At 42.6% G+C, this 72089-nt stretch overlaps 1 protein-coding gene across 1 annotated transcript; it reads left to right on the top strand.

Annotated features, from left to right (window-relative positions):
* Positions 1-36007: 36007 nt before the first annotated feature.
* On the top strand, positions 36008-60998 carry LOC126156356 (neural Wiskott-Aldrich syndrome protein-like). Its single transcript, XM_049916304.1, has 4 exons — positions 36008-36053; positions 36149-36433; positions 55255-55386; positions 60880-60998. The coding sequence occupies exons 1-4, from the start codon at positions 36008-36010 to the stop codon at positions 60996-60998; spliced, it is 582 nt and encodes a 193-aa protein (XP_049772261.1).
* Positions 60999-72089: the final 11091 nt, after the last annotated feature.

Here is a 72089-nt window from a genome sequence, read left to right as displayed (position 1 = left end):
AGTAGTACATACTAGATGTAACATCTTACTAATCGTACTCTAAGGTTTACGGCTATATCTGTAGATCTGACAACTTTCGCAAGTTTTATGTAAGCTTTACAGGCGTTCTCTACGCCTCATTTTATCTGCATGTCTGATCGCCAGTCTTAGCAGAGTCACGTTCCAGTGCACTTAAACTTGTCTGCTCTTTATATTAAGGACCAACTGAATCGTATATTTGCGTTTGTAAAGGAGTGAGGATGAATGATGAACTTTTTATTGATAATGTTGAAATTTCAGTGAACTTAAATATTTTGACTACTAACAATGAAGTTTGTTTTCGATTTGGTGTTTCTGAAATAAGAAATTTTCATTTATTATCAGCGACGTATTTTTGACTACAGCTGTGTTTGAGAGAAATTGCCATAAATATTCTTGTCATGTTTGGTACACCGAGAGGTGTATTTTTTTTCAGAACCTCGATCAGTACTTATTTTTGTGGTACACTCGCCGTTTAAACATTTAGTACAGGCCTACTTACCACGGAACTTAGAAAAGCTGATAATAAAGTAATTAGAAGGAACACATAGAAAATGTTGTGGGGAAGGCTAACCAAAGACTGCGTTTTATTGGCAGGACACTTAGAAAATGTAACAGACCTACTAAGGAGACTGCCTACACTACGCTTGTCCGTCCTCTTTTAGAATACTGCTGCGCGTTGTGGGATCCTTACCAGATAAGACTGACGGAGTACATCGAAAACGTTCAAAGAAAGTCAGCACGTTTTGTATTATCGCGAAATATGGGAGAAAGTGTCACAGATATGATACAGGATTTGGGCTGGAAATCATTAAAAGAAAGGCGTTTTTCGTTGCGACGGAATCTTCTCACGAAATTCCAATCACTAGCTTTCTCCTCCGAATGCGAAAATATTTTGTTGACACCGACGTACATAGGGAGAAACGATCACCACTACAAAATAAGGGAAATCAGGCCTCGTACGGAATGATATAGGTGTTCATTCCTTCCGCGCGCTATACGAGATTGGAATAATACAGAATTGTGAAGGTGGTTCGATGAACCCTCTGCCAGGCACTTAAACGTGATTTTCAGAGTATCCATGTAGATGTAGATGTAGAAAGTAAACGTTCTCACATTGAATGTTGCATCTATTTCTTCAGTAAGGGACGTAATGCAACAAAAGACGTCTCAAGAACTACTGTTTGCTTTGTTATGCGACACATGAAAGTCAAGTACGTCCTTATAATTTTGTGTAAACTGTCTGAGGTACACTCTCCGTGCATGTGGACGTCTGTTTAAGACTAACTTTAATTGTTACCAAAATGGTTTACGTCACTATAGACAAATTTGTCTTTTTCTGTCTCTTCCATTGGACTAAATAAAGATCAGAAAAGTTTAACGTAAGAAAATAGTTATATATTGAACATTAGTTTCTATACGTTTCCACAGTTCCCTTAGTTATTACAATCGCATAATTTGGATAATATTAGGGACGATAAAAAAGTTTCCGCTTGACGGCGCTGTTGCAGCGTATATGCAACCTACCGCAAGTGCGATGCAGGTGTTTAAGCCCCGACATGTAGCCTAGGGATTAGTGTAGCGTATGTGTGTTTCCGACGAGTGTGCAATAAACGTCGAAAAGTAAACTATGGCGACTTTAGTAGCAAATGCATCCATGCAGGACCAACTTGCTGAACCTATATTGGCTACCGAAGGACTACGGTAGACATCCATTTGGGGGTGAAGAATGCGTAAGGGGTAGCACGTCTGTCGAAAACCACTGTTGTGGAGTGGTGCGTCGAGGGGTGTTGCTGCTTCATGATGACGCACTTCTCCATATCGCGAATGCCGTAACAAGGAAGTTAACGCCAACTCAATTCGGAGACACTCGAGCATGCGCAGACTTCTTCACGCAGCAGGACACGGTGTTTACCAAACAGATACTTCCAAATTCGTGCGTCAGTTGCGTGCTTGTTTCTCTGCTCAAGGCGATTCTGCCTCATTGGAATGCCGATTCTGGACATCAAGGCCTTCGAATTGTACAGAAAAAATATAGAAATTCCACACAGGTAGTCAAAATTAAACACTGCATTTGACATTGAATTACTTTGATAAGAACTACTTCTCTCTTCCTTTGCGTATATCTTCCCAAATTTAGCTGTCATATAACAATACGTCAGATGTCACAGACACTCATGACATTAGATGTCAAAAAGTCTCCTTGTGAAAAATGTCAGCCTACACTCATCCAGAAAATATACACTCAAGTGCCAACGAAACTGGAACACTTGCCTTATATCGTGTAGGGCCCCCGTGAGCAGAAGTGCCGCAACACGACTTGGCATGGTCTCGACTAATGTCTGAAGTAGTGCTGGAAGGAAATGACACCATGAATCCTGCATGGCTGTCCACACATCCGTAAGAGTGTCTCTTCTGAACAGCACATTGCAAGGGATCCCACAGATGCTCCATAATGTTCAGTCTAGGGAGTTTGGTGGCCAGCGGAAGTGTTTAAACTCAGAAGAGTGTTCCTGGAGCCACTCTGTAGCAGTTCCGGACGAGTGGGAGGTCGCATTGTCCTGCTGTAATTGCCCAAGTCCGTCGGAATGCACAATGGACATGAACAGATGCAGGTGATCAGACAATATGTTTACGTACGTGTCACCTGTCTGAGTTGTTTCTAGACGTGTCAGGGGTTCCATATCACTCCAACAGCACACGATCCACATCATTACAGAACCTCCACCAGCTTGAATAGTCCCCTACTGACATCAGGGTCCATAGTTTCAAGAGGTTCTCTCTATACCCGTACACGTCCATCCGCTCTATAAAATTTGAAAGGAGACTCGTCCGACCAGGCAACGTGTTTCCAGTCATCAGCTGTCCAATGTCGGTGTTTACGGACCCAGGCGAGGCGTAAAGCTTCGTGTCGTGCCGTCATCAAGGGTACACTAGTGGGCCTTCGGCTTCGAAAACCCATATCGATGATGTTTCGTTGAATGTTTCGTCCGCTGACGCTTGTTGATGACCCAGCATTGAAATCTGCAGCAATTTCCGTAAGGGTACTACTTCTGTCACGTTGAACGATTCTCTTCAATCGTCGTTGGTCCCGTTTTTTTTCGACCGCGTTGATGTCAGAGATTCGATATTTTACCGGATTCCTAACATTCAAGGTAGACTTGCGAAATGGTCGTACGGAAAAATCTCCACATCATCGCTACCTGGGAGATTCTGTTTTCCACCGCTCGTGCGCTGACTATAACTACATGTTCAAACTCACTCACATCTCGATAATCTTTCGTTGTTGCAGAAGTAACCGATCTAACAACTGCGCCAGACACATATTGCTTATGTAGGCGCTGCCGACGGCAGCTCCGTATTCTGCCTGTTTAAATATCTCTATGTAAATACACATGCCTGTATCAGTTTCTTTGGCGGTTTAGTGTATATAAAGCGAATATTTTAATAGATTACAACTCAGCTCACGATTTATTTACTACACTACCCAGAAGCGTTCCTTAAAGTAAGGACTCTTGCAAATACATTATTGTGTACTGACAACGACTTTGATTATTTCTAGTTACATTACCTACGTAATGCACTAAAGCCAATAAACCTTGGAGGCTGTCATGAGCCAGGGATTAATATGTACCTTTGCGGGTCACGTGTATTGCGCTCGTAGATAGTATTTCACAGTGGATGCACATTTCTCAGCTTATTATGAAAAGGTACTGTGACTTTGACGCCGTGGTTAGCTTTGCTGTCTATGCAAAGAGACCGCGATCGCGCCTGCAGTGGTGTTTGATAGCTCGCCGCAGAATACTGCTGACTCTCGCTTTATAGCTAGAGACACGCAACGTGCTACCGCGAGCGCATCTCTCATAAACCGGAGCGAACGGCAGTACCTTAGCGGTCGAGCAACTGGATAACTTCGGAAGTATGTCACCGCTTTGACAACTTTGTGCTTGCTTCGTTTCTCGGCTCACCTCTGATTAAATGGCATAGGAGACGTACCGTATTTGCATGTAACATTACCCATACAGTACCTTGTCTTCTGCTGATGGTGCGTATCACCCTACACCACTATAACAAAGATTAGTACTGGAAATATGGTGAAAAACTGGATGCTTTACTATAACTGTAATCAAACCAAGAAAATGGATCAAGAGGACTGCATTCGAAGAAACAACTGGAATTAGTTTGTTACAAGGCTGCCACTGGCTACCATGATGATACCTTTTATAAAAAGACGACCTTGTGCAATTCAAAAATTTTGTAGCAGCAAGACATAGCAGCTGTCTTTCTCGCCACCCTAGAACGGTTCTATGTAGTGTAGTTATAGTTCTTTGTTCTTTGTCACACAAAACAAATATGCTTTTCTTCCTTCAATTTATTCCGGTTAATGTCGCAGTGAATCAGACAAATCCTCAACCGTTAGAGATATTTAACCGGCTTGACGACTCTAGATTCACTAAAATATTTCCAGGTATGTGACTGCGTCGTATATGAACTGACGTTTCAGCCGATATTGGAAGGGGACTTCATGAGTGTGGTGTGTCACAAATTAACCATCCTAATGAAGTCTTCTTACAGAAGTGCCATAACGACGGTTGAAAAACAATACATCGGCGCGATCACATACCCGAACTGAAGAGAAAGAAAGCCGGCCGGCCGAAGTGGCCGAGTGGTTCTAGGCGCTACAGTCTGGAACCGCGCGAGCGATACGGTCGCAGGCTCGAATCCTGCTTCGGGCATGGATGTGTGTGATGTCCTTAGGTTAGTTAGGTTTAAGTAGTTCTAAGTTCTAGGGGACTGATGACCTCAGAAGTTAAGTCCCATAGTGCTCAGAGCCATTTGAACCAAGAAAGCCGACGACAGGTATCAATTCACGTACCGTTGACTTCGAGGTCATTAGACATTAACGTAAGTTATATACGAAATTGGTCATAGCTTCACTGGTGAAACCAGCCCATTTTCGCTTCAGGTGAGTCGGAGATACCACGGAAAAAATGGACCAAGATAACAAGGCGATTGTAACCCTTAACGTTGCGATTATGGATATAATAGCAGTGGTTAGTGTCAAGGTTTTCACGAAACTTACGACATTCACTTGTCACTTTATAGTGTTATTGTCTCTTTTCCCATATATCGGTCGAAGAACTAGTTACGTCCTGTCTATGACAAAGACATTACTGATTGATAACAGGTTCGGTTTGAGGAAGGATGTGGAAGAAAATGGGGAATGCATCAGGGAACAATCCCAGCGTTCGTCATAAGGGAAACCTCACAAGACGTAACTATGACGAGATGTGGAAATAAAACAGATCTTTCCAATTGCATGCCAAATGGCCCGAATTTTGAACCGCTATTACAAAGCGCTATGACTGCACTGACCATTTTTACCAGAGCAATAAGTTGGTTAAAATCTAGTACTATTAGTCACAACAAATTACAAAGGGTACTATCAAGTTTTGCAAGACAGCTTTATTTATTTAATTTTTTCGAAGTAATCTCGGCCACACTGAATACACCTCCCCATCCTCCGAAACCAATTCCTAAACCAGTTCTGCCAAATTTCTGTACGGAATACGGCACACTCGTTGTTCTAAGCCCTCAGGAGGTCCTCTTCACATGAAAACTGCACTCCTTTCAGCTTCAATTTCAAATTATGGAACAGTGGAAAGTCACAAGGAGCAACATCCGGACTGTAAGGAAGGTGCTCAAGAAGTTTCAGTTCTGTAGCGTGCAAATATTCGCTGAATGCTTTGGCAGCGTCAACTGGAGCGGTGACGCGATAGAGAAACCAAGGGTCCATTCTTGATTTTGGTCGCAGGTTCTTCAAAGACTGGATGACTTTGGGCAGGCACTGCTCAGTGTACCACTTAGTTGTAACTGTCTTCTGAGTGTCCAAAACAACACGCTCCACAACTCCACTTGATTTGAAAAAAAAAAGGTAGCTATTATTTCCTTCTCTACTGGTCGGGCCAAGTCTTGTCACTTGTCACGATGTTATTCACATACTGAGATTGTTCTCTAGCAAACGTCTTTAGTATCTCCCGGCACTAAGTCACTCGTCAGTCTATGCGGCGCCCAGAGACGACAAAGTTCCTTTACAAAAGATCGTGCAGAATCGAACGAATTGCTGGTGCACTTAGCCCCAGGGTATCCTCTATCTGTTTATAGATGACTCGCCTGTCTTCGTCTAGCATTTTCCTCACAGCATCATTGTTTTCCCCGTAACTGATGATCGTGGCCTTCCCGTCCCCTGAGCGTCGTTCAGAGTGAAATTTCCTCTTTTTTATTCTCTGTACCATCTGCATATACCGGTAGTTGTACCATGTGGCCACACAACAACGAGTGCGAAAGTCATTTTTTCAAAGCACTGGTCTGTGTTTACACCACGCCCGATGCTGTACCGCAAACTGCCCAAATCTCACTTGATGGCCACGATGCCATAGTAAGCACATCAAACTAACCCTGCTACTGAAAGACTGCACCCACAGAGACTTGGCACAGCGGCTACAATGCAAGTATGAAGTATTCTCAGAACACAGCAACAATCCTGCAGCTAATTGTTCGTCTTATCCCAAAACTTTATTAGTACCCTTTGTACAATCCTTCCTTCTTCCAGCAGACACTGAAGAGTGGAGTACAACATTCTCTGACTCTAGAATGATAAGTCTTTCGAGAGTATGTCATTGTTTAAACCATTATCTAACAGTGGTCTGTACACGTTCTAAAGCTTGACAAGAGCTTTTAGAAACACTTGCTATATTGAATGTAACAAGCAATTCGGCAGTAGCTTGTAATTACATCACATTTGACTGCATAACGGTACACTGATCCGTCTTCGTGCCATATCGCGAAAGTTCCTGTTATTTCCTAATGTACTAAGGGTGGAGGGAAATTAGCGACACATCTTGAAATGTTTCGTCACCGAACTTGCTAATCATGACGACCTCTCTTTTGTCCTTCCATTTCAGCAACATCTGATTGTAAACTTGCTCAGTCAAGTACTCCCCTTCTTCGGGTTTTCATTTTTCATGAAGTCAGGGAACTCCTTTCTGTCTCGCCGCATTGTGGTAACAATGTCGGTGTTCTTATTCGTTACTTCGTCATCCATGCTTATACTGGTGTGCCTGTTGTAGAATGCAAGAAACCTTTCCGAGCAAATAATGACAAAGCCGAAATAAAATTACACTACTGGCCATTAAAATTGCTACAGCACGAAGATGACATGCTACAGACGCGAAATTTAACCGACAGGAAGAAGATGCTGTAATATGCAAATTATTAGCTTTTCAGAGCATTCACACAAGGTTGGCGCCGGTGGCGACACCTACAACGTGCTGACATGAGGAAAGCTTCCAACCGAGTTCTCATGCGCAAACAGCAGTTGACCGGCGTTGCCTAGTGAAACGTTGTTGTGATGCCTCGTGTTAGGAGGAGAAATGCGTACCATCACGTTCCCGGCTTTGATAAAGGTCAGATTGTAGCCTATCGCGATTGCGGTTTATCGTATCACAACATTGCTGCTCGCGTTGGTCGAGATCTAATGATTGTTAGCAGAATATCGAATCGGTGGGTTCAGGAGGGTAATACGGAACGCCGTGCTGGATCCCAACGGCCTCGTATCACTAGAAGTCGAGATGACAGGCATCTTATCCGCATGGCTGTAACGGATCGTGCAGCCACGTCTCGATCCCTCAGTCAACAGATGGGGACGTTTGTAAGACAACAACCACCTGCATGAACAGTTCGACGACGTTTGCAGCAGCATGGACCATCAGCTCGGAGACCATGGCTGCGGGTACCCTTGACGCTGCATCACAGACAGGAGCTCCTGCCACGGTGTACTCAGCGACGAACCTGGGTGCACAAATGGCAAAACGTCATTTTTTCGGATGAATCCAGGTTCTGTTTACAGCATCATGATGGTCGCATCCGTGTTTGGCGACATTGCACTGAACGCCCATTGGAAGCGTGTATTCATCATCACCATACTGGCGTATCACCAGCGTGATGGTATGGGACGCCATTGGTTACACGTCTCGGTCACCTCTTGTTCGCATTGACGGCACTTTGAACAGTGGACGTTACATTTCAGATGTGTGACGTCCTGGATTGATGATCTCAGAAGTTAAGTCCCATAGTGCTCAGAGCCATTTTTTGTAACGACAAGTAGCTCTACCCTTCATTTGATCCCTGCGAAACCCTTCATCAGGATAATGCACGACCGCTTGTTGCAGGTCCTGTACGGGCCTTTCTGGATACAGAAAATGTTTGACTGCTGCCCTGGCCAGCACATTCTCCACATCTCTCACCAATTGCAAACGTCTAGTCAATGGTGGCTGCGCAACTGGCTCGTCACAATACGCCAGTCACTACTCTTGATGAACTGTGGTATCGTGTTGAAGCTGCATGGGTGGCTGTGCCTGTTCACGCTATCCAAGCTCGTTTGACTCAATGCCCAGTCGTATCAAGGCCGTTGTTACGGCCAGAGGTGGTTGTTCTGGGTACTGATTTCTCAGGATCTATGCACTAAAATTGCGTCAAATTGTAATCACATGTCAGTTCTAGTATAATATATCTGTCCAATGAATATCCGTTTATCATCTGCATTTCTTCTTGGTGTAGCAATTTTCATGGCCAGTAGTGTAGAAATTTTATTTTCTCTTCGTAATAGCCTGCCATAATTTGTGCCCTTACCAGTATAAACAATAAAGAACGTTATAACTCCCAGAGAATACATTGTCCTCACTGACGAGAGGTACCGTCTACTGCGAGAAGCTTGAAATAATAGCAGTGTAATACCTGGTAATCTGAAACCAGTCATTCCCATTACCTACAAGTGACAGAATGAGCGGGTGGGGATATGGCTGTCGACCCTGCTGAGAATGAGCAGACCCTGCAACAATATATATAAGTGTTAATAATTTTTAATAATGTAAAGAACAGCATTTTGTAAATGCTATGAAATAATAAGGAACTGAAACATTGAACTAGAACGGTATCCATATTATTTGCACGTTTGGACACGCAAGGCTGCGTCCTTGGGTTCCATGTTGTGGGTATTTGTGAAAGTTACAGACCCACCAGAAAAGTTTATACCTCCGAGCACCAACTAATAATGCAGGAGTACCAATAGAAAAGATATCTAAAGGCTAGAAACTATGGAGAAAGGATACTTAATATCTTCCTTTCCGTTTCACAGCACCTCGCGAGATGTAAACAAAAACAAACTCAGAGAGAAAGAACAGAGTCTAAAATATGGGGGAGCCAAGACTCGCCCCTGGTATAGAACTCAGACTTTGCACTCCTCGGAGAGCCGAGCAGTGGAGTTATGTGCTGGTAGCGCGGGATAATGGAATTAACTATCTGTGCCGAGCAGCACTGGCGGCTGTAGGAGCTGAGATCTTGTTGTACTTATCTGCGGCGATACACGTAATCTTTTGAAAGGTTCCGCAAATTTGCATTTAGCCGGTGCTGGGACAACAGCTGCGCCACGGCCATTAGCGCCACGTCGATTATCCGCTGTAAATACGAGACCGCTCCCGCTCCCCATCGACCACGCCGCCGCAAATCCTGACCAAGTGCGCCGGCGAAAACAATATCGGGGGCGGGAGCGCCCGCCTCCCCACGCCGAGGTGATTCAACACTACCAGGCATTCGCTCTTCAAGCGCCTTCTCAACCTCGTTTTGACACTTTGTTCTCCTAATGGAGGACCAGGTTGTAACACTGTACTCCTGGTATCGGTCAGTTCACTTGGTAACCGGGTCTGTTGTTGAGCACCAAATCACAAGGTGCTGGGAACCAATAGTTTCGGTCGAAATTTTTACACTCTGCTCTAGCGAATAACTGATGTAATTAAAATAACGGCCGTCTATAAGCTATCCGTCAGACCTACTGGTATTTAATCGAATGTTAGTCGACTAACATTCTTCCGATTAGTAATGTTTCTTTAAAAGCCAAAACGAGGCACAAATTTGAAAATACGCAATAAAGTAAAAATAAGAACTAACGAGGCAATCCGCAGCACAATATTTCTCAATCTGTTCTTTCACTGATCACAGTTCGCAAATAACTTTCGAAATTACCACGTAATGTAAGCAACACTGAAATTCATGGCACACACTGTTTACTAAAATTCGTCCTACAAAATGTATTTTACTTTTTAGGAACTTACATCTCACTAAAAATCTTAGGTGGCATAGAATCCGAAAGACCTTCCACATTTTGTCAAACTTTCGGGGTTCAATATTTATTCAAATAAGTGATATTTGAAATGTAATGAACCAATTTCAGGGACTTTACTGGTCTTCAGTATATGTAAATAAAATACACAAAAAGTAATGTTGCAAGATTCACTTTTTATTTGACTGTTTTGGATGACTTGAATACATTTTTCAAAAAAATGGTTCAAATGGCTCTGAGCACTATGGGACTCAACTGCTGAGGTCATTAGTCCCCTAGAACTTAGAACTAGTTAAACCTAACTAACCTAAGGACATCACAAACATCCATGCCCGAGGCAGGATTCGAACCTGCGACCGTAGCGGTCTTGCGGTTCCAGACTGCAGCGCCTTTAACCGCACGGCCACTTCGGCCGGCCCAGTCCCCTAGAACTTAGAACTACTTAAACATAACTATCCCAAGGACATCACACATATCCATGCCCGAGGCAGGTTTCTAACCTGCGACCATAGCGGTCGCGCGGTTCCAGACTGTAGCGCCTAGAAACGCTCGGCCACTACGGCCGGCTACATTTTTCAAATCACTCAGACAGCCATAACAGTATTTTCGGAAATCGCATATAAACCGTGTTCGGATACGTAGCTATAACAGTCAGGGTCTGGTTAATACACATGAAGCCCTGGGGCTAGAAAAACGTGTGGCCCCTCCTTACTTCTTGTAGGCCTACTACATTTCTGTGAAAGTAGAATACGAAAGGTAAGGGAATGTACGTACTTCTACGACATCAACCATTGCATACATTAGATAATAACATACCTTATGAAACAGTACTTAAAAAACGCACTAAGTTACCCCACACTATAAATCTAATAAACTAAAAAAGAGTACCTTGAAAATTTCTTTTCATCGCTTTCGTTCTAGCGAAGTCCATCACATCCTGGAACTCGAAAGAACCGGACACCTCATGTTCAAGTGATAACAAGGCGAGAGCCGAAATGCATTCTTCTTGCACTGCAGCAGGTATTTTGTTCTTGGCAAGTCTGGAGAATCCTCTCTCAGCTTCGCAATTCTGAATTAGTATTGAGAGGAAAGTTCGGCAAGCAATCATCACATTTGGAGAAACGCCACTTAGATCATTTTCAGTCATTGATTTCGACTGGTGAAATGTTTAGCAGCCTTTCTTTGAGAGAACACTTCAAATATTCACTAAAATGAAGAATTCCACAACGAAAACTTTCTTCATCGGTATCACCTCGGTATGTTTTCAAAGTCTGACTTTTCTGTTAAGAGTTCTTTAGCTTCTTGCTTTACTGTATCGTTTGTTAAAGATAAAAAAGTTTGACCATTTCGCAACATTTTTCTTCTCGCTTTTTTAGTTCTGCTTGTAGTTTATCAACAACTGGAATAAGTGCCCCATGGAATTTATCACGTCCACTCAGTTCTTCTGATTCTTGTCTATCAGGAAATCTTCTTATTTTGTGTTTCCTTTCGTCGCTATATTCTTGATACGCCTGCTTTCTTAAGCTTCCACTCTGATTTTCTTATTGATCAAAAGTTTTCCCTAACACGTCTGAAAAACGGAATAAATGATCGAAACGTTTGACATCCGCTAATAAGTTCCAGTCCAGGCTTTTGCAAATGTTTGTTAGTTTCGTCCATTAGAGACAACATGTCATCCTAGAAAATAACGGATATTGCTGTGTCCAAGTGTTTTAGTTTTTTGCGAAGCATTTCTGCCTCATTTCTTGTCGCTGCCTTTTCTTTGTTGTTCTCGACAGTCCTTCAAGTGACACGTAAAACGGCATCGAAATTCTGTCGAACAACTGATATTGCTTCCTCGAGGCACGACCATCTAGTATCGGACAACGTCTTAACCTTCACAATAATGTACCAACGATGAGCAGAAGACGATTCCTGTGCTCCGTTTTGGACCACCAGGTTTAACGAGTTGGAAACACAGGATACAAAAGAGGCTAATGAAATCAGTTCATTTATCTTTGCACTTTAACCCGAATGTTCACCACTCATTGTCACAGGATTACGAACTACAGTCCTAATATTATATTTTCCAAAGAGATCTAGTAAAACCTTCCTGAGATTTTCTCCTGTAATAATGTGTATTGGAACAAAACATACAAATCTTTCGTGAACTCTTCCCTCGAAACGATACCTTACTACAATGGCTAGTTGACCTTCATGTTCTGTTTCTACCGTTGAATCTACAACTGACCCGTAGTATTTTGCTGTTTAAATTTCGCCAACTATTTTACTCAATACCTTGTTTCCCAAAAGGGACAAAAAGAACTGCGAGAAAACCGGAACAGAAGAGAATCGAAGCATTTGAGATGTGGTGCTACAGGCGAGTGTTGAAAATTACATGGACTGTTAAAGTAAGGGATGAGGAGGTTCTGCGCGCAATCGGAGAGGAAAAGAATATGTGGGAAACACTGAAAAGGAAAATAAACAGCGTGATAGGACGTCTGCTAAGACATCAGGGATTGAATTCCATGGCACTAGAGGGAGCTGTAGAGGGCAAAAACTGTAGAAAATGACAGAGATTGGGGTGCATCCAGCAAATATTTGAGGACGTAGGTTGCAAGTGCTACTCTGAGATGAAGAGGTTGGGACAGGAGAGGATTTCGTGGCAGGCGGCATCAAACCAGTCAGAAGATTAATAACTCAAAAGAAACAAGGATAATAGACCAAGAGATATGAGTTATAAACACTGAGATGCGTTAGTAACTGCCGCATCATGCATGATGTTTTATTTTATACCTTCTTTACTACTAACTCTGCCCACAATTCATTTCATCTACATCTACATCTACATATATACTTCGCAATCCACCATACGGTGCGTGGCTGAGGGTACCTCGTACCACAACTAGTATCTTCTCTCCCTGTTCCACTCCCAAACACAACGAGGAAAAATGACTGCCTATATGCCTCTGTACGAGCCCTAATCTCTCTTATCTTATCTTTGTGGTCTTTCCGCGAAATGTAAGTTGGCGGCAGTAAAATTGTACTGCAGTCAGCCTCAAATGCTGGTTCTCTAAATTTCCTCAGTAGCGATTCACGAAAACAACGCCTCCTTTCCTCTAGAGACTCCCACCCGAGTTCCTGAAGCATTTCCGTAACACTTGCGTGATGATCATACCTACCAGTAATAAATCTAGCAGCCCCCCGCCTCTGAATTTCTTCTATGTCCTCCCTCAATCCGACCTGATAGCGATCCCAAACGCTCGAGCAGTACTCAAGAAAAGGTCGTATTAGTGTTTTATAAGCGGTCTCCTTTACAGATGAACCTCATCTTCTAAAAATTCTACCAATGAACCGAAGACGACTATCCGCCTTCCCCACAACTGCCATTACATGCTTGTCCCACTTCATATCGCTGTGCAATGTTACACCCAAATATTTAATCGATGTGACTGTGTCAAGCGCTACACTACTAACGGAGTATTCAAACATTACAGGATTCTCTTTCCTATTCATCTGCATTAATGTACATTTACCTATATTTAGAGTTAGCTGCCATTCTTTACACCAATCACAAATCCTGGCCAAGTCATCTTGTATCCTCCTACAGTCACTCAACGACGACACCTCCCGTACACCACTGCATCATCAGCAAACAGCCGCACATTGCTATCCACCCTACCCAAAAGATCATTTATGTAGATATAAAACGACAGCGGACCTACCACACTTCCTTGGGGCACTCCAGGTGATACCCTCGCCTCCGATGAACACTCACCATCGAGGACAACGTACTGGGTTCTATTACTTAAGAAGTCTTCGAGCCACTCACATACTTGGAAACCAATCCCATATGCTCGTACCTTAGGAGTCTGCAGTGGGGCACCGAGTCAAACGCTTTCCGGGAGTCAAGGAATATAGCATCCGTCTGATACCCTTCACCCTTCGTTCACAAGATATCATGTGAAAAAAGGGCGAGTTGCGTTTCGCAGGTGCGATGCTTTCTAAAGCCGTGCTGATTGCATGGACAGCAACTTCTCTGTCTCAAGGAAATTCATTATATTCGAACTGAGAATATGTTCGAGAATCCTGCAACAAACCGATGTTAAGGATATTGGTCTGTAATTTTGAGGATCCGTCCTTCTACCCTTCTTATATACAGGCGCCACCGGCGCTTTTTTCCAGTCGCTTGGAACTCTACGTTGGGCAAGAGATTCGCGATAAATGCAAGCTAAGTAAGGAGCCAATGCAGTAGAGTATTCTCTGTAAAACCGAATTGGAATCCCATCAGGACCTGGCGATTTATTTATTTTCAACCCATTCAGCTGCTTCACAACCCCAGGGATGTCTATCACTATGTCCTTTCGCAGGCAGTAGGCACATATACCACTGGATGCACCTACAAAATTATATTATTGTACAGCACTTATTTCGAGGGAGGAGAGACACACAGATAGGAGGAGGAGTAGGACGAGATGGAAAGAGATAGGGAGGGGCAAACCGACAGAGAGGTGGAATATGAGGAGATGAACAGGGAAGGAAAAGAGGAGGAGATGGACAGAGACAGGGGAGAGGAAGAGGTAGGCAGAGAGATGGGGGAGAGCGAGATGAACAGGCAGAGGGGAGGAGGAAATGGGCAGAGAAAGGGAAGAGGAGGAAATGAAGAGGAAGAGGCGGGAGGGTAAGGTGGACGGAGAGTTGAGGAAGGAGAAGTTGGACAGAGAGAGGCGGAGCAGGAGATGGAATAAGAGGGGGGAGGAGGATATGGACACAGGGGGAAGAAGCAGAGGGGATATTGACAAAGAGGGAGGGAGACAGGAGCAGGAGGAGATGCACAGAGAGTAGGGGGAGGAGATGGATTAATAGAAGATCGGAATAACTACATACCAAAGCCACGCTGGGTACTCACCTAGTATTCAATAAAAGTGATAAGATGCACCAATAAGGAGAATTTAAGGAGACAGATCACAAATATTTATTTCTAGAAGCAAATATGCCTTTGGAACACTGTTATTCAAATAAGTTTAGAAATTACATTTATTAAAAAAAAGAAAGTAATTATATGCCCATTATCAGTTACAAAATTACCAGAGTCGTTTACAGGGTGTTTAGATCTTGGTTGAGATAAACGGAAGTGGCAGACAGACTTAGATGCAAGCGACAGCTGTAGTGCATTTTAGCGGACGGTGGTCGCTCTGTCGCGTCGGCGAATCCGGCGGCGCGTTGTGGTCAGTTAAGCCGTCGGCACACGGATCCTGCATTCTGACGACATAGCGCGGAGAAAGCACGTTGTGCAGATTCTCCGAACCTGCATGGAAATATCTGCCATATCAGACATTCTGAACGTGTGTTTGCATGTAGGCCAATGAGGTGGAGGAAATCCACCTACGTCAGATGACGCCATTTCTCTTCATTTCAGAGCCACGAGACGCCATTTTGGCGTTCAATGGAAGAATATATGTATGTATGCCGTTTCTAAGAGCCAGAGAATTGTGGGTCTCTCGAAAACTCGTCGTTAATTGTACGATTTGTTCTAATAAAAAGACGGGAAACATCATATTGGTGACAAAGAATTGCATGTTATGAAAGTTTGCCATTTCAAGGCAACGGAGAATTGAGGGCCCACTCTTGGTACAATTTGTTATAATTAAATGTTAATTAATAATATATCTACGATTAAAGCTTTCAGGAGACGGTAAGGTGCAAACTCAGGTGAGAATGATTTATGATCGGTGTAGTTTAACGTCTATTAGAGACACAGATTAGTAATGTGACACATGACCTGTTGCTGGTTCACGTCACACTGGGCCCGAATACGTTTTCCTCCAACTTTTGCGTTTTCTCTCAGGTTATAATACTTTCTTATTAGTTCAATAGAAAAATATTCTATAATATCTTATGTAAATAAAAGTGCGCTCTTCCTGAGGAGTGAGTTTGTGCTATTGGCTTTATCTACAAGGCAGCTTGCACTACTTGCTGTGATATATTTTGTACTTTCTCTTTTCAAGTTTTGTATTTCACATGTTTTAAAGATTCTGCTTGTGAGTAGGAACAGTGTTCAAGTACGAATGACGTTAACGTTTTACTGAAAAGTGAGAATGGTGGAAACTTTTCATTTTTACATACACTATTTCTTTTCTTTTATTGTTATTTTCAAACCTTTACATAAAAGTAGACCGACAACGGCCTATCTACGCCGCTCTTCGGACATAGAAAAACATACATTAAACAGGAAGACATAAAAACAAATATGCATGAAGGATAAAAACAGGATAAATACCTATTAAAATAAAGGAAGGCGTTCACGGACGCACTGGTTGTATAAAAAAGTTCAGCACTATATACTAACGGAGACACAGAGTTGCACACGTGAACGTAGGAGCGCTAAAGGAGAGATACTGATGAACTGATGGGAAGAGAAACACTAGCACAATGGCGACGAACTTCTGCGCTCTAAAACATACTGTTTGCGCGAAAAAGTGGGGGCCTTCCAAATTGAAGAAGGGAGGGTCATGCATTATTTGTAAGGGAACTTTTATAAGTCGATATCCTTACTGACGAGATGTGGTATTTTTCACCTTAAACCATGTTGACAGGTATTGAAATATTTATTTATATGTACTACAGACAGAGAAACATGACTGGCATATGGACAAGGGAGGAAATGTGCATTTTAATATACGCTAACGTAGGGATATTATACCTGTTCATTTCGTAAACAGTGGTTTGCGAGCCAGATACAGCCGACAACTGCCGCTAGTGAGCGCTGCTATAGCGTACACCAAGCTGAGGCACATGTCCGCAGCTCGTGGTCTTGCAGTCGCGTTCTCGCTTCCCGAGCACGGGGTCCCGGGGTCCCTGTCTCAAGATGACTGTTTGTGTTGCCCTCATCATTTCATACTCATTTATAAACGTGGCGAGATTGGACTGAGTAAAGGTTGGAAATTTGTACGGGCGCTGATAACTGCACAGTTGAGTGCCCCACAAGCCAAACATCATCATCATCATCTGAAGCACATGTACCGTACGCACAAGTCGCATCGTTTCTGTGCGTTGAGCAGCACGTTGAACTCGAAAGCACCGTCCGTGTGCCGACAGGTTAGCGGCGTCCAGCAGCAAATGAAGGGAGCGGACGAACTAGCTGCAAACGGCTGACCCCACCTCTCGTGGGCTGTCAGCACGTATGCGGAGGGCAGTGCGTCTCTTTGGCTACTACCAGCGCTGGATGTTCCGCTCAGACGCCCGTCGGGTAGTATCGGTGTTCTTCCAAGACGATCTCTTTGCGTCTTCCAGAGCTATGTCTCAGGGTGTGGGCCGTAGCTCATATCCTTCTTCTGGCCAGTCACATTACTGTTTACTATCATTGTTAAACATTTTTGTACCTCCCACTACCTCCAAATTCTCAGGGTAGGAAGGGAAGAAAGACCCTAGGCAGACCTTATTGTGGGCAAAAACCCCTACTCGACATCTCCTTGTCTTATGTTAGGAGTAGATATCCTGCGTCCCGTCCATTTGTAACCTTCACCTTCGCCTCTAAAATCCCATCCCACTTCAGTGTGATCTTTCCCGCACTTTCTCTCCGCAATAGAGCACACTAAATACTAAAAGGCTTTTTATAGCAAGCATTCTTTTCATTAACAAACGGAATATTGCTCACGCTCTATGGCAGCAACAGTTTCCTTCGCCCCTTGAGCTGACAGTGTACCACTTCTGTTCAACAGTCCAGAAAGACTTGCTGCCTCCCGCGGGGGACTGGGCGTGGGATGTAACAAGCTGCTGTCCTCAAGAAAATTGTATGCACAATACACTAATATGAATTTCGTCATTCTTTTTCCACGCATCCAAAAGATATCACTAGATTTTCTCCTTATCTGCATTTCCAATATCTCGGAAGAACACATAGAAATGAAAAACTGAAAAACTGTTGTATTTCAAATGTATTAGAAACTTCTGTCCAAAACAGAGACCAGCACAAAACTTTATACATCTTCAGATGGCGAATCTTGCCCTGTCTCTTTTTTGACATGAGACATCAGAATGTATTTCTTCTTCTTCTGTTTTTGGAGGTCCACATTCCACATTCGTTACTTTAGTATGAGATACTCGTGATACTCTGTAACTCATCTTTGTCTCGGGTCATCATTACAAAGTCATCTGCGTAGGATCGGTGCTCAAGATGACCGTTCAATTCTTCAACTCTAATATGCCTCTTTTCTACGTGTTTGATGACATGTTTCAGCACCTGACTGCATAAAATTGTGGATTTTAATTTTGTTTGTAGCTAGTTGGAAGAGAGGCCACGACTGCAATTCAACATTTTAAGGGAACATTTTAGCATAACTTCACTTATAATGTTAATAAAATTATAATTCTGAACACACTGGAATTGACGCATTTAGCAAAGCCAAATTCCTATATTCAGACACAGATAATCACAATACCCAGTATACCTCATAAAGGCTACGGAGCTCTTACTTAAATTCAGACACCCTACACACATCCATTCAAACACCACGCCACTGATGACGATTGTACGTTGGTTATTGCCAAACTGATCAATTTTTTGGGATACTGAAGTCGTTTCCGATATTGTCCATGCAGTTCATTCGGAGAATAAATACAGAAAACAGTTGGATCAACTAAAATGATAAATGTGATGACAAATGATATTTATACATTTAATTTTGCTGTCACATATGTAAGCTTCAGAAGTACGTTTCTATAAAGGGTTATTCTTAAGTATCTACATCTACATCAACTCCGAAAAACCACTTAAACGTGTGTGGCAGAGGGTATTTCTTGTACCACTAACTGACACTCCCTTCCCTCTTCCACTCGTGAATAACGACTGGAGTAGTGACTGTTGGTAGGCGTGCTTAAAAGCTTTGATGTCTTGCATTTCCTCATTGTGGTCATTTCATGAGATGTATAGATGTAGCCGACCGGAGTGGTCGAGCGGTTCTAGGCGCTACAGTCTGGAACTGCGCGACCGTTACGGTCGCAGGTTACAATCCTGCCTCGGGCATGGATGTGTGTGATGTACGTAGGTTAGTTAGGTTTAAGTAGTTCTAAGTTCTAGGGGACTGATGACCTCAGAATTTAAGTCACATAGTGCTGAGAGCCATTTTTGTATAGATGTATCCGGGAGGAAGTAGTATGTAGTCCGAGTCTGTCCGGAAAGAACTCTCTCTAAATTTTAGTAGTAAACCTCTCCGTGGTGCAAAACGCCTCTCTTGTAGCTTCTGCCACTGGAGTTTGTTGAGGATTTCTGCAAAGCTCTTGTGCCAACTAAACGAACTCGTGATGAAACGTACTGCTCTTCGTTGGGTCTTCTATCATTTATACCCAGTAAGGATCCCAGATTGATGAGCGGTTCCCAAGAATCGGCCGAACAATCGCCTTTTAAGCAACTTTCTGCGTGTATGAGTAACATTTTCTTAAGATTCTTCCTATGAATCTCAGTCTGGCATCTGCTCTTTCAGTTACTTTTTTATGTTTTCATTCCACTTCAGCTCGCTCTGTATAGTTATTCCTAGATAGTATACGGTAGATATCGTTCCCAGCAATTTTTCATCAATAGTGTAGTTGTACACTAACGGATTTCTTTTCTTACGTATGCACAGTATGCAACATTTATTTACGTACAGGTGAACTGCCAGAGCCTGCAAAATTTATCAACCCTCTACAGGTCATCGATACTACCTTCTGGCGTTGCTACTTTATTACAGACAACCGCATCATTTGTGCACGGTCTTAAAGGGCTTCCGACGCTTTCTACTAGATTATCTATAAACATTATAAACAGTAACGGTAGTGTCACACTTCGTTGGTGTACTCTGAAAATTACCTCTACATCTGTCTGTTGTGTTCCGTTAAGAGGGACGTGTTGGTTTCTATCTGCAAGGAAGTCTTGAATCCAATCGCAAATCTGATCCAATACTCGATGAGTTCGAATTTTTTTGATAATCGGCTATGCGGGACGGTGCCGAACGCCTTCCTGCACTGTATAAAGACGGCTTTAACCTGAGTACTGAAACGTCCCCTTAGAAAAATTATACATGCCTGTGCTTAAACTGACACACAATATTTTTTTAGCGCGACGCAATCTGACTTTCAAAAATCCCTACAAAAGAATGGCCCTGACTAACATTAACCTATACCTTTCACAAATCACTTACCTCACCAAAAATCTTCGTTACTCGAACTACTGCAATACAGCGAGCGCCCCTACTGCCAGCTAAATAAAAGATTCAAACTACGGAAGGCACTAACTACTGATAGGGATAGTTAGCAAATGAAAGATTTTGATAGAGAACAAACAATGTATTTACCTTAATAGTGTTGAAAAATCATAATATACATAGCAGTTCATAATATCCAGTATTACAAATTTCAAAACTCCGCCATCTCTCTCCCTACATCCACCACTGCTGGCGGCTCACCTGCAACTGCGCAACGCTACGCGCTGTTCACATCCAGCTGCCGCTGCCCAACACTACAATGGCAGACAACAATGCAAACACAGCCAGTGATTTTCACACAGAGCGCTACGTAACGTTGCCCATAAGAAAACATAAACAGCCTACTTAAATAGCCCCCATGCTCCCCACAAAAATTTTACAAATTGTTTTGGGCAGTGGCCAATAATAATTTGAAAAAATTTTTCATAATTACAATAACAAAGAAATCAAATGCACATACTTATTGATACAATGTTGGTCAAAAGCTAAAATTTTCTCACAGTCCATAAAGATAGTCCTGATCATTCATCGTAATAGTAATTACAGTTTTTTTTTTTACAAAGTCTCATTAGTAAAAGAAATTGCACACAGAAGTAGTGGATTTCCATGCAGTCTTGAAGAAGTAGTGTTGTCCTTCCAACGGGAAGACAGTGCTGACTCTTGACATGCAGGCAGGTAATGGGCCACAACAGAGCAAACCTACAGCAGAGTCAGTCGAAGTTTTGAAGAATATTGGTAGGTAGGTCATCACAGAGTAGACCCACTGTAGTCCTGGTAGAGATTACGGTATTGGTGGGCCACTAGAGGTGCAGACCCACTGCAGTCCTTGTAGAGATAATGGTATTGGTGGGCCATCAAACGTGCAGATCGACTGTACTCCTTGTAGAAATAATGGTATTGGTGGGCCATCAAAGATGCAGACGCACTGTAGTCCTTGTAGAGATGGCTGGCAGCCATCCGTTGCGACTGTGCAGGTACACAATCACCATCGAAGAGTCTTGCAGAGAATATAGCAAGTCCATAAACCACCACTTGTGCACGCACAAAGTTTTTGGAATTGTCCTTAGAACCAGCAATGCTGTTATCCAGTCCCTTGCTGAATTATTAACACATGTGCAAACACTAACAGTCCCTACTTCTCACATATTGTCCATATACTATGACCAACAGAAACGTGTGCAGTGAAATGTAACTTACAAGTTACTAATATGATGAACTGGTGTCAATTACAATTTTATAACATAAGAATACAATTACAAAGGTACAAAATACATCATGAAAGAACATAACAATACAGATAACATTTGTAGTACAAGCTCTACAAAAGAATCGAAATAACATATACATCAGTGTTACAGGAATTATGACATGAGTACATACATAAAAGATCAGAATAACTTTCGAAACATCAACTTCACACATAAGCGTTAAAACAAAACAGAATAAATAATGGCTAAGCATATTTACAAGGTAAATATATTATTAATGTCAATTATATTTGAGGATAACAGTATTCCTCATCATAGTGAATGTAGCTTAGTATTAGAAGAAGAAAAATTTCTATGAAACTACACAGAGACAGGAAGAAAACAAATACACAAGGGTACACAAACACATAGTGGGATAACACAAAAGGAAAGGAGAGGGTTCGTTGTCAGTGTAACATTTGGTACTGCAGTCCAACCCAAAACTTCATTCCATAGATCGTTCGTCTTATTTCAACCTTTGCTTCCATCAAAAAAATCCTGTTCAAGCATGCTTTCTGTATTTTTCTCGTATAACCTCTCAGTGCATTTCTTCAAATTCATCGCAACTCATTCTCTTATAGGCTATCCCCTCTTAAGCTAACTTAAATCTACTGAGCTCAGATGCTAAACTAAGGGACGAGGCAATGCAGCAGCACAAAATAATTAACACAAACATCAATGACAAAAAATTCAAATCAGCAAAGTAAGCAACAATATTACAACTAATATGCAATGAGCAGCAAACAAGAAAAATAAATCAGTAATAAACTGGCTTAGCAGAGTAACACAAAGTCAAATTCAGTAACACTATTCCTGGCAAACAGCAGTAACTTATACCTAAACATGACATAGCTCAAGCAGAAAAAATAGTACACTAAATACAACAATGCAGATAAGGGAAATGTCTATTCACATCTTAATGTCTATGTAATTAAAGTGATGCACCACAAAAACTAATTCTACAAAAAATTACCAAGTACTTGAGAAGAAAATTATATATGCAGTTATTGTTATCAGTCCCTTCTTATTGTTCTTTCCATTCCAAGAGCTCCTTTTTCGAAGAATGTGGATCATAAAATAATTATTTAATAGATCTGTTGACAGAAAGTGTTCACATTAGCAAATGCATCTAAGTTTATTTTATAAAACTAATTCTGCAACACAGCTGGAAACCAGATATTAAACAAAATGAGCAATCTCTCAACTACAAAGACAATAGATGTAAAATGTTTCTATCATTTCATTAGGCATTTTAGTAAATATCATAAATTACGAGCTCCACAGTATGCTTTCAACAAGGAAATGTCAACAGCGAGGACAATGGCCTCCCCTTTCTTTTTTTCTACCTGTGCCTCTGACGAGGCACTCACTAATGACTTGTTCTCCCGGCGTCTCACACAGCTGGGTGCCCACGATGCATTACCTGCAGGTGGTCACTTAACTTTCTTACGGAAATATTTACGACAGCAGTTTCCGCTGCAGTGACAGTCTCCTACAAAAATATTTCACAGGTCAAGAATTTGCGTTGCAAATGTGTAGAAACAAAATGCTATTGATATAACAGTGCCCAAAAAAATTTCGCCGGAATTGTGATACATTTACGCATTTACACACATTTCATAACTCTTACAAGAACGATTCTTGGTTTCCAACAACCATTTCACAAAGCAGAGTGCCTAACCACTACTCCTTATTCTTTATCTTGTTACACATATATATATTCGTCGACATTCTTCAATATTTCATCATTATAAATATGTAGCATTATCAAATTTCTGATATAGCATCAGGTTATTAATCATAAACATACCGCAACAACATAATACACATAGTCATCATAATAATAACACCTCAGTCAAATCTCAAACACGTCGTAGCTTTCTGCAATAATTTCAAAACCTAAAGAAATTCTCTGCTCATTTCAGTAGTGTCATCTACCTCAAACGTACTTTAAAAATCATGCTCTCATACCAAATACATCATACCGATGTGTAAAGTTATATAAGCAAATACTATATTAGCTAGGGCTCCTTGTGCTTGCCAAACACATGATACACAAAGTAAGCGTGTACCCACCTGAGGATTAATGTAATTATACCCTCAGGTGTTACAGATTACAGCAATGGAATGAAATGTATCACGGAAAACTTTCTTTGTAATTCAAAAATCTTAAAAAATAAATGTTGTAAGTACAAAATTAAGCACTCAAATGCGTGTCCTGTAGCGCTAAATGTGCGTCTTGCTGTAAGATAATTCTGTGGAAGTGTCGTAGTTATCCTCCTCTGTAAGCAAAGTTCTACTGAAGTCAATGTACTTACCCCATCATAAACGAAAGTGAAATGCTTTGCGTATAGATATCGTAGTTATTACGTACCTTACCATGATCAAGAAAGTACTATAATGTAACGTATTGTTATGCTATGAAAGAGGCTGTCTCATTGTAGCTATACCACAGAAATTACTACTAAAACATGTTTTACTTTCCAGAATAATTCAGAAAAACTGTGCAGATATAAAACAGAAACACCGCAAAAGCAACATTGTAAATTGTCACTCATTAGTAGCGTCATGATAAAATCGTGTAGCTGTCATATAAACTAACCACTGTGTCATCTGGTATTTCACAGAAAGTACTTTAAATCCAGAATGTTTCTTCAAGTAATCCAAAATGTTGCATTAAAATCTCATTAGCAGTACTGGTAAATGTTCTAAGTATGTAAGCCTGATAGTCGTTACGTAATCGTGGAACTAACAAGCAAGAATGTACACACACAGTAACACTGTGTCCAATGTTCACTATCACAATGCAGTGGTAATTACTGTCTAAATATGTACCCTAGGTTCTAGACTGGATAGTTAACTTCAAAACATAGTTGCATGATAACTTACAGTACCGTTGTCTACAGCAGCTATGTATCTCATGGGGGAACAGAGCGACTTGAGTTTGGTCAGATCTGTGTTTGGGGAATCCATGGTGACTTTTACAGAGGAGATTTTTGTTCTCCAAAAAGTCATAATTCTTGAGCATAAAACTAGTTCCACGACTGTACAAGATTCATGTTAACGATTTAGGCCCATAATTATGGGTATCTGTCCTACGACACTTCTGGAAAACGGGAATGACGTGTGCTTTTTTTCCTGTCGCTAGCTTCTCTCCGTTGCTCCAGAGATCTACGATCTGTTGCTAGAAGTGGAGCAATTTCTCTCACAGACTCTTTATAGAATCTTATAGGTATCTCATTTGGTCCTGATCCCTTTCCTCTACTGAACGACTGTAGCTGCTTCTCTGTTCCGTGATCAGTTATCTCAGCGTTGGCCATTTCAATATTCATACTGTACAATGACTGGGAGGAGGGACCGTAGTGAAACAGTTTCGGAAGATCGAATTCAGTATTTCGGCCTGTTCTCTGTTAGCTTCCGTTTCCGTGCCAGTACAGTCACTGCGTGAATGAATGCAGGATTTCTAACCGCTTATTGATTTTTGTAAGACCAAAATCTCTTAGTGTTTTTACTCAGCTCGGTCGACAAAATTTATTTTCATAGTCACGGAACACTGCTCTCCTTATACTCGTACTCATTTTCACTTCAGTCTGTTTTTGTTGGTGTCCTATATTTTTACTTCTCTTAAATCTATAATGAAGCTCTCTTTATTTACGTAGTAGTTTTCTAACAAGACTATCAATCTCGAGGGTTTCACAAAATGATTGTGCGAAAACTAGAAGACGTACAGAAAATATAGACTTCAGTAGGTAATCTCTCCAAACTTTAAATTCTCATTACAGGTGCTCAATACGGGCACCTCTTGTGATGCAGTAAGTGTCAACACGTGCGAGCATTTCACTGAAGTCGCTGACACAAGTTACTCGGGGAGGCACGACATCTGCCCACTGTGGAAATCCGTTCACCTGGTTGCCTACCTGCAGGCGAGTACTAATTCGATGGGACGGTACAGAGCAGACGATTTGTTTACACGATCTGATATATCTGCCCCTGGCGCAACTACGCCACTTCGCGTATCACATATTGAAATTTGGAGACATATTTTACACACAAATTTAGCCGTTTCGAAAATGCTTCCATCCATTTTCCGAAAGCCGACGACCTTGCCCGTTTTGACGCCAGATAGATCGCTCCGTTTCCCATACGACAACGATCGCACTGTTTTCCGCTTTACCCTCGACAGTTAGTGCTGCCACCTGCCATAAGTGAATGGGTATTGCGCTTTAACATCGAAAACAGGCGGTGATCATATAAAGTGACTGGACCGTACAAGTTGTCTTAGGTGAACCCGCGGAACGTAGGTTTCTGCGACATGCGTGGAATGTAGTTGACTTTTGGAACGTTTGGTTTTCCGCTGGATAGAGTAAGATATTGCTAAGGTACGTATCTTCATCATCTAGGTATTAGTGCGACAGGCGGTGGTACAGGGAGGTGCGTGTAACGGGAGGGCCACGCACTTTAAACATATTGAGCGAGCAGAAGGAGTTGTTACTCCTGCACAAGGTTTGACCGATATTTGAGCTTTTTGATAGATATTTCAACAGCCGACGAATTAGAACTAAAGAACGGCATCGTGGCACACCAAAGGCTGCGTAGTGTGTAATTATTCATATACAAACAGTTTCGGTCAAGCGAACATCTTTAACTTTGGATTTAAATTAAATGAAGGTAAAATAAGCTTTCCTTGGCCTCAGATATACTGCCTGACAAAAAAAGTGAAGAATCCAGAAGACATCGGAGGATGTCAGTATAACTTCTATCGCTAGAACGCATATCTTCTAGCATTTCAGATCAGCGCTTGACATCCGAGAACAAATAATGTACGCCCTGTAACATGGTTATAAAGAAACATCCTGGCAGATTAAAACTGTGTGCCCGACCGAGACTCGAACTCGGGACATTTGCCTTTCGCGGGCAAGTGCTCTACCAACTGAGCTACCGAAGCACGACTCACGCCCGCTACTCACAGCTTTACTTCTCCAGTACCTCGTCTCCTACCTTCCAAACTTTACAGAAGCTCTCCTGCGAACCTTGCAGAACTAGCACTCCTGAAAGAAAGGATATTGCGGAGACATGGCTTAGCCACAGCCTGGGGGATGTTTCCAGAATGAGATTTTCACTCTGCAGCGGAGTGTGCGCTGATATGAAACTTCCTGGCAGATTAAAACTGTGTGCCCGACCGATACTCGAACTCGGGACCTTTGCCTTTCGCGGGCAAGTGCTCTTTGGAAGGTAGGAGACGAGGTACTGGCAGAAGTAAAGCTGTGAGTACCGGGCGTGAGTCGTGCTTTGCCCGCGAAAGGCAAAGGTCCCGAGTTCGAGTCTCGGTCAGGCACGCAGTTTTAATCTGCCAGGAAGTTTCATATCAGTGCACACTCCGCTGCGGAGTGAAAATCTCATTATGGTTATAAAGGCTTCCATGCTGTCATGGATTACCGAAAGGTGAAGCAATAGCAAACTTCGCTGTGAATGTGGAATAAATTTTAACTGTTAATACAAGCATTGCTGGGTCTACGCATTGTTACAAAGTGTGTTACTTACGAAGTCGATAAATTAAGTAAAATCATATATACTGTTATTCTCCTTTCAAAACAAGAGTTTTAACGCAAAAATCTGAGTGACTCTAATTTTCGTAAAGAGGCACTTTCTAGTTCTGTGCTTCACGGTTCGATTTGACAAAGAAGCGTGCTCTCTCTGTTAACCGATCCACTGCAAACTAAACTTTTGAAATCAATAATGAGCTAAAAAAAAAAAAATGCAGGAGGAGAATGCTTGCAGGCCGGAGTGGCCGAGCGGTTCCAGGCGCTACAGTCTGGAAAAGCGCAACCGCTACGATCGCAGGTTCGAATCCTGCCTCGCGCATGGATGTGTGTGATTTCCTTAGGTTAGTTATGTTTAAGTAGTTCTAAGTTCTAGGGGACTGATGACCTCAGATGTTAAGTCCCATAGTGCTGAGAGCAATTTGAACCATTTTTTTTTTTTAAAGGTATCGATTTCGTCAGGGCATCGTTCACTCGGCCCGAGAGCGTTGCGGCGATGCGAGCGAACTCTAGATTCAGACGGTACATGAGATGTATTGTGCATAACGAAGAACTTCCATACTGAAATTGCAAGACAGTATGTTCCGGGAGGAATTGATCGACATAACAGTACCATTCCCCCACACCCCACCCCACCACCAACCCTACATACTGCTCACAAAGTGACCACATTGAGAAAGTCTGAGCAATTAGAGCTAATACACTGGTTTAGAGACAATCACTTCTCTCACAATCGTGAATGGAAAAGAGAAGGGGAGCATAGATGGTGACCACAGGAATAGCGGAAGGTCAGCTAAAGTGCCCACTCCAAGAGATATTGAATTTTCACCAAAACGTGCTTACTGATGGGGGCTGGCTGCTTACACATTTTGATTCTATAAAGGGCAGTCAAACTAAAACGAGACAGATGGAAAGAACAAGGTATAGATCTCCTCTCACATTGGGATAAATGTATTAACAGTTGTGGCGATTATTTTTTAAATAATAAATAGTTTACTGATTTTTTTCCATCTGTATCGTTTTCATGTGACTGCCCCTTATCCATATTACAAAGTACCACACCAAATACTTTCAAGTGAAAGAGAAAATAATATATAGGAACTCTGGATATCCGTTTCTCTGAAGGCTTACATAATTTTTTCGTACGCAAGGGAATAATACTTCTAGTGTCTAAACACTTTCCTATAGACTTTTTTTAAATAACTTATATAGCATTTCGTTTCGCTCCGCCAGCTGGAATGATAACCTCAGTAAGTCATTTACTGTGAATCATAAATTCACTTTTCCATTTCAGATATATAATTAAGGATTTCTTGTTTTCTGCTGAACACAGTTTTTGTGCTCATTGTACTCTTCTTACCTCCCGCTGAATCTCTATTTTTTCCTAGAAATCTTCTTTTCGGCTTTGAAGCCTCCTCTAAAGGCATTTGATAATAGTCATGGTTGAGATCTAATGTAGTAAATACCCGCTCTCCCTCAAACCACCCGGCTCACGATAGTGGCATTGATTTCAGTATCACCTTTTTGTTTGATACACGGTAGTCAACTACCAGACGGTGTTCGCCATTGCATTTAGAAACCAAGAACATGGGAGCAGCTTATAGGGATTTAGATATTCGAAATATACCCCTTTCTAGAATCTTTTCCACATGTTCCATTAGTACCTTCATCATCGGTGGTGACAATTAATACCGTGGTTTCTGGACCGAAACCTGATCCGTTAATTCGGTCCAATACTCTAGCAGCCCGGTAACCCCCAACACATCGCTTAGCAAATCTGGAAATTCAACGCACACAGCCTTGATCTTACCTTTCAAAAATTCATCTAAATATCCTAACTGGCCATCTCACGAATCTGACTTAGTAAAACTGAAAAATACATTGTGGCCTAAATTTAAAATGAAACTCCCACCCCCAACAATTGGACATCAGACCCATCTTCGCTATGCAATCAGACCTCAAAATACAGTCAGTGGCTAAATTTTCAATAACCTTCATGCACATCTTCCAAGAAAACTCACCAATAGTCACACTGATTTGTAAACACCATTTGACGACTAAACTCGATTTATCGACCGTCAAGTATTGTCCGATATCAACTAGCAACTTACAAATTCTCTGATGCCTCAAGACCCATTTATAATCAACTGCCGGATAGTGCTGCCTAAATGCAGAAGAGAGCAGACTGGTTCACTGTTTAATCCTTGGCACAAAATGGCAGTCGTGGAGCCCCTTTACTCAGAATGGCACTAATCAGTTTGCCTCCGCCTTGCAGTCCCTGCCACACTTCTTGTTCCTCTATTTCTTTCTCGCTGCATTCACTTCTCACATTTCCTTCCTTACCGCACTTCCAACAAATTACCTTACTGCAGTCGCTATCTATCCTCTTTCGCGTATCACTGTTTTCTTGGTGTGTCTTTCTATTGAAGCCTTGCTCCTTCCGTCTCCCCTCTAACCCCTTACTCCCACAAGCCTTTCCTTTTTTGCACTGGCTATCCCTACGCGAATCCATAAATTCCGTGATCTGGACGTTTCTTACTACTTCACCTAGCTGAGCCAGTGTCGTGGGGCAATTGAGAAATACGGCGCGCTGCCTACTTTCGGGGCTCAGCCTTCCTAAAATATGACTTTCTTCCTAGCATTCTGATATGTCAGTTCTAAGGCTACCACACTTCTTTTAACCCGCTGCATAAACTTACTGACTCACAATTCCCTGTTCACGCCCTTACTGCCGATAAATTAACTCTTGCAAGGCTCTGGGTGGAATAATCGTGGAAATTCTAGTCCTAAACTGTTTCCATGTACTATTTTCTTGTATTACTTACAAACGTTGTCACGCAAATTATCATTTACTTTAACGGCAATAAAGACTGCGTTTCAGTGGTGAGACATTTAGAAATGTAACAGGCCAACCAGACACTGCCTGCAATACGTTTGTCCGTCCTCTTCTAGAATATTGCTGAGCGGTGTGGGATCCTTAGCAGATAGAATTGACGGAGTACATTGAGAAAGTCCAAAGAAGGGAAGCACATTTTGTGTTATCGCGAAACAGGGTAGAGACTGTCACTGAAATGATACAGGATTTGGGATGGACATAATTAAACCAAAGGCGTTTTTCTTTGCGGAGGAATGTTATCACGAAATTTCTGTCACCAACTTTATCCTCCGAATGCGAAAATATTTTGTTGACGCCTAATTAGATAGGGAGAAACTACCACCATGATAAAAAAGGGAAGTCAGAGCTCGAAAGGAGGGATATAGTTGTTTGTTTTTTTTCCGCGCACTGTACGAGATTAGAATTACAGAGAATTATTGTGACTGTGGTTCGATGGACTCTCTGCCAGGCACTTAAATGTGATTTGCAGAGTATTCATGCAGATGTAGATGTAAATGCAGTAATCACTCATTTGCATGGCCCATGTTCTGTTTTGAAACTCCACCGCAAAACACCAAAAATCAGCTATGCGATCAACAGAATTAAAGTAAAAATTGAATAATTCATTTAAAATTTCTAGTTACGGGTTCTGCAGTTCCATAAAATCAGTATCAATATTCGTTCGCCCAGACTCACTATTGTGACCACTCAAACAATCTGCGCCATCAAGGGCACTTACTCTTCTACTACTGGTTTGAGACCATTCTTGAATATAATCACTATTCGTTATTAAATTCTGTTCCTGTTCGTTGTCCACGCCCACTAAGTCATTCATTCTATCCAGATAGTGGTTAAAACGGGCTTGCAACCTCTGTATCTGATCCGGCGTGCGACAACCCGCGCTCTGTAGGACCTCTATCAACGAATGCAGCACCAATTACAGTATCACTAAGTCAAAAGCATCAATATTCACTTTGTGTATAATCAACAAATTTGGAAAATCAGGGTAATAATGTCAGTGGAGACAATAATTAGGGACGAAGCTTCGCTTGGTAGGAAGAGTCCGAATCATGGAAAAGGTTAAAGGAAATTGCGCACCTGTCCCCTACCTAACAACGTACACTCATGTGAAGTCTATCGCTATCTATGACCGGAGGACACAGTGTATGACCAAATCCTTGAACATAGTTTCAATTGCTCTATCGGCACAAAATCTGTGAATTATACTAGAAAATGGCGATATGATCTCATCGAAGCGCAGCACTTCTCTTAGTGAGAAGCATACACAGATTCAAACTTGAGTAGCCACACAACAATTACTGCCGTAATTTCAGGCTGCACCACCTCCCGAATCCACACTACTGCAGGATCGCGATTGATTAGTGTGAGCGACCGGTCCCATAATAACCGCCTTCAGAGCTTGAGGGAAATTTCTTCTCGAGCGAATAAGCAACCACCTTTCCTCACGTTGCTCCGACCAGCGACTAACTCTTTAACTGTCCCGATTGCCGCCGCATAAAAGCTTTCGCGATCACAGAGAGAAGGAAGAGAACAAGCCATTAGGAAATACGGCCAAACTATATCATAGGACTGCTAATACCAACCTCGGCAAATAGCGCCGCACACTGCACAGCAATAGGCCAGAGATAATTTAAAATATCATTAATTAACTACTTTAAATTCATCTCATGGGGACACAATGTTGGATGATGGCTTTGTATATAAAAGAATTTAGAAATCAATCTGTAGTCCTACCCGTGACACAGGTAACTAACTTTTATTGGGTTACACAGATTGAAACCTTGACCACTTTTCTCGATGAGTAGTGTGGCCACTTTCCCTGTCAATCGCCGTTTCGGCATTCGAGCTAGAAAAATGAAACTATCCACCCGGAAGGAACAAGAAAACTACAAGACGTCTTTTAAAAGCCAATATCGTAAGGCACTGTTACTCTACATATAAGTGAGGTAACAACAATAACATAAATGACTTAGCTTTATCAGGCTACTGTAAACCGAGAAATAGTTTACTAAAAAATAACAAGTTTTCTTAGTCGAAGTCACTGACAAAAGCTTAATATTAGAACTCGTGTGACCACGTATGGCAGGCAGGAGCACAGCAATGGTGACTTCCCCGGCCTAGCACTTCACCTCAGTATGGCTGTCCTCCACGTGGCTTCCGGAATAAAGATATACAACGAATGTGAGAAAAGTAATGAGACTGATTTCCTTTTTCTACCAATTTCTTTACTTTCTTCAAACAACAATATTGTGCCGCTCAAAGTAGTTGCCTTCGGCAGCTATACACTGCCGGAGTAGTTGTTGTCAGTCTTGGCAGCAAAGCTGACAGGCTTCAACTGATAAGGCTTTAACATTGTCAGTCGCTGTCTTGTGGATGTTATCCAGAATCACAAAATTACGCGCTTTTAAGACGTTTTCGGTATCTAGAAAAGAAAAAAGTCACAAATCAGGTGATTAGGGGAACTGTGGAACAACAGGAATGCCTTTTAAGGTAACAAAAAAAAAATGGCTCAAATGGCTCTGAGCACTATGGGACTCAACTGCTGAGGTCATTAGTCCCCTAGAACTTAGAACTAGTTAAACCTAACTAACCTAAGGACATCACAAACATCCATGCCCGAGGCAGGATTCGAACCTGCGACCGTAGCGGTCTTGCGGTTCCAGGCTGCAGCGCCTTTAACCGCACGGCCACTTCGGCCGGCTTTAAGGTAACAAATTCCATGATGAATGTGGCCGAGTGACATGGGGTGTTGTCATGACGCAGCGTCCACTTATCTGCAATGCCTGGACTCATTCGATTAACCCTTTTCCCGGGCCTTTCAAGAACATCTTTGTAAAATACTCGGTTGACTGTTTGTCCTGGGTGAACACTCTCACGAGAGCACGTACACGTTCGACATTTTCGTCGGTTTTTCAAGTTTAAGGTCTCCCTCAGGGAGGTTCATCTTCTACGTGTTCTCAGCCTACCAGATCTGATTTTTGTGATCGAAAAACTTATATTCTTGATAGGGAATGTTCCCAATAGGCCTGTTTCAACTTTTCGAAAGGTACCCTCTCGGATTCTTGGGGTTTAACACAAAACCTGATGGCATAACTTTGCCATAAATTCCGCTGTTACATCTTCATAACTCACAACAGAGACATAACTCCATTGATGGCGCTCTCAGATATCACATGATGGCTATATAGAGCTGAATCTCAGACTGAGGGACTGAAAGATCTATACAAGTGGGGTCTAGTGAAGCAGGGGATACAACCTGTCGGCTTTGACCAATGACGTCATACATTACTCATAGATAATAATGTCTTCACTTTCAGCGATAGACAATAAAACAGTTCTGTGTTCCGGACAAGCGCTATCATTGTTCATTAAATAATTGAATGTGATTTTAAAAGAGATCGCTCCATATTGCTCAAAATGTTCTTCGCGTGCGTTTATTTAAATAATTGGTTATATGCAATTCATTCGGTACCTAATTTCATTCTTAGTGATATTAAGGTGATTTGACTATTAGTGTCTTATTTTAGGACAATTTTTAGTCTCTCATTTTCGTTTGTAGGTATGGCTTTATCTGTTCCGATGAACCTGGATGATTTGAGAGAGGCTGTGGGCGTAGACATGTTGAGCACAATTTGTTTTCTACAAATGTGTGGTCTTGTTGCCGAGTATGTTTGATGTCGTGAGTGCGGCGAATTTATGCACCTCACGAGCGTACATGCGCCATACTCAGGACTTACTCGTATGGCGCTGCATCAAATATCGGCTGTGGCAATCCACAAGACGAGGGACGTGGTTCGAAAAATCTAAATTGCCTTGAGAGACATTATGAAAATCACGTACTGTTGGTGTTTGAGATATCCTTATAGCTCAACTAAAGAATGGGATACTATTGTCACTGCTGTGATGAAAACTATAACTTTGAGTCGATACTATTAGCTTCGAAGGCGAAAAAAAAACTGCACCTCATAGTGAAGTACGGGATACAAATTGTGTATGTGTCGTCTTATTGCCTCTTCGCGTAGTTCAACTGAGGTACAGGTTGCAAATTTAATGTACGTCCATTTCCACGTTTTCGTTGACAGTGTACACAAACATAGGCCAACTGCAGGATGGGATACAAATATTATACACGTAGCTCCTTCTGCCATAGGTAGTACTACTATCTACGTAAGAACAGATTATTAGTGGTAGCGGAAACGAAAGAAACAACACATGCAAAATTTGTATCCCGTGCTTCAGTTGACCTATATAGTTCAACTGAACAACAGGATATTAATGGTAACGAAAACGAAGAAATCGACATATGCTAAACTTGTATCCCTACTCAGTTAACCAATACAGTTCGAATGAGGTTCGAAATACAACTCATATATATGTGACGTGAGGTATTCTATGCTACCAATATTTCCATCCATTTTTCCCCTTCATTTTCCAAGGGAAATAATAAGATACAAACTCGCGATATCCTTAACGCGAAAATACTACTTGCATTTATGTATGTCAACTATATTTTTCGTCTCTCGTATTCCTCTGTTTCTGAACAATCTTGTCAGATCTTTCGCCTGTGTAATAAATGCTCTCTGGTCAATTCTGACGCCATTGGTCAAAGCCGACGGGTTGTATCCCCTGCTTCAGTAGACCCTACAAGTGGAACAACACGACGTCGTCAGTCTCATTACTTTTCTCACACACGTCGCAGATGTTGATGACGTTGTCGGACTTAATGCGAGGATCCGGGCTAATCCTTAGACTGCATTTACATCTACATCTACATCTACATGAATACTCTGTAATTCACATTTAAGTGCTTGGCAGAGGGTTCATCGAACCACAATCATACTATCTCTCTACCATTCCACTCCGAAACAGCGCGCGGGAAAAACGAACACTTAAACCTTTCTGTTCGAGCTCCGATTTCTCTTATTTTATTTTGATGATCATTCCTACCTATGTAGGTTGGGCTCACCAAAATATTTTCGCATTCGGAAGAGAAATTTGGTGACTGAAATTTCGTAAATAGATCTCGCCGCGACGTAAAACGTCTTTGCTTTAATGACTTCCATCCCAACTCGCGTATCATATCTGCCACACTCTCTCCCCTATTACGCGATAATACAAAACGAGCTGCCCTTTTTTGCACCCTTTCGATGTCCTCGGTCAATCCCACCTGGTAAGGATCCCACACCGCGCAGCAATATTCTAACAGAGGACGAACGAGTGTAGTGTAAGCTGTCTCTTTAGTGGACTTGTTGCATCTTCTAAGTGTCCTGCCGATGAAACGCAACCTTTGGCTCGCCTACTCCACAATATTATCTATGTGGTCTTTTCAACTGAAGTTGTTCGTAATTTTAACACCCAGGTACTTAGTTGAATTGACAGCCTTGAGAATTGTACTATTTATCGAGTAATCGAATTCCAACGGATTTCTTTTGGAACTCATGTGGATCACCTCAAACTTTTCGTTATTTAACGTCAACTGCCACCTGCCACACCATACAGCAATCTTTCCTAAATCACTTTGCAACTGATACTGGTCTTCGGATGACCTTACTAGACGGTAAATTACAGCATCATCTGCGAACAACCTAAGAGAGCTGCTCAGATTGTCACCCAGGTAATTTATATACATCAGGAACAGCAGAGGTCCCAGGACGCTTCCCTGGGGAACACCTGATATCACTTCAGTTTTACTCGATGATTTGCCGTCTATTACTACGAACTGCGACCTTTCTGACAGGAAATCACGAATCCAGTCGCACAACTGAGACGATACCCCATAGGCCCGCCGCTTGATTAGAAGTCGCTTGTGAGGAACGGTGTCAATGATTCTCGCAGTACATTCTTGAAGCATTGCGGAACATCTTGTTTAATAGCGAGGGCAAATAGGTAGATACGGTCACGTAGCAACAATGCCACTGTCGCGGGGCGACGGGTGGGCGGCGACGCGCGCGACCAGTGAGCCACCTGGCGGCTGTCAGCGGCGCGGCGCGGGCCGTGGCGGCTGGCGGCGGCGGCAGTGCGCGGCCAGCAGCCATGGCGGCCTGCAGCAGCGACCGCGCCGCGCCGCCCGCCGCCCGCCGCCTCCGCCCCCGCCACGACCCCCGAGTCCGTCGCGGGCGGCCCTAGCCGTGCGCGAGTGTCGCGACCGCGAAGGGGGCACGCGTCGGCCGCCGGAGCCGCCGCCCTGGCCGCCGCCGGCATGGACGACCGGCCGCCCCCGCCGCCGCCCCCGACGACGCTAGTGCTAGTGCCGACAGTGCCAGTGCCGCCCCCGACCTGCCCCCCGCCTCGCCGCCGCCTCCGGGCCCTCCGCCACCGCCTCCGGCCGAGCGGCTGTCGCCGCCGTCGGCGCTGCTACGTCCCCCGCCGCCTCGCCCCCGCCGCCACTTCTTCTTCTTCTTCTTCGCCTCGCCCCTGTTCTTCTTGTTCTTCTGCTACTTCCCTGCGTCGCTGATTGGTGGTGAGTCGCCGCCGGGCTGCAAGCCCCAGCCGCAGCCGTGCCCTGCCCTGCCGTGCTGCCCGCCCGCGGAGCGACAAGTGTCCGGCGTGGCCCGCGGCTGCAACATGTGGCGCCCGGACTCTGCGGAGGCGGCGCGTCGGGCCGCCCAGCTGCTCAGCTGTCGGCCGCGCGCGTCACTTCGCTCCGCTCCGCTCCTCCCTCTGTTCGACTCTAATCGATTGTCGCTCAATCGCCGCCGCGCCCTGCGGCGCCGACGTGATTCGCAATCCCCGCGAGTGTAGCGACACGTGTACGATCGCTGACCCGCTAATGCTAGCCCCTCGGCGCTGTGCCCTGCAGAGGAACAATATTCCGATGAGCGTAAACGAATTTTTTTGCCGCCGACATACATCGACTCTAACAGTTACGTGAATCTGTGCTGCAGGAGCTCTGAAGATTTTGAATACCATTACGTCGCCAGTGTAGAGAAATATCGTTGGAAAGCGCCCTGGATTTTTTGCAAGTGTTTCATTCCCGCTCTATGTCAGGAATAAACTTTACCCAAAGCTAGAAAGGGGCAAATAAAAATGCCTTTCTCTTATTTGTGTCAAGTGCCTCAGCTGTGACACTGCTAGTTGTTGCAAACAAGGGAAACTCCACTTTTCCTACAGCCTCAATTTTTTGTTATAAGAAAACTACGGCTAGCCACCATTGTTTTGAGGTTTCGAACTGCAGTTGATCGTGCACCCAAGGCATTGATTGAATAGCCCTATACTACACTTCGTTAGCTCTGCGACATGCCTTTCTCGTGCGCCAAACTGAAGACTCATGTAAAGCATCCAGTATAGAGCTGTGAAATCTACGGACACAGGTGCTCTGTTTCGCGTTTCTGGTGCCATGTGTTTAACGCTCTTACATTTTTCGGGAAATAAATTATTGGTCGTACGTACTCGTTTTCCATGACGTACGTACTAGTGCCATCGTATATGAGTCTTATCTAAAGGTGATTATATCTCGAACTGTGCATACGTTAACTGGAAGCATTCACCCACACTATCGAATTTCTGTAGCACTTGTTTCGTAAATATATGCTCATACAGTCACATGAACAATCCCTACGATATTAACTGTTTATTACACCTTATCTCAATATTAATCAACACATCACACTCTTTCTCGTATGGCGACCGTAATTAGACGTTTTTGTTCTTACCAATGAAAAGTAACTTTTCCTTTTTTGGTGTGTTCAGATTTGCATTCGCACACAGCAACAGTCTTTGCTGTTACTAATAAGTAAACATATAAAAAGGAAGCAGGTTAGTACAGTAGTAAATTTTCAGTCCCAGCTCAGTATGAAAACATACAACTCCAAACATAACACACGTGACAATTTCGGTTTTATGTTGGCCACATACACAGTACGCTGTACTCTACCCGTACCTATTCCTACTCCATTTTGTGATCGGGTGACTATAAGACTGTGTGTTCCCTTCTACAGCGGTCGCAACGCAACCGCTAAACCACGTGTTGTTGTTAAACTCGTTGCAGATAGTGAATCCTTCAGAATCTTCGCACCCAAACTGCTTTGGAACAAGTAACGTAGTCCCCATGGAGACTGAGTGAGTAGCTGAATACGTTCTTTTATTCTCTTCTATTTTTGCGACACAAACACGTCAACACTTCACGATGCCGTTAGTGGTTTCTGTCAGCCATCAACCATCTTCAGACTAAAGAAAGGTACATTCTACAGACGGTTTGTACACCTACATTTACATTTACGTCTATACTCCGCGAATCATTGTGAAGTGCAGGGCAGTAGATACTTCGCACTGTATCAGTTCACAGGGTTTCTCCCCATTGTTTGCATCTATAGAGCGCTGGAATAACGATGACCACTGGCTGGTCTAAACAGTTTGCTACGTTTTGAAATGCTTTTGCGATTCTTTACATTTCGAAACCATATAACCGAGTCGTAAAAATATAAAACCCAAGGTTTTTTTGGATAAATGCTGGTAGAACGGTACAGCTAACATCGACACTTGAACCCTTCCAAAAACTTAATTCTAGAAGTCTGCCCGAACAGCGCAGTTCCTTGTCGTACTGCTCAGTGTCATTTTGACTCACTAGGTGCAACGAAAACCTGCGATCCAAAGGTACTTGATCATGCAACATCTCAGTACGTAGTTTACAGTACACTCACTAGAAAAGAGAGTGAAAAACTAAGTACCTGATTAAGTTCTCATCTACTGCTAGGAACGTCTGTACAGAAAAGAAGAAGCGTGCCGCAAATAAAATGTTCAACTTATTTAAATGTAAATACAGATGACTAGTCTGTTTTGCCATACCTCCATGAAGTAGTTTTCGAGCTATTTCAGTCTCGTATACAGATCGAGAACGCAGAAGATGATCGTGGCAAGGCTGGAAGACTAGTTTCTGTAAATAGACCAATAGTTCAAAAGTGAGTGGTTGCAGTTATCCCTATTTAGTTCAGCTAAAAGAACCAAAGTAACCCCACACTTAAGGAATAAGACTAGGGAAGCAGATGCAGGATTCCACCATACACGTTCTAGGCAAGGTCTTAGTGGAGATGGTTTCCCACAGCCTTCCTTAGACCTGTTATGACTTCCATCTATCTCTTGTGGGTAACTGTGATGACTACTTGTACGGTGTAGTGTTAAGTTTGTGTTGCTAGCCGGCACTTTTCTCTAAAAGTACGAACGAAGCCGCCGAGTTTAACAACCCCGTCAGGCGAACGGATCGCCGTCAACAATATCTTACGCGCTCACTTCACGAGACACTCCGGAGAGGTTTGAAATTTAATCTAGATCATTGGTGCAAAGACTGGTGATCATGATCTTAGCGCCACCACTTCTCCTCCGCTTGTAGGAACAATACTGGTAGAGAATATTTTCCAGCACTAGGACGCGAACCGGCTGAACCCCGAGTCGAACGCCACCGCACAGGCGTGCGTTAGAAACCTCGGTTACGCAGGCGGGTATATTCATTTAATGCACGATCAGGTATTCAAAAATACCCATAATGGGTAATTTTACTCTCTCTACTTAGATATGAAAATTTAAGGGATATTACCCTACTGTTTTAGTTCTGATGGAAGTCTAGTGAAAAGAAAACTTGCTAAATTGAGCACGCCTTTCTGTACAATGTTTTAGAAAGTGTCATTCAAGCACAAATTGTTTTCCCCACCTCGTGTCCAGTGAATTAATGTTGTACTTTCTTATGAATTAGTACTGAATATTGTCAACAATGTGTTCCATGATATGTACAGGGTTGACAGGAATCTGTGCGGCGGCGTACATGAAGCGCGTCAACTGACATCTCCGATTTTCCTGACCCGCTTTTCTTGGCTGAGAATATATTTGATGAGTGCAGAGAATTGCCACAAAATATACCTTAGAATACAATATCACTACTATTTACATAGAGGTTATAAATAGTTAAGTCAGAAACTGAGGTCACTGCTGTGTTTCCCGCACTTTAGAACCGTTGAAAACACACTGAGCATAAATCTGTGAGGACAGCATCGTACTGATACAGAAAAAATCCCATGTCCAGAAACAGTTTTCTTGTACGAATGAAGGTGGAATGGCTACTCTTACGCCGTCATCTGAAAAATTCGGAACACATGGTATGGAATCGATACAGATAATGTATTTCTCAGTTGTCCAAGTGATTACGAAATGTATCACTTCGAGTCACTTTTCTGTAAAGATGGAGGCTCAAACAGAAGTGCATTAGCCCATCGAACAGTGTTTGCAAGTGACGTATAAGTGTCCGCATAGAACACTGTGAGGTGACCAGTAAAAAAAAAAAAAAAAAAAAAAAAAAAAAAAAAAAAAAAAAGAAAAGGACGACTATTACTGTCTCTTCTGATGTAGCTTCCACATCTGGTTCGACAAAAATAAAGTTTCACTGAATTCAATACAAACTTTCGTGTGATTCTAAGACATATGGCCATCTTTCACCTTTCCTTCCACATCTGATTTATTGAAATCAAAATGCCGCTGAAATCGTCACGAACCTTTATAAAATTCTACAATACATCATTCTCAACTTTATACAAGTGGATTAATAAAACTGCTGTCGAGATGTTAACTGTTTTCAAGTAGTGCTCTTGAAACTTACACTGGCAGTGCAGCTCTTTCCCTTGACATCTTTGGAAATATGCGAGATGTTTAATAACAACACCTGCAGTCAGACCACCTGTGTATTGTATTACACTATTGATGTCTGACCTTGTGAGTCCACATTCAGCTGTAATTCGTTTTTTACGCTATTGCTCTTGCTCTTGACTGAGATAAATTCGTGAAAAATAGCGTTCCAAAGTAGGTGGACAGTCAACAAAGAAAATCAAAAGTCGTTATAGTGAAAGCTTTGCAGATTAATTGAACAACACGGTCAGTAGCATCTTAATCTGTGGACATATTCTATACAGACAACCCACATATATGTATCTTAACTAAACGAAAAAAAATCATGATTATTGAGCCCTTCAGGTGTGTGAATGCAATTGGTGGTTATTTCAATTTACTGGGAGGTCCGTTTCCAATAATTTAGAGATAATCATTTTGATTAATTCTGCGCTACTAGGTTCAGATTTACAGACATTTTTAGACACAATTATTATACAGTACATAACATAGAAAACAAAATCCACATACAGTGTACGTTTAAAACTTTACGTAGAAAACGTCATGATCTTTCTTGTTGCTACACTGTCGCTCTACATGTGTGAGAAATCTATAATTTTTTTTTATAGCAGAATGTTTAACATGTGAAACTGTAGCAGCTTGTGGGAAACCTTTCATTTTTGTATCGTATTGCAATGGTATGAAATCCAGTGTTAGGCCAGAAAACTAGCAATTATCGGCGGATATGATATAACCTATCATTGCGTATAAACTCAATCTTATAATCTGACACAAATTATTCTTTAAATTTCGTTAGAGAAAACGTATCATCGTGTACAAAATTTCTTATTTTGAAATATATATTTGTTTGCTTGTTTATGTCCTAAAGATAAACTTTAGCTGAAGTTAGGTTCGATACAAAATTTAACTGTACAGAATTAATGAGAGCAGATTTCATTAACTGGCTATTGGCAGGTCATTTGTCATGATTTAATATTCTATTACACTCATTGAAAACAATATTCTAGTAATAATCTTAAAACTGCCTTCTTTAGATCTAAATCAGGAGTTTCACCAGAAATCGTAACAACAACGAATGTATGTAAAGTGAAATTGCTGCCGTTGAGTTGTCAGGGTACAGACTTTTGCATTACAAAGTAGAAGCCAAAGTAACTTATCACAAGTGAAATGAATGTTCGCTAAACATTTTTGGTACTATTTCCTCATGAAAAGAAAAGTTCGTCCGTCGAGTATTGTAGCGCTTGTTTTCCTTTTTTTTTGTTTTTTTTTTCTTTAAAGACAGAATACTCTCTCTAGTGACTAAAAAGGTTATTTCCTAAAAGATTCATGAAACGTTTTGTAGCCTTATTCCCAGTTTCTATAGGAGTTAGTAATTTTAATATGTACTTCAGTTTCAGTTAAGAAATATGGAATTCTAAAATAATTGCAAAACAGTTTAAATAGATCTTCAGAAATTATTCTGCTTTGTCTGGTGCAACATTTTCGTGTATTTTAAGGATTCATTTTTTAAAAACTAGTCTTAAAAATCCGGGCATCAGGTATAAAGGCGTCGAAAATTGTAAAATAAGTTAATAAATAAATAAACAACTCTTTCGTTCACTGTTTTAAACTTAATTCTCATTTCATTTGTAACCATATGTTTTCAGAATAATATTTACTTTTGATACCTTTTAGTCGAACAATAACAGATAAAAAACACAATGAGGCACACAGACACATAAACACATAAAAACAGTTTAATTCTTGTAAAATTGAAGTATTAGGGTGAATAAACATACTTGCCTTTTTACAATAAATATATTAAAAACCTCTCGAAGCTTAATATTTTCAAAGTGCAGTTAACCTTTAAAATTATTAAAATAATTAGTGTATACGACTCCTTGGTCCACAGCAGCTACACTTTTGAAGGATGAGGCTGCTAAGACAGCCACTACAAACATATTCAGAACGATTAAATACTGGGTGTATCATAATTAATGGCGTAAACGCATGCAGTTGAAAGAACACGATAATAGAAGGAAAAAAGTATTAGAAAACATAGGACCGAAAATGATCCGTTATCGAGATTATTTCGACTTTTCTTAATGCTGTATAGTACGGTTACGTTTTCCTAACACGGATGATGTTTTCGCAGAATCAAGTTAGTGGTGGACTCTTAACTAGATTCTGAGTGAACGTCATCCGTATTAGGGAAAATTAACAATACTGTACAACATTATGACAAGTTATTTAAGATACTTTGGCAGATGTTCTGGTGTTATGAATACACACGACAGTATTTACATAAGTAAACTCGTAATTAAAGGAGTTGTTCAATGTGTCGTCCTTGCACTCGGGTTCAGTCCTGTACCCGTCGCCACAGTAAGTTTAGAATCCTTTCGAACATACCTGAGTCATTTACAAATTCTTGACAAGCATTGAAATGTCTCTCCTCCAATCCTGCAGCCCTGTTAACCAGTGGTGCTTACACTACACGTTTAAGAAAGAAGAAAAAAGGACGATTGGTTTTCACGGCCCGTCAACATCGAGGTCATTAGAAAAGGAGAACAAGCTCGGATTGCGTTAAGGATGGGGAAGCCTGGAGCATTTTAGGGAAATCACAGAAAACCTGCCGGCCGGAGCGGCCGTGCGGTTCTAGGCGCTACAGTCTGGAACCGAGCGCCCGCTACGATCGCAGGTTCGAATCCTGCCTCGGGCATGGATGTGTGTGATGTCCTTAGGTTAGTTAGGTTTAATTAGTTCTAAGTTGTAGGCGACTGATGACCTCAGAAGTTAAGTCGCATAGTGCTCAGAGCCATTTGAACCATTTGAACAGAAAACCTAATTCTGGATGGCTGGACGAGGGTCTGAACCGTCATCCTTCCGAGTGCAAGTCCAGTTTGCTAAACAATGTGCCACCTCGCTCGGTTACACCTTTAAGGTGGCCCCAAACTCAGAAATCCTTGGAGTTCACATAAGGTGATTTTGGAGACCACGGTACGGGTCCTCCTCGCCCAATCCACCTTAGGCCATAACAGCGAGTTAGATATCGTCTCGTCACAGCAGCAAAATGTCAGTGCTCCATAATGCTTCTCCCACATCGTCGGGCGTTGCTCTAAGGGAACAAATTCAAGTAATCCTGCAAGATGATGCCGCAGAAACCAAAGGTAATTTGAGTTTGTTTCGTAATATGTACGACACAGTAAGGCGACCTAACTACACATTCAGCGAGAAACATTGCTAATGTGGGGACTCATGCACAGCATGTTGGTTGCAAACTAGGTGACGCCAAACGTGAGAACTGTGGCAATTAAACACACCATGACGAGTGAAGTCTGCTTCTTCTGCCAAGAAAATGTTATTGTCAAACGTAGGGTTACCTACTGATTATTGCATCGACTGACAGAACAGTAGTCTAGAACCAAAGTTCACCTAGGTAAGACAATGAATTCTTAGGTGGTGGTACGTGTACACTGCATTGCAATGCTTTATTCTCCAGACACTGCTGTGGCTCACTCCAGCACCTTGTGTGACATATCTCGTCGTCGAGATTCAAAGAGGGTTCGACTGTTTCCAGCACCACATCTTTCATCACAGGTGTAATTCGTGCTGTTACCGCAGCACGTGCAAATCTCCCAGTCTCTCGGACGTGTTTATGCGTCCTTGTAAACATTTGACCCTCGGGGCGCCTTCGGCCAGAGTATGCTTCTTGATACAAGCGTGCAGCCTCTCGTGAATTGCAGTTAGTCCTGTCGTATTCATTCTGTTTACAGGTCCACGTCTCGAAAATATAATCAAAGACCAGATCACGGCCCGTCATAAGCTGTTTAACAATATCAAGTCAGTAGTAGCTGGTAACCGCAAAAAATTATTTATCTCGCGAACGATTCGTTTGCGGACCTATGTTTACTGAGACTTTTTTGCTTCTAGTATCGTGTAGTTTCAACTGTATGTGTTTAGGCCATTAATTCTGATACACCTCGCATATCTAAGTGCAATTTTCGATTAGTCATAGAAGAAAATGTGACGAATTTAATGATGCACGGCAGTAATTTTTAGGGTTTATGGGTATGCCACCGACTTTTTTCTGAGATAGAATTATATTATTTTATGGCACTGTCTGTACAGTACGGTTACAAACAAGATTGAAAACTGGTAAAATACTGCAAGAGGTTCCACAAACGTCTCGTCCACTGTACCAAAAGTGAGCAGACACGAAACTCAGCTAAGGTTCGAAAGTTGACTGTTACATGAAGGGTTCAAAAGGTTCTCTTTCAGCACTGGTAGCTGCCACAATGCAATCAGATACCGCACGACGAATTTCATCGGTACTTATCGCAGCTCAGGTCCGTCTTATAAGCCATCTTGTCTTCGAAGCCGTCGTGCATCATTGTAACCAACGTCTTATGACTTTCCACACAGACGAAAGTACGCAGGTAATAAATCTGGTGAGGCTGCAGGCCGTTTTATGTTTCCAGAGCGACCTATCCGACTATCTCCAAATGTTCAGTCACGAATGTCTGTGCGTAATTGGCGAATAACCCGTCAGATTGGCGCAACATGGGTTAGTTGATGTCCAGTGGCATATCTTCCAGCAACTGTATATCTGTTACGAACGGTAGATGACTAAGACTATTTAGAGTCCATCAATAAAAGAGGGACCAAGACGCGATTCCTGAAAATCCCGCATCCACCAGTTTACAAACTAATTTTGTTACTTATTTACCGCTCTCAGCTCAGCTTGCATGTATTTTCAACTGACCAGTAGTCCATATTGCGAAAATTTATGTTCCCAAGATCTGGAAACGATGCTTTATCTATAAACAATACCTTGCATGGAAACGACGTATCACTTTGCAGTTTTCATCACAACTCAGTAGAATTGTACCCGATTTTGAAAGCCATTGCCATGAAACTGTCGACGGAGCAAAACGTGGAACAACTGAGATGAAACACAGTATTCGCTGAAAACTCCGATGACTGATCCCTCCCGCACATTCGAGCTTTCTCATGGTGACGTTTAAATTTTGCGATGCTATTGTTTGTTAATATGTTTACTGAGTGTCTCTCATCATTTACTGCTCCTTTTTGTTGAGATATTTTATTCCTAACGCATCCGGATTTTTTTTAAATTCTTTTTATTTAATGTTTGCAAAGACAGATCGTCAGAGCTTGACGGGATCAGGATACCTTCCAGTAAACATTAGCCACAAACGAAAACTGAATCCACTTTCTCGACTGTTGTGCCTGTTGTGAAAGTCTCAATACAGGGGAGTGGACAAAAATATGGAAACACCAAAACCACTATACATTACCATGCCTGACACGGTATAGGAAACCTGCTCACGTTCAAAACAGTTTCTAGTAGTCTCGGAATGGGTACAGATCCTATAAGGCTTTCAAGGGAATCTTATAGCATTCTTCTTGCAAAACACCGCAATTCCAGGTGACGAGTCCGTAGCTCGTGGTCGTGCGGTAGCGTTCTCGCTTCCCACGCCCGGGTCCCCAGGTTCGATTCCCAGCGGGGTCAGGGATTTTCTCTGCCTCGTGATGACTGGGTGTTGTGTGATGTCCTTAGGTTAGTTAGGTTTAAGTAGTTCTAAGTTCTAGGGGACTGATGACCATAGATGTTAAGTCCCATAGTGCTCAGAGCCATTTGAACCATTTTTTGAACCAGGTGACAATGATGCAAATGAATAGCGATGACGCCTTATTATCTCCAAACTAGACCTCAAACATTTATTTAGATTTGGTGAGTGTGGTGGCAAGGGAGATACGAAAATTCATGCTCGTGCTCACGAAACCATTCCTGGATGATGTGTGCTGTGTGAACAGAGCCCCGTGATGTTGTAACCCAGGATCTCACTTGGCGAAGAAACATTGTCTCACGGGATAAACTTAATCAACCAGAATAGTCACAGAATCCCTGGCAGGAATGTGACCTTGCGGAGTAACCGTGGAGCCAATGGAATACCTCGATGTGGCTGCCGAAATGGTTACCGAAATCCTGTAGTGTTTCACACTTCGAACGCTGATTTACGGTGTTGTTTTCTTGTTACTGATTAAGTGAGGATATTCACGGTACACTCGTGAAATGGTCGTACGGGATAATCCCCCTTCACAGTTATCTCTGAGATGCTGTGTCTCATCGCTCGTTCGCCGACTATAACACCACGTTCAAACCCACTTAAATCATGTTAACCTGCCATTGTAGCAGCAGTAACCAAACTAACAAGTGCGCCAGGCACTTGTCTTACGTAGGCGTTGCCAACCGCAGCACCGTATTCTGCCTATTTACATATCTCTGTACTTGAATACCTATACCAGTTTCTTTGGCGCTTCTGTTTATATAAATATATACCAGACGCATTTATAAATATGTAATTATCTGATCTTTCGGATATGTCCGAAAGGACTTATACCATACCTATACAAATGTAAAGCATTCTATCACTCGCGATCAAGGCAGTAAAACATTTTTATAAAAGTTTATTGGTACCGAAAGTGGTATGTCGGTGATGTCCTCTTCAAAAACCCTTTCCATTTCCACAGTTAAATACTGGAGTTACTTTTAATAACAAAAAAAAGTTTGTCTCATAATGTGGCTGCTGTAAAGATTAAAAACTACTTGCGTATGTCAGAGAATTCGTCGCATTGGGCAGCATTGGGTAGCCTGTTTCAACTTTCTTCTCCGTATATACTTGTGCTCATTTTGTTGTACATAAACATAGCCTCATTATTACGCGCTAATTCGTCATGATCAAGTTCCAGGAAGCATAATAATAGTGAAGAATTTTCAGGTCTAAAGTGAGTTTTGAGGGAGTTATGCGTTACGAATGGTGTTGAATCGAGATGCGTTATTCGGCGATATACTGGAACCCGCTAGCGATAAAGCGACGAATATTGGCATACAGACAAACGCTCCCAAAACACGCAACCACAGAAACAATGTTCGAAGCCCAAACCTCTTTATACCTTAATCTCCTTGCTCCCTGCAACTGATTAGAGAACTATCTAATTGTGGACTGGAAGCAGGTCTTCACACAGCGTCAGCTAGTAGCTCGCAGAGAGTAATGATGAAAGTTCGTCTTCGCAGTACCTGTTAATTCTTATCGTTAATGAAAATTTTCATTTTTTAACTGGAATGCGATTTGTTGATTGTTTTGGCATTAGGTAACCTACACTGCTGTCGTGTATTTCGTGTGGAAGTAAATTATAGGGGGACTGATTTTAATCAATAACTGATAACAGGATTCGGTCGTTAGCTACTACGTATTCGGCTTCGTAAAGCGGCGTATCCCTTGAATATTGATTTGTTCTCCTCACACGGTTTTATGCGTGCCTCCTGCTGCATCCAGCAGAGTAAACTTTTGCTGTATAAGAGTGCCTCGTCAGGCCAGGGTCCCATAAGTCACTCATCGATATTCCCAGCGAAAGCCGGACACAGGGCACAGCACCTGAGTGTCTCTACTGCATTCCGTCAATGGAATTAATTAGTGCGCCACCGGCGCGCAGCGGCTGTTAATTTTGCATGATAAAAGCCGCATCATCAAAATTCGCCAGTGTGGCTAATTTTGGGTACCGTTGTGGGCCCCCAGTGTCACGGCCGATAATCTTCGTACCTCGCCAGTGTTTTGTCACGGAAATGACCAGTATATTACAACGTGCACCAACCCTGTAAATATAGCGGATTTTGGTACTTAGGAAAATTACTGATTCATGGCGAGAAAGTTGACCTGGATAAAAGGAGAAGCAGACCCCAAAATCTTCTAGCTGTTTACCCACGAAAACGTGTTTTTCTTCAGTGGCATATTCTGTGACAGAATACATAACTTATGTACTGAAGTCATCAGTGAGGGTGTTAGAGTTTCCCAAAAGGATAGCAAGGGAACGAATCGTGAATCTCCGTCAAGGTAGGATTTCCCCAAAATGCATTTATCAAGAAACTACTTCACTTTATTGCTGCCATATCTACAACAGATATAACTCTACTACATTCCAAAGCTGAATTTTTTAAATAAAGTGACATTTCTTTCAGTTGTTAGTGTTTTATTTTACACTTACGATTTCGGCATTTCGCCATTTTCAAACGTCTACGAAGAATAATACAACGTAGTGAGAACAATGTAAAGTGATAGTAAAACTAAGCAATACAAATTTTGAAAATTTGTTGACGTTCGTACACTTACAATATTTGCATCTAAATCTACATCTACATGGATACACTGCAAATTACATTTAAGTGTCTGGTAGATGGTTTATCGAACCACCTTCACAATAATTATCTATTATTACAATCTCGTACAGTGCGCGGAAAAAACGAACACCTATATCTTTCCGTGTAAGCTCTTTTTTTTTCATTATTTTGTTATGGTGGTCGCTTCTCCGTATATTGGTCGGCGTCAACAAAATATTTTCGCATTCGGAAGAGAAAGTTGGTGATTGAAATTTCGTGAGAATATTCCGCCGCAAGGAAAATCGTCTTTCTTTTAATGATGTCCACACCAAATCCCGTATCGTTTCAGTGACACTCCCTCCCCTATTTCGCGATAAAATAGATGTGTTACATTTTCTTAGTGTCCTGCGAACAAGACGCATTCTTTGGTTAGCCGTCGCCACATTTTCTATGTGTTCCTTCCAATTCAAGTTGCTCGTAACTGTAATTCCTAGGTATTTAGATGAAATTACGGCCTTTAGATTTGATCGATTTACCGTTTAACCGAAGTTTAAAGGATTTCTTTTAGCACTTATATGAATGACCTACACTTTTCGTTATTTAGGGTCAACTGCCAATTGTCGCACCATGCAGATATCTTTTCTAAATCGTTTTGTAATCTGTTTTGATCTTATCATGACTTTACTAGTCGATAAACGACAGCGTCAAATGCAAACAACCTAAGATGGATGCTCAGATTGTTTCCAAAATCCTTTATATAGATTAGGAACAGTAAAGGGCCTATAACACTATCTTCTGATATATAGATTTAGGTTAGGCGTAGATAACAATGTACGTTCAAATGGTTCAAATGGCTCTGAGCACTATGGGACTTAACTTCTGAGGTTATCAGTCCCCTAGAACTTAGAAATAGTTAAACCTAACTAACCTAAGGACATCACACACATCCATGCCCGAGGCAGGATTCGAACCTGCGACCGTAGCGGTCTCGCGGCTCCAGACTGTAGCGCCTAGAATCGCTCGGCCACCCTGGCCGGCCAATGTACGTAATATGAACATCAAAGAACAGCTAGTCAACGATATTAGTCCGTAATTTATTTTATTTTATATATGACGGCAGAATGAACAATAGCTCCAGAATGAATATTAACTCTGCAGCGGGGTGCTTCCTGGCAGATTAAAGCTGTGTGCGGGGCAGGGACTCGAACCTGGGATCTTTTGCTTTCGCGGACAACTGCTCTAACGAAGAATAGTTTCATTAAGTTCTCACCGTAGTAATATCTTGGTCTTCATACCTGTGAGATTCTTTGAGTACCACTCACACGCTTCGTGACTGAAGCTCGAGTAACACGCCTGCTCGAGCAGCCCAGCTTTGCACCCGGGCGAGTCCTGTTTTGAGCCGTGGTGTGAACCAGCCGAATCGTGACCTTTGGCGTGGCATATTTTTCTCTTCTCGCTGTTCGCGTGACATCTAGGTCTGCCCCATCGATCGCCGCGGTCCGCTCGTCAGCAATTTGCCTCGCCCAAGGCGTCAGCTGCTGACTCCGCCCGCAGCGGCCCTCTCCACTGACAACACGTTCCTTTCCATTTCTCCTAGTTTCGTTACTTGTGGGCTATTACCAACTGTACACGGTAATTAGTAATGGGCTTTCGTTCGTCTAAGAGTAGATTTGTTAATAATACTTCTCGTATTCTGAGGTGAAGCTACTGTAGTACACTTAAAAAACGTGCTATTGGCCCCGACAAGGAGGTTTCTTTAGTGTAGTTCCATCGATTATTTCATTTCTACGTTGTTTTATTACTCTCTTATGTTTTTTGTGTATGTAGTGTACAAACACAATAACGAGGCTACTTGCCATAGTTTGTGGTGGATCACCGCAGAAACTCAGTCTGCCCAGGTCATTCAACAACCTGAGGTTATGAAACAGGACCGACATTCTTCATTGTGTCTCACTGACAATATTATAAAGGTTTAAAACAGCTTATACTCATCGCTTAAATGTATATTCGTATTCAATAGCTGAGAGGCTTTTGAACTAGTAATAAAGAATGGGACATGGCTGGCAGAGAGACGCTGTTCAGCCATCCAAGCAGAGGCGATTTTTTCCCTCGCATATATGGAAGACATCGGTATAAACTGTGTGCATGTGGGAACGTAAACGGATCACTTTCAAAAGAGGGCGTTCCTGTGAAAAAATACATGATTTGAGCGTCTGGCATGTTTTTATTGTCTTAACTGTCATGAGGCAGATGAGCCGAGACACACTGCGCATGAGGGGGATCACATCTTTCTATAGTTCATAGTCAGAACAAGATCTTACTGCCACCGCTTTCATCATCCTCCGTCTTTCGTCTGATTTATGGGTACACATTTTTGTGGCCTTGTCTCTACGAATCTTCTACACTAAACTATTCGCGTTAATCTCTTTGGCATATCACAGTCTTCGGCTGCTAATAGCTTATTTCGTTATACTCCTGCTTTTAGCGCCAAGTTGATTCGTTCCTGCCGAACATCCCCCCCCCCCTGCCCCCTACACTGTACGTCCTTCGCCACTTATTCGTTTTGGTACCTATCTATGTCGTGTGTTTTACGTGTACGCTCAATTTTTGAATTCTGCGATAGACGCTTCCAGTTTTTGTGATTCCCACGATGGTCGCCCTTTCGTCCATTATGTACGTCCCTGATTTCAAAATCTGATACTGCACACTTATTTCCCCAGTGAACCCTTTCTCCACCGATGACAGTCTGTACCTAGTAGCTGCCTTGCTTCGAAATAGTGTGCAGTTTTGTTTCGGATGTAGGAGAATTCTTTCCCTTCCTCTACTACTGAATCTTCCCCAGTTTTGAAGCTAGGCAAGCCTCTAATTGTTTTGTAGTACAGTTGATCACAATTACATTACTTTTGTTTCCCCTCAATTAATTTCTGTGATACTGCATACAGTTACCGTTATTATGTATCAAGACAAAGGAATACATATGTTGTATCAAAATTAATATCGAAAATTGATAGGGGTGGAAGTACACGATAATGAGAGCGAACACTTTCCAGTAAAGATGGATATGCAAGTGAGAAGATATCTTCGAGTTAGTACAAACGTATCTGAAATATAAGTTTCTCTACTAATTCCAAACTAACTGGGATCCAGATTCACCCATTTCATAACGTAGCAAAAGGTACAACACCACTTCAGAACGTAATATGTTACCGTCTATTGTAGACTCGTACCTGCTAAAGATTGGATAAGGGTTGTCCTTGAATTTGAATGCTACATAACACTCGTGTCCGTCGTGAACTACGAATTCTGTCAAACAGCATCGAATCATATCTTAAATCTTCGCAAGACTGTAGAATAAGTTGATCGAGTTCATCAGCAATGTTAATGGGAGCGCTGTACATGTTACTTTTGCCGGATCACCTCGTAGATCTTGACAGGGCTGTACCGTCCGCTGCTCGAATTCTTCAGCCTTATCAGTCAAATGCTGTACATTTTACTTTTGTCGGACCATGTCGTAAATCTTGTCAAGACTGTACAATTCAGCAGGAGAGCTGTACCCTTCAGTCTTGAAATTATCGCACAAATAAAGACCCTGGCGACTGAGGTGAAATGATCTTGGCGGCAAAGATACAGGCACTACTCGACCATCCCATCTTTGACCTTATCAGCGTGTTAAATGTAGTTTAAAGTCGGCATCAAAATATACAGTTGCCCCACGACGCAATGATGCATGCATCAGAAACCCCTACAGTGGGTCATGGGTGAAACTCAATCCATTTAGACGAGACTGAATGCAAAAGTTCACATTTCAAATACATTTTCACTGACTAGGATAGTTCTCATATTGACAAAAGTGACGGCTCGTTTACAGACACATGTTTACTGGAAGGATTTTGCGTTTTTCATAATACACTTTGATAAAGTTCAGTTTTCACTGCTAGTTATGATACACGCTGAATTGATCACTATTTCTCTTTATTCGGTGGATATACCTCTAGATCAGTGGAAATTATGAGACCAGATGTAGGACATGGAACAAGAAAAGGTTTCTTTCCAATTTCAGGTGATGTTACTCAATAAACCACGGAATAATGCAGATAGAGAGGTAAAAATTGACACACATGCTTGGAATGACATGGGGTTTTATTAGAACCACCCCATATTGCCAGACTCGCGAAAGATCTCTTGCGCGCGTCGTTTGGTGATGATCGTGTGCTCAGCCACCACTTTCGTCATGCTTGGCCTCCCAGGTCCCCAGACCTCAGTCCGTGCGTTCATTGGCTTTGGGGTTACCTGAAGTCGCAAGTGTATTGTGACCGACCGACATCTCTAGGGATGCTGAAAGACAACATCCAACGCCAATGCCTCACCATAACTCCGGACATGCTTTACAGTGCTGTCCACAACATTATCCCTCGACTACATCTATTGTTGAGGAATGAAGATGGACATATTGAGCATTTCCTGTAAATAACATCATCTTTGGTTTGTCTTACTCTGTTATGCTAATTATTGCTATTCTGATCAGATGAAGCGCCATCTGTCAGACATTTTTTGAACTTTAGTATTTTTTTGGTTCTAATAAAACCCCATGTCATTCCAAGTATGAGTGTCGATTTGTACCTCTCTATCTACATTATTCAGTGATTTATTCAGTTTTCAAATTTATACTGACTTTTAGATCACCCGGTACAGGAAGGTATGCAGAGTAACGACACTTACCACAGGGGTTAATAGTTTTAGCGCTACAATAACGTACAGAAGTTTAATAAGCTGAAGAAGCATCATTTACACGACTGACGAACACACACATCCATCAAATAGCTGCGCACGGCAGTGTTTAAAGTGGAACTGGCACATACAACTAATCATAAACACGACAGACGCCGGACTGAGATTCATTGGAATAATTCTTACGAAATGTGATCCACATACGAAGGAAGTAAATTACAGCCTTCAGATTCGAGTGATAGTTCAATTTTACTCCATAGCCTGGGACATTTGGCAGAAAGGATTGATGAATGAAATAGGAATGATCTGCGTTTCTTCATGGCTTTTATAGTAAGCTCGGAAGTGTCAAGCAATTGTTCATCATATTTCAGTGGTAGACGCAGCAAGAGAGGCAATGTTTACCGCGATGTAGGTTACTGTTAAAATTTTAGAGCGTACGTTACAAGCAGAAGCAACCAAAACATCTTGAACGTATAGCAGTTTATATGGAAGTTTCCAAACAGTTGCTATCCTGGGCCTACGATCAACTGGAACTAAAGGGACCGATCAAAAAGTTTCTGTTCGAAGGCCGCAGAGTCCAGAATCGGTATGTCAAACAGACAAAATCGCCGTTAGTATTGACGTATCATCCATCCGACGAACCAAGTTGAAGATACCCGTTTGGTAAAACACCGTGTACAGCTGTGAGAAGAGGTCTGTAATTGTCTGCTGCGCATTTTTCGACAGGAACCCTCGAGTCTTTCAAAGGAACCGAAAGGATGATAATCGCATATGGAGAAATCAGACTATAGAGAGGATGCTCGAATGTCTCCCACCTGAACTGGACTAACTTCTGTGTTACGACATTTCCGATAAGAAGACGTCCGTTATCATGAGACAGCAGCACCCTTTGTCGCAGTGGATTTCGACAGACATGCCAATCCGTATACATTCTTCATTTTCCGATGGATGTCTACCTTTGGTTGTCCTTCGGCAGCCACGAACAGAATAACAGCGCACTGGGGCTGTTTGGAAGCATTTGATAATAGCGTCGCCACAGTTTACGTTTCCGCATTTACCGTACTAATATCTTGCCTACATGACGGTGGTTATATGCCCCCACAGGAGTCTCACTACGTTGTGCATACGCTGTAGTAATGTCCTCACACAAAAACTTTTTGATCGCTCGTTACTGAAAGTGGGAGTTGACGGTAGAACACACAGAACTCCATACACAGTTTCAGGAGGCCTGTGGTGGGCAGATGCAGATGTATATACAGATGTGGATGTCAAATGGAGTTATACATACATTGTTTCATGGCCAGTACGTTCTCATCACGCATCATGGCATTTTGAATACCTCGCAACAATAAAATGGCAGAATTCTTTCTTTTGTTTATCTGCTCGATAACTGCTGACACGTAAATGAAAAATAGGAACTTTATTTTTTCGGGGTTATCATCACCCAGCTATTAGTGTGTTTATAAGTCATGTATGCTTTTGTTTTACTTTTCTTTAGACTCTATTGCAGTGGAGAACTAGTGACGTTGTAGAGTGTAAGAATGCCTTTCTCTCAGTTGGTCGAAAAATTTCGTATTCGTAACACTTTCGCTTTTATCGGATCGCACACTAAATTTTCGCGTCCAAGTGACAGAGGCGACACGCATTTAACCGGATTGTTTTCAGGCCTCGCAGTGAAGCTGCGCGGCTTAATTGGCGGCACGATTCTGTTTGGTGCCCCCACGGGCCCTCCGCCCCCACCCCGCCCCTCCCCAGAACGACTCCCCGGCGAGAAGGAGGAGGGAAAAACAGTGTGCCGCAGCGTCCCCGTGCATTACGGATTAATGCGGGATAACCCGGCAACCAAATTACTTTGCGCCCATTACTGCGCACCACCGACGCATTTTATTTCGTCCCGCAGCGTTAATTACCGCGTGATTTACATCGCGAGAACACTCGTTCCGCCCACTCCATTTCGGGATTACGCGCCGTCATTTGTGATGGACCGCCGTGAGAACTTAGTCAGATCGGCTCTTCCTGCAGCCTGAGGTGATCGAACGGCACCGAGCTTTTTCATTCTGTGCAACTGGAAACAAGACACAGCGTTTGTCGAAAGTTGGGCTTAGTTATCAACAGGTGGAGAGTTTTTATGGAGTAGTGAAAAAGAATCGATGTGGCTGACAGAGTTATTGATCAACCGTGTAAACCAGTGGTTGTCAAACTTTATAGCTCAAGGACCAGTACTAAATTGTGAGGTGGCATCTCGTGTCACATTTGTTCTTATTATTAATTGGTAGCTTACATACAGTGAGGTGACCAAAGTCGTGCGATTGGGATATGCACAGATACAGATGGCAGTAGTATCACGTACACAAGGTATAAAAGTGAGAGCATTGGCAGAGCTGTTATTTATATTCAGGTGATTCTTGTGAAAAGGTTTCCGAGGCCGCACGACGAGAATTAATAGACATTGAACGCGTAGTGATAGTTGGAGTTAGACGCAAGGGACATTTTGTTTCGGAAATCGTAAAGGGAATTCAGTATTCTGTGATACACAGCGTCAGGAGTGTGCCGAGAATGCCAAATTTCAGTTATTACCTCTCAACACGGAAATCGCTAAGGCTGACGACTCTGTCAGATGAGTCCCGATTTCATTTGGTAAGAGCTAATAGTAGGTTTCGAGTATGGTGAAGACCGAAGCTATCGAGCCAAGTTGCCAACAAGGCACTGTGCAATCTGGTAGTGGCGCCATAAATTGACTTCATGTCCCACCACCAACCCCTGCCCCCCAAAAAACAGTAACCGCGAAAATCAATGTGGGCCGTACGATGAACTTATCCGTTGGGACAGTGCGGCGAAATTTGGCTTTAATGCGCTATGGCGACGCTTAAGCCCTTGCTAAAGCACCGACATCGCCTACAGCGCGTCTCCTTGGGTTGTAGTTAAGTATAACATTTGGCTTGCATTCAAAAGGTATTGACATAATCAGTCAATCTTAGACAGAATAAGAAGAGAAGTAATCTCGGGGAGTGGACAGGGGAGATCTGCTCCAGATTATAGGGCTTTCATGCTGTCCCAGCTGGACTATGGGTGCACAGTATATGGATTATTGAGGCCTTGTTATTTGAAGACCATATCGGTTGGACTGTGGATGAGTGGAAAACAGTGGCTCTGTCAGATGAGTCCCGATTTCATTTGGTAAGAGCTATCGGTAGGGTTCGAGTATGGTGAAGACCGAAGCTATCGAGCCAAGTTCCCAACAAGGCACTGTGCAATCTGGTAGTGGCGCCATAAATTGACTTCATGTCCCACCACCAACCTCTGCCCCCCAAAATACATGCAATTTTTATAGATGACAATGCGTCACGTCACCATGCCACGACTGTTCGCGGTTGGCTTTTGAAGAACATTCTAGACAGTTCGAGTGAATGACCTGGTCACACGGATCGCCCAACATGGATCTCATCGAACGTTTATGGGACATAACCGAGACGTTCTATGGTGCACAAAATCCTGCACCGGCAGCACTTCCGTAATTACTGACGCCTAGAGAGGTTCAGTACTTGGCAAGAGGACTTCCGATTTGTTGAATCCAACAAAAACGGCTGCGTTTGCAGTGGTGCCGTAACCGGGACGCATGGGCTGCTCATGAACAGCTTCGCACTATGTTCCGTGATGGACTGCTGTTCTGCACTACCCCAGACGACCATTGTCAGTAAGTATTGCGGCGACCCAGAGGGAGGTCCCCTTCCTCCAATGTTTCCGAAAGGCACAGCGGTGTTAATACTGGCGTCTTGAGACGGCGAGCCATCGGATATAATTTCAGACCGCAGCTGGTAATACCTCAAGAAACTAAAGGTCCTACAGTACGTCACAGATATCCTACGTCTTCATGTGTTACCTGTAATATTACAGTATTGTGGTGTCATTTTTCAGTATATAAAGTAAAGGGAGAGGGTGACATATAGGTAGATTTGCCAAAATCTTTATTAGCGTTCTCAGTAACATGGTAAGTTCTATATGCGATGACGTCACGGTCCACAAAGCTCTCCAGGCCGGATACACTTGGAACTCCTGAACCACCTCGTACAATAGCGACGGTTAACCATCCATTGCCATGTGTGAAGGAATCATTGATGTCGATGCTGAAGTTGAGTCTACATCCACAAAAGACTGCTGGTCCATCCAGTAGTGAATGTGCTGCGACAGACTTTATAGTATTCTTTTTCTTATCTGCAGCAGACGTTGTCATTTCAACGTCTTCAATAGTTTTATATATTGTCTGTCTTGAACGTCGACGATATCTTCTGTAATAAGGCATCGTTCAATTTTTAGCGTTATCCCGGACGGGCGCACTAGGTGCGCCACCGTCCGGGCTAGCATTGAACGCTGCCACGATGCCTTATTACAGAAGATATCGTCGACGTTCAAGACAGACAATATATAAAACTACTGAAGACGTTGAAATGACAACGTCTGCTGCAGATAAGAAAAAGAATACTATAAAGTCTGTCGCAGCACATTCACTACTGGATGGACCAGCAGTCTTTTGTGGATGTAGACTCAACTTCAGCATCGACATCAATGATTCCTTCACACATTTTTAGCGTTATCCCGGACGGGCGCACTAGTCACTCTAGGTGCGCCACCGTCCGGGCTAGGGGGCCGAGCCCCCTAGAACCCCGGTCCAATGCTGTTGCTATATCATGCAGTTGCTGTATACATGAGTGTTGTGTCAATCACCATTTGCTTGGCATTAATTAGTGTGCTTTTTATTCAATTCGTGGTTCAAATGGCTCTGAGCACTATGGGACTTAACATCTGAGATCATCAGTCCCCTAGAACTTAGAACTACTTAAACCTAACTAACCTAAAGACATCACACACATCCATGGCCGAGGCAGGATTCGAACCTGCGACCGTAGCGGTCGCGCGGTTCCAGACTAGAATCCCTCGGCCACACCGGCCGGCTCATGACGGAGTTAATTGTGTCCCAGTGCCATTATGGAAGATATCAAAAACTAGTTACAATAGTTGTGTGCCGGTTGCTTTACGACAGGGTGTAGCTGCATTATGAAGTCGATTTTATATTCAATTAAGGGGAGATGGAAGGCAATTTTATCCCTATTCTGCCAGTGCTATTTTACCCTTTGAATAGGTACACTTTTCAAAAGAAATGTAGCTATAATACAATGAAATTTTTACTGCATGTATATGTATAACATATATGCCTAAATTTACAAGTAAAATGAACATAATACCTCTTATGGTTTTGAAGAAAAAGTATTTATTCTTTCACTAGTAAAATTTAACTGTTTTTGTAGATTAATTATTATAAAATCGTTTCTGATTGTCTGGTGGTTCTCAATTTACTTGTAATAACTTATTACCATCTTCAGTTCAAAGTGACCACATTTCATGCTTCTAACCCCATTAGTTTATCAAATAATGGTACTTGAAAGTAAAAAAAATGTAGTTTTCAGAAATATCCATTTATAGTTTAATATTGCAGTTCTAGTATAGTTATTGATGAGAATTACTTACCATTAATATTTTCCTGCATCATACTGAGCATCATCTGAATCATACTGATCTTCTTTTCATCTCTTGGTCCCTCTTCTTTTCTGTCTAGCTTCTTTCGTGGATTTTAAATTAGCGATATCTGCTTTGCGGATTCCCTCTTTATCTATTTGCAAGAACGAGTTTGCAGTATTTCACTAGATTTTATGCCCAATAATTGCAGAACATCCAGTTTTCTAATTACACCATCACTGAAGCAAAAAATAGCATCATAAACACCAAATTTTAGGGTTGTAAGCTGAACAAATTCAGTTTTCTGTAACCAGTTCCAAATGACAGAATTCACACAATCATTTAAATTTTGGGTTTTCCCATGAAGACATTTCTTGAACAAGGTATCTGTACGAAGGTCTCTAAATACGGGTTTAATTTCATTCATTACTGATGCAGGCAAAGAATGATTGTGGTCATATCTGGCACTTTTCCTGTACTTGCACCAAGTGTCAGGATCATTCGGGCAAGGACCGTGCGTCAGGAAAACCATCATATCTCGCGAAAAAATTGTCCTATTTATATAAAGCAAAACCTGTTTCGTGCAGGAAAGACCAGGCATTTCAAATATGCTAAAATCTAAAAAACGATTTTTTGAAGCCCACTTGCTTTCCGTCTCCCCTAAGTAACGTTACACACCCTCTCAACTCTTGAAGGTTCGTGGTGCCATTTTTGAATGGGACAATGCTCATCCACATACGGCACGTATGTCTATGGTCTTCATGGCGGAATCAACTGTGTCCCAATTCCATAATAGCCGGCCACTGTGGCCGAGTGGTACTAGGCGCTTCAGTCCAGAACCGCGCTGCTGCTACGGTCGCAGGTTCCAATCCTGCCTCGGACATGGATGTGCGTGATGTCGTTAGGTTAGTTAGGCTTAAGTAGTTCTAAGTCTAGGGGCCTGATGATGGTTCAAATGGTTCTAAGCCACTATGGGACTTAACAGCTGATGTTATCAGTCCCCTAAACTTAGAACTACTTAAACCTAAGTAACCTATGGACTTCACACACATCCATGCCCGAGGCAGGATTCGAACCTGCGACGGTAGCAGCCGCTTGGTTCCGGACTGAAGTGCCTAGAACCGCACTGCCACCGTTGCCGGCGGGGACTGATGACCTCAGATGTTAAGTCCCATAGTGTTTAGAGGCACCTGAACCATTTTTTGAATGGTATTATGGAAGACGTCAGGAACCAGTTACAACAGTTGTGGCCGAGTGGCCTCGCGGCAGGATATAGCTGCACTATAGACTCGTCTATATTATCACTTAAATAATCATTCATACTCTCCCAACCCGTGAAGTTTCATTTCGTCTCTTCCTCCCATTCTTGGTGCTTCACTGTTTTCGTCAGGCAGTGTATTTGTAAATCAACTGTTGAAACTTACATAGTCTATCAATAATGATTTCAGTGGCGGCCGTAAAATAGAGGGAACTAAATCACAGTAGATCATTGGGCAGACGGCGCAATGCCGTCTTCTACGTATTGTCATGTGGTCCTTTGATGACTGGGAGTGCTCGTACGAGGGCCAGAGAGGCATGCGACGCAGTTGTAGAGAAGGGAGCAGAGAAAGACGTCGAGATCAACAGAAGGACGTGTGGGGCTCCGAGTGAGTGCGTGCCGAGCCGGGCCGCGCTGAGGGCTCAACTGTTGTGGTGTGTGTTTGGGGGGGGGGGGGGGAGGGAGTGGGGTGGGTGCCGCGGCCAGCCAGTGTTAGGCACGGCGCCGCGTATCGACGGCAGCGGCAGCGGCAGCGGCAGGGGCGGCGGAAGAGCCCGCGCGGCGCAACCCGCCCCGCCTTAGTGCGGCGCTGCCCCAGCGAGCACTGACCCCCGCCACGGCCAGCGCGCTGCCCCGGTAGCAGAGTCGGTGTAAGAAGCTCCCTGTGCGGTTTGCGCGGCTACCTAGCACATCTACCTCGATCAGTCGTGTAACTGCGTTTTGTATTCTTCTCTACGGCCACGCTTCACTGTTGTCGCAGTCATAGTAGCAGACTATTGTTTTCGTTTGCAGCATTTGGCGCTTTTCTCATGTACATATACATCCACATCTACGTGATTACTCTGTAGTTCACAATTAAGTGCCTGGCAGAGGATCTTTCGAACAACCTTTTAGCTACTTCCCTACCGTTCACTCTCGAACAGTTCAAAGAAAACACAACACATAAATATTCCTGTGCAAGTTTTGATTTCTCTCATTTTATTGCCATGACCATTTCTCCCTAAGCAGGTGGGTGCCAACACAACTGTGGTGTGCGTACTGTAAGACCTTCGGTGCACACAGCATCAGATTATTTGACTTGTCGCTCTAACTAAGCAGGCGAGTGTCAGCAATATGTCTCGTGGTCTTATCGTGGCGTGTTTATCTTCCGCCGTTAGGTCAGACGATAGAAATGCCACTTCCACGCTTAGAGTAGCAGATTGATTAAATTTTCACACACATTTATTAAAATAATAACAATCATAAACCTAACTTAACTTCATTCTGGATGCTTTTTACAATTGACAGCCTGAAGTTCCTTCGGTCTTGGTACGTTAATCTTATTCTCACATATCTCTGATACTTGACAAAGTGTCTATGCATTTATCGTCATGGCTATGTACGGGAATATGGTGATCTTATTAGGTGCAGACTGAAACTTGACTATAGACTGGTACAGACTAATGTAGACTGGTGCAGACTAATGCAGACAAATGCAGACTCACTAATCGGAGGTCTGTACACTCGTTATAATACCTCACGCGTTCAGGTATCACTGCGCGAGTGTGATCCGCGAGGAGAAAAGGTTCTACGTTAGCAGCAATCTCATTGGCTGCGTTACATATTAATACGCGGATCGGCGGAAGCAGAATTTGGTCCGTCTCTAAGACAGCGCCATCTCGTAGTGCGGAGACGGACGAGCGCTCCGCCTGCGCTGTTGTGCTTAGCGGAGCGCGCTCTATTGGGAAAGTTGTGTACGCGCTGACTGCGTGGAACTATGTACACAACAACAACGTTTTTGTAGTGTGCTGTACCTTAGGGAAGCAAGGGAGAGGATGCTGTTACGGGTGGCTAGTATCCTCTCTCTACAACTCAAATGCACATGTGGATTAATACGGTTGATTTTTTACGTGACCTAGGTACCTAACATTAATATAGTCCATGTATTGTGATACAAGCTTATCTGTAATAGTCCTCTTGCAGACAATAGCAGTATTCTTGCTATTACAAACTTTATTCTCAGTAAGGTCTCACTATCAACATCATCAACACTAATCTGGTCGCTATGCACTGTCGTGCTCTGCGATGTGAACTGACAGACTCCAACAGCAACTGTGAGTCAGTGACGCCCTCTGGTCAGCGGCGGCTGCCTAAATACAGGGTGTTTATAAATGAATATCGGAGTTTTAACGCTTTATAATATTTACTACATTAAACTTACAGTTATAAATGATGTGTCAAATGAAAGAGCAATTCAAACAGTTTTGCCAAGAACTTTATAAATGTTCAATGGCAGCATCCTTTCTCACACGGCACACAACAGTTCTATAGCCGAGCGCTGGATAGGCCGCAAGGGGCCCAATGACAGGGCTTGTTTTGCACGGCCTTCACGTTCACCCGACCTAACGCCATGCGATTTCTTCCTTTGAGGCTTCATCAAGGATCGTGTGTACGTGCCTCCGCTACTAGCAGACCTCCCTGAATTAAGAAACCGGATTGAAGCAGCTGTTGCTACAATCACAGATGACACACTTTTCAACATTTGGGAAGAACTCGTCTATAGACTTGATGTGTGGCGTGTGACAAATGGTGCTCAAATTGAACGTTTATAAGTCTCTTGATAAAACTGTTTGAGTTGCTCTTGCATTTGAAATATCATTTATAACAGTAAGTCTAATATTACAAATATTATTGTGGTGTCACCGGCAGACACCACACTTGATAGGTGGTAGCGTTTAAATCGGCCGCGGTCCGTTAGTATACGTCGGACCCGCGTGTCGCCACTGTCAGTGATTGCAGACCGAGCGCCGCCACACGGCAGGTCTAGAGACAGATCCTAGCACTCGCCCCAGTTGTACAGCCGACTTAGCCAGAGATGGATCACTGACAACTACGCTCTCATTTGCCGAGACGATAGTTAGCATAGCCTTCAGCTACGTCATTTGCTACGACCTAGCAAGGCGCCATAGCATTTGATATTGAGATTATAACATGTACCGTCAAGAGCGATGTACACCAATTGTGGATTAAAGTTAAGTATTATATCAACTACGTACTTTATTTGCTACTATTAATTCCCTTAACTGTTCCAGACCTCACGCCAGTCAGCGTGTAATTAAACGCGTGCATTTCGGCCTCCTCTAACAACACAGTGTTGGCTCTTCTGCCAACACTTCAATTATAAAGCGTTAAAACCCCGATATTCATTTATAAACATCCTGTACGTGTTGCCGAGAGGGCATTGTCGGCGTGTTCCCTGCTAAACTCTCTTTGGCCTCTCTCGTGATAGGCGCGCTTCATCCAGCGCCTACTGTCAATATTCGCGCTACATCTTTGCCAACCTGTGTGCTGGCGGCAGCTTACGCCAACACAGTTTTCACACTCTCAAGACAAATTTCATGAGAAAGTCCTCCCACCGCGAAGAATGCCTTTCTTTTAATGACTAACACCCCAATTCATGTATCATATCCACAGCACACTGTTCCCTGTTTCGTGATAGTACATAACGAATTGCCCTTCTTTACACTTTTTCGATGCTCTCTGTCAATCCTATCTGATGAGAATTCCACATCATATAACAATACTCCAGAAGAGGGGAGGGGGTCTTTGGTTTGCTCTCCCCACAACATAATATATGTGATCGTTGCAATTAAATATATGCATAACTGTAATCCCTAAGTATCTAGTTCAGTTTACAGCCTTTAGAGTTTTGTGATTTTATCGTGTAACTGAAATTTAGCTGACTCTTTTTAGTGATGATGTGAATGACTTAACACTTTTCATGATTTAGAGTCAACTGCCACTTTTCGCATCATACAGATGTATTGTCTAAATCATTTTGCAACTCGTTTTGATCATCTGATGACTTTAGATGATGGTAAACGATAGCATGGGACGACATTCCATAAGCACACAGTTTGATTAGAAGTAGCTTGAGAGGAATGGTGTCAAAACCCTTCTGTAAATCTAGAAATATGGAATCAATTTGACGTCCCCTGTCGATAGCACTCATTACTTCGTGACATTAAAAGCTTATTTGTGTTTCACAAGGTAAAATATTTTCTACATTCGTGTTGGCTATTTGCCAATAAATCGTTTTCTTTGAGCTGATTCATAATATTCGAGCACAGTATATGTTCCAAAATCCTACTGCAAATTGACGTTAGTGATATGGGTCTGTAATTCAGCGGATTACTCCTATTTCCTTTCTTGGGCACTGGCGTGACTTGTGCAAATTTCCAGTCCTTCGGTATGGAACTTTCTACGAAGGAGCAGTTTTATATGATTGCTAAGTGTGATTGCTAGCAGTTGAAAGCTGGAAACAGCTGTTACGTATCTTCTTTCGCCGGCTCTTTTATAGTACGTCATGAGGCTCTGCTCCCTGTCTCGTCACGTAGCAGAGCTACCAGAACGTCAAATCCATTCACTTATTGCTAGGGATACAGAGAGAGCAGAAGCAACAGCCACTACAATAGACAGGGCAGACAACTATGAAATACCAAATTCAGGTACATTTCCTTAAAATTCTGGTACATTTAGACACGGAAGAGTCTTGTACGCCTTCACAAATGGAAAATTTCAACATAAAGAAGGATAATTGCAATGAAAAAGGAGAATATCAGAATGGATAAATTTAGTGAAGAGGAAAGAGTATACCTGAGGACTCTTCGGACGAGATTAGAGAGGCAACAGAAAAATACTAGGGAAAACAACAGATAAAACTCCAAAAGAAGTAGGGGGATCGATAAAAGCTACCAAAAAGTTGGATAAGTTCACGGCTGAAACCAGGACTTCAATGTTAAATAGAGAAGCGATGAAAATTAAGACAACTGTTGAAAAGATGGGGTACGCAGAAGTATCTGGGTATATAAAGAAGAAATTAAAAGCATGTGACCTTTAGGATTTTCCGATGGATCTGTTGCAAACAAACTTCTTGGACCTGCAGCTGGGTCGCATTGTAAATCCCGCAATATTTTATTGACGCAACTGCTCGACATCTTCAGGTGGTGTCAGATGCTGCTGTCACTACTATGCGTGTCGTGTCTTGCAGCGAAGACAGCAGATATCATCAGCTATCACCACTTGAAGATGTCGAGCAGTTGCATCGATGAAATATTGTGGGATTTACATTATACGATCTGGTGGCAAACCCAAGAAGTGTATTTGCAAAATAAAAGCAGATATAAAATGATGCAGCGAAATGACATAATATAAGCACTAGAGAATAGAAGCAGCTGCAAGAAAGTTAAACAAAAGCTTGTGATTGGTATAAATAATAAAATAACAACTCACTGTGGCAAAGTGAACATAATGGACAGGGAAGAAATTGTTAGAGCATATAAGTAATTTCTGCAGAAAACTACAAGGTGAGCCTGAGAAGACTGATGCTCTGCGAAGATAAAGGAAAGAAAAGTTACAAATAAAATAACTTTACTATCCTTCAAAATAATCGTCATTACCTAAAATGCGCTATTGACATCGGCTGGAAAGCTGTTGGAAGGTGTCAGCAAACGCTTACTGTGGAAGCGCCGATGCACAATGGTCATGCATTGTTGGATATCCGCATGAGATGCAAACTGCTGCTGCCTATATGATGTTCAAAAGAATGTTCAAATGTGTGTGAAATCTTATGGGACTTAACTGCTAAGGTCATCAGTCCCTAGGCTTACACACTACTTAACCCAAATTACCCGAAGGACAAACACACACACCTATGCCCGAAGGAGGACTCGAACCTCCGCCGTGACCAGCCGCAGAGCCTATACAATCCGTAAACCAAGTGAGGCATAGTGTTCATCGTCTTTTCCACCTAAAAAAATTTGACTGACAAAATTCAAGATTAAGATGATGTTTACCGACTTTATCGACAGTAACGGCGTGATTCGGCGTGAATTTTTACCCGAGGGAGGTGGGTAAGATGACGAACACCAATCTATTCATTGTCATTTAGTCTCCAGATCGCATTGGTAGGACCAGCCCTCATGTTCTGCACTGATGCCGACATCGAAACCCCGTGACGAGGGTGCTTCAAGTGATAACAAGAGAAGCGTGCTGACAGTTTCCAATAGGCTTTACAATCGATGTCATATGTGTGTTGTAACTAGTGGTTGTTACGCAGAAAACCCGTAAAGGTATCTTGTTTGTAACTCTTATTTCCTCTATTTTCGGAGACCATTCACTGAACTTTTCAGAGGCACCTTGTACATGAAAGTATCACTGAGGACACCCAATGCAAATTATAATGAGAAAGTCCCAGAAATCTAAAAAAAAAAAGAGAAGCTATAAAAGAAACATAGTATGGAAAAGCAGGGGGTGAAATACTTGAGCTTTACTGCTTCTATATAGAAAAAGGCAACATCCCCACCACAAGGAACAAATCAAAGATTTCTATACGAAAAGAAAGTACTCAAGGTTCACATAGTTGACACCGTGTTATATACAATGTCTTAGAGGAAGAGGAAGACTGCAAGACAGACCTTTCAACGGTTTTGATAAAGAACTGACGTTGCGTTCTTCAGCTGGCAGAGGACAGCAGGAAGCAGAGAGCCATGGAAACAGCGATTGACGTTTCATTTGTTAACTTAAGATACATGAGGTTGCAACTTATAAAGATTAAATTAGCTAACAATAAAATACGCAATTAATAAGTGTGAACTGTATTGCCTTTGAAAATAAGTTAAGCCAATAGTAGCAAGGAGTAAAGGTTCTGACACAATTTTGAATTCGTTCCGACACAATTTTGAATTCCTTTTTCTAGCCACACCTGATTTGAGAACAACCTGATCTCAGAACAGGGTATGTTATATCAAACAGCCATAGGCGGTTCTTCAAGAATCCCCGTAAGAACAAATCCAGGGGGGTAACGTCGAGCGAATGCGGCGGCCATACAGTTGGTCCTCCGCACCTAATCCAGCGTCTGGGAAATTTCGTATCAGGAAACCAACGCAGCAATACTACTTGTTGTTGAAAGACGATGTCGGGTTGCAATCTTGTATGCGAGGGTATGTCAGACTGCTCCATCATCTCCGTATACACTGGCCCATGTACCGTGTTCACTGCAAAGAAGTACGGTCCAATAACACTGTCATGCAGCAGCCCGCACCCGACATCCAGTTAGGGCTCTACAAACACGCTCAATAACAACATGCGCATGTTGTGAGCACCAAATCCAAACATTATGCCGATTAACCTTTCCTAACACTTGAACGATTTCCTTGTCTGAAAATAAATATAATTCCAGGAAGATTCATGTCAATACCAACAGCAGCAGACACGTAGCAAATAGTTGTGGGCATGATTAGTCTTTCGGCATCAGATGCAGAATTTGCACTTTGTAAGCAAACAAACGAAAACGCTGGTGTACTATATGATGCAGTGTTGCTCGGTGTACATTAAAATGCTTATATGCATGCTGAACTGAATCACATGGGCTTCTGAGAAACGCTTGTCTGATGTCCTCCACTGTCTCTTCAGGAGCACTGCGACGTGTGCTGCCAGAATGTTTCAGAACATTTCTAGAAACTTACGGTGCCATTCCTTAATTGCTTTTACACCATTTAAATCACGTTCACACAATCTACGACTATTTATTTGCACAGTAATCGCCGATTTTGTTTCTGGAAACCACATTATCGGTTACGCGTGCTGCTACGGAGTCGCCATTTACACTTCACGCGATCATGCTGCAATCTGACAACAATTGTTGGTACGGCTGACGCTAGAATTAAAATTATTTCAATCTCTCTAGCGTATGGCGCAATTTTACTATCGTGTCTACTGTAAGTTTTTTCCTCTGCCTTCAAAATGTTAGAGATTTAAGAGAGAAATCCTAATTTTACTTTACAATACCACATGTGCAGATGAACATGTAGGGAAGTAAGGAGCTTTAAGCGTGGTTGGGTTAACACTAGACCGTTACCTAAACATCAGAGAAAATCCCCTTCCATCTAACCAGGCATGGATCAGTTTAACGTAACTTTGATAGTTCTTGTGGAACCATTACCTTCGCAGAAGTAATTAGTTACTGCGCTCTTTGGCATAACAAGTATTATTATGACAAACTAGTTTAAATGCCTCCACATCTTTGCCTTCGTCGCTTATTGGCAGTCGTTCCATGGTGTTTGTTCCACAGCAGGGCGTTTCAGACTTGTATTTATGTGGGAAATTTTGCTCTATTCGACATCCACTCCCGCGCTCTAGTCTTGTTGTCACGCTAGTTTTCTCTACGTTTACAGAAGAAAGATAGTATAATGCAATCAATTCAGTTTTTTTGCTTTAAAAAGTAGCAATCACGACAGTGAGGTCATGTTGCCGTAAGAAGCAGAATTCGTATTCGGGAGGAGGGCAGTTCAAATTCCCGTTCGACGATCCTTGTGAAAAGTACACTGTGGATTACCTTTCCCCCTCCTGACTTGAGCTTCGACTCTAATGACCACGTCGTCGACAGGACGTTACGCCCAAATGTCCCTTAGTTTTCTCACACACACATGGAAACGATCGTTTTTTTCTCTCTTCCGTGAAAGAGTTTCAATGGGTACAACAACGTTCCTGTGTCACCCTTCTATGTGTTAAGTTTTATATCGTTGCTATTATGTCCATTTATTTCAAACGTTATCAATTACGAGTGTCATGATTCTGCTACATGCACCAAAATTCCTGTTCCTTTGAAATATTGGCACTGCTTATCGTTCTCTTACATGAGACAGTAAAAGTGATCTATGCAATGAAGAACCCTGCCAAATGTGAAGTCCGTTCTGAATACCATTTTGATGACGAAAACCTCAGAGTTGTTGATATTAGTCATTGAATTGTGCAGTATTCTGACCTACTGTAAAAGTGAATGTAGCTGTCAATAGCACTGTCTTTTTTTAAAAAAAAATACTGGTGATGATGATGGTGCTAAGGTTTCGAGGCACACGACGGGAAGTGAGACGAATGTGGAGGAACATCATAAAATTACTCACATGATAGTTCAAATAAAAACGTAAACTGGATAATACACACACACACAAAGCAACTAATACAACAGTGCCAGATCCACCATGAGGTACAAGAGGGAAAAGACAGTGGAAAGTATTAAGAGAGACCAGGAGATACCAGCGGTTGGCTGAACGCTGGAAGAAAAGGGTCTGTACCAGCCAGTCTGCGACACACCAAAACCTCCAGCCGAAAAGCTTAAGCCAGAGTCCAGACGTATCACATGATTTTAAAACCTTCGCCACACTTGTCATCAGGTGAAATCGAGGGCAGATCCACAACTAAATTTGCTGTTGCCCGTTTGTCACGAAATAAAATACACTGAGTTAAAATGTGACGCACATTACCGGCCGCGGTGGCCGAGCGGTTCTAGACGCTTCAGTCTGGAACAGCGCGACTGCTTCGGTCGCAGGTTTGAATCCTGCATCGGGCATGGATGTGTGTAATGCCCTTAGGTTAGTTAGGTTTAAGTAGTTCTAAGTTCTGGGGGACTGATGACCTCAGATGTTAAGTCCCATTGTGCTCAGAGACATTTGAACCATTTGACGCACACTCACACCACAGGCATAACAGACCGGAGAGTCCTCTGGCTGGAGTAGAGGTCCATGTATAGGGGGCAGTGCCAAACGCGGAGGCGGGTCAGGGCCATCTCACTGCCCCGGAGCGACCGGCACGAGAACCTCCATGGCCGGCCAGCTGGCTTCGCCCACCGCAGCTTACTGCTCGTCACCGCCTGCCACTCCCCGTCACCGCCTGCCACTCCTCTTCCCATAACTGCAGGGTCCTGCGACCCACTATCGAAATGACAGCCTGCAAGGGAATGGGTATTCCCTGCAGCCTCCTCCGCGGATTTGTCGGCTCGTTCATTCCCCCAAATACCAACGTGCCCTAGCATCCAGCAGGTGATATCTTCTTCCCCTGTCGCTGAAGGTGGTACAATTGGTCCAGAATGAGTTGCAACAATGTCTCTGCTGACCACATGTGCCGCAAACAATTCTAGAGTACGGTGGGGATCGGAACGGATGAGAAATAGTTTGCCCCGAAGACGCCTCACCTGTTCCAGATGCCTTCAGGACACTACGGAGCGCTGCAAAAAATACAGTATAGGTAAGGGGAAGGCGAATCCTGAAGACATGGTTGGCAGTGACAACGGAACAGATAAGGGAATCCCATTGTTGGAACCCATCTGTATAAACAATTCTAAAACCATCATGTCTTGTTTAAATGTTAAAAAACAGAGATCGAAATGTGAAACTGGGACGCCACCGACCCGATATCGAAAATAACGTGGTGAGAGGAACGACGGAAAAAAATCCACGAAAAGTCCGTTCATGGGGCTGCTTGACGATAACAAGCCTCCAAGTAGTATCGTAGGCATTCTCGATGTCAAAAGAAATATCCAGAAGATGCCGCCGCAGGAAGGCCTGTTGTATAGTGCTAGGTTACCAAAGGTGGAGTGATATCTCCTGAACCCACTCTGAAAGCGAGTATTAAGCTGCCTAGATTCTATAAGCCAGACAAGGTGAACTGCCCATCTGCTCCAAGGTCGTCCCCACATAGCTATTGAGGGAAACACTACGTTAACCATTCCAGCATGAGCGGTCTTTCCGAGGTTTTAAAAGAGGAATTCAAATTGCTGTCGCCGCGAGTCAAGAAAGTGACCTGACGCTTAAACGACATTAAATATGTTGCTTAGCCATGAGAGGTGCCGTAGCAAAACTACACAAAAAAATGTGTCTGGGGCGTTCAACCTGATCGGATTGCCTCCAAACACGTCTCCAACGATTGTCTGATAGAAGGCATATGCGACACTCATTGGTGAAGAGAACGTGATGCAGGTCCTGAGCGGTCCATTCGACGTGTTGTTGGGCCCATCTGTACCGCGCTACATGATGTGGTTGCAAAGATCGCCGTGGACGTCGGGAGTGAAGTTGCGCATTATGCAACCTATTGCGCACCGTTTGAGTCGTAACACGAGCTCCTGTGGCTGAATGAAAACCATTATTCAATATGGTGATGTTTCTGTCAGAGTTCGTCCGAGCCACAATCCGTAGGTAGCGGTCATCCTCTCAGCAGTAGCCCTTGGGCAGCCTGAGTGAGGCATGTTATCGACAGTTCCTGTCTCTCTGTATCTCCCCCATGTCCGAACAACATCGCTTTGGTTCACTCCGAGACGCCTGGACGCTTCCCTTGTCGAGAGCTCTTCCTGACGGAAGTAACAATGCGAACGCGATCGAACCGAACCACGGTATTGACCGTCTAGGAATGGTTGAACTACAGACAACACGAGCCGTGTACGTCCTTCCTTGTGGAATGATTGGAACTGATCGGCTGTCGGACCCCCTCCGTCTAATAGGCGCTGCTCATGCATGGTTGTTTACATCTTGGGCGGGTTTAGTGACATATCTGAACAGTCAAAGGGACTGCGTCTGTGATACAATATCCACAGTCAATGTCTGTCTTCAGAAATTCTGGGAACGGTGGTGATGCAAAACTTTTTCTGATGTGTGTACGAGGTATGTGATTGATTGATTGATCTTGACCAAACAAAATAACCTTCTGTCCAGAAACAAAAGAAAAAAGTATCAAGCAAACAGGAAAATGTTTCACGTAAACATGACGTTATTAAAAACGTTACACAAAATTGACTTCGACTCTCCTGCCAATTACCATTTTTTCTTTCACGTCCTTTTTGCCGACGAATACTTCTTCTCAAACAAAAGACAGATTCCAGAGTTATTTGCATCGTCACGCAAGTAAAACAATTTAAGATAAT

The sequence above is a fragment of the Schistocerca cancellata genome, chromosome 2 (genome assembly GCF_023864275.1).
Source record: "Schistocerca cancellata isolate TAMUIC-IGC-003103 chromosome 2, iqSchCanc2.1, whole genome shotgun sequence".
In the NCBI taxonomy this organism is placed as follows: Eukaryota; Metazoa; Arthropoda; class Insecta; order Orthoptera; family Acrididae; genus Schistocerca; species Schistocerca cancellata.
Note: the sequence above shows the minus strand (reverse complement) of the source record. Positions and strands in the feature narration are given on the sequence as shown.

What these genes read in the sequence shown, in the direction of transcription:
- LOC126156356 (XM_049916304.1), top strand. Translation starts at nt 36,008, where the DNA reads ATGCCACTGTCGCGGGGCGACGGGTGGGCGGCGACGCGCGCGACCA. An exon ending in CCGCCTCCGGCCGAGCGGCT is followed by an intron (nt 36,434 to 55,254) that starts GTCGCCGCCGTC and finishes GATTGTTTTCAG; the next exon opens with GCCTCGCAGTGAAGCTGCGC. An exon ending in GGAGGGAAAAACAGTGTGCC is followed by an intron (nt 55,387 to 60,879) that starts GCAGCGTCCCCG and finishes TATCGACGGCAG; the next exon opens with CGGCAGCGGCAGCGGCAGGG.